We start from the raw sequence: 72,089 nt of genomic DNA on the forward strand, positions 1-72,089 counted from the left end.
CATTACAGTCTGTTTGCTAAACCCTTCCTATTAGAAAGTATTGCATTCCATTTGTTACTATTCCTGCTTGCTATTTACTAACCTGCTAAAGAGACTGCAATTAATACCTATCTAACACTGCTGTATCTGAAGCTTGCTTTAACTAAAGAATACCAGTTGAATTCGCAACTGTCTGTTAAAATAACAGTACAGTGTAAACCTAAGTAAAATCTTATCTAAGAAATACACTAATTCAAAGGTGGCACTTCTAATAGAGCTCACTTAAAAGATTGGTGTGACAAATCAAATATATTAGACTAAGATTTTCTCCACTCTAGCTACACCATAAACCTAAGAAATATTAGGTTTATTACATAATACTAAGCCTTAAAAGTAATAGGAAGTTATTAGTATGGATCCTGCTGAACTACCACAAATTGTATATAATTTAAATCAGAAAGTTGATCAGATGGGGCAAGCAATTTTGGATTTGCAGGTGGAGAACCAGGTGTTAAGAGAATTGATTAAGGACACTAAGAATCAAAGATTTCAAGCACCAGAACCCCAGGTATGTCTTCCCGAAGTGTTTTCAGGTGAAAGAAGGAATTACAGGCAATTCAAAAATGCCTGTTATTTATTGTATAACTTAAAGCCACTTACTTACCCTACTGACAGGGTTAAGGTACTCACTACTGTCTCATTCTTAAAAGCTGAACCAAGAAAATGGGCAGATCAATTGTTTGAATCTAATTCTCCACTACTAAATTCTTTGACAGATTTCTTTGAAGCTTTAGATGAGTTATATCAGGAGACTGATGTGCAACTGACCGCTGAACAAAGAATGAGAAGTCTAAAGCAAGGTAAGAAACCGGTTGAAGATTATACAGCAGAATTTAAGTTATATGCATCTGACTCCTCATGGAGTATGATATCTCTCAGGAACCAATATAGATTGGGACTGTCTGAAAGCATTAAGGATGAGCTCGCTCGAATTGAATTGCCATCTAATTTAGAAGCTCTGATAAAATTAGCCACACAAATAGACAGAAGATTGCGAGAAAGGAAGGCAGAACGCGTACAAATTGATTCAACATCACGGGCGCAAGCCTCTGGCTATTCTGCAGCGTCTACATCCTCTACGAACCACACAACACCTATGGAGATAGGAGTCCTTAGAGGACCACTCACCCCTGAGGAGCGTTTGAGAAGAAGATCTAAACAGTTGTGTATGTACTGCGCCAATCCAAATCACACAGTTTCTGACTGCCCCACCTTACGCAGGAATAAACAAAAAAGTAAGTGTATTTTCTTACATAATGCACGTTACTCAAATAAATCATCTGCTTACTGCAATCTTTCTCTCTTACTACAGTGGGACCTTAGAAGACTGAAAACAGAAGCCATCATAGATTCTGGAGCCTTCGGCAACTTTATTGATTCAACACTTGTAACCAACAATAAAATACCTTCTGTTATGAAAGAAATACCAGTCTCTCTTAAAGTTATTGATGGTTCTTCACTTACTGTGGGTCCCATCACACATCATACCGTACCACTACTCGTCACCACTGACATGGGTCATACTGAATATATCACATTCGATATTATTCCATCTCCACATTTCCCTGTAATTTTAGGTATACATTGGTTACAATTACATAACCCTAAGATAGATTGGACCACCTTCGCTATCTCACTTCAATCTTCTTATTGTACTAATACTTGTTACCCACAACATGAAACAGTACTATCACTCATAGAAGAAGTCCCTATTCCTGAACAATATGAAGATTTTAAGGAGGTCTTTAGTAAAACTGAAGCAGAAGCCTTACCACCCCACAGGGTATATGACTGCCCTGTAGAACTTATTCCTGGATCAACTCTTCCAGTGGGACACCTTTACCCTTTGAGCCAGGCAGAACTTGATCATTTGAAGCAATATCTACAGGAAAACCTGAAAAACATAATTTATGCTTACCTGATAAATTCCTTTCTCCTGTAGTGTAGTCAGTCCACGGGTCATCCATTACTTATGGGATATTAACTCCTCCCTAACAGGAAGTGCAAGAGGATCACCCAAGCAGAGCCGCTATATAGCTCCTCCCCTCTACGTCATACCCAGTCATTCGACCGAAAACCAAACGAGAAAGGAGAAACTATAGGGTGCAGTGGTGACTGGAGTATAATTTAAAATTTAGACCTGCCATAAAAAACAGGGCGGGCCGTGGACTGACTACACTACAGGAGAAAGGAATTTATCAGGTAAGCATAAATTATGTTTTCTCCTGTTAAGTGTAGTCAGTCCACGGGTCATCCATTACTTATGGGATACCAATACCAAAGCTAAAAGTACACGGATGACGGGAGGGACAGGCAGGCTCTTTACACAGAAGGAACCACTGCCTGAAGAACCTTTCTCCCAAAAACAGCCTCCGAAGAAGCAAAAGTGTCAAATTTGTAAAATTTGGAAAAAGTGTGAAGTGAAGACCAAGTTGCAGCCTTGCAAATCTGTTCAACAGAGGCCTCATTCTTAAAGGCCCAAGTGGAAGCCACAGCTCTAGTAGAATGAGCTGTAATTCTTTCAGGAGGCTGCTGTCCAGCAGTCTCATAGGCTAAACGTATTATGCTACGAAGCCAAAAAGAAAGAGGTGGCTGAAGCCTTTTGACCTCTCCTCTGTCCAGAATACACGACAAATAGGGAAGAAGTTTGTCGAAAATCTTTAGTTGCCTGTAAATAAAATTTCAGAGCACGGACAACGTCCAGATTGTGCAGAAGTCGTTCCTTCTTTGAAGAAGGGTTAGGACACAATGATGGAACAACAATCTCTTGATTGATATTCCTGTTGGTAACTACCTTAGGTAAGAACCCAGGTTTAGTACGCAGAACTACCTTGTCTGAATGGAAAATCAGATAAGGGGAATCACAATGTAAGGCCGATAACTCAGAGACTCTTCGAGCCGAGGAAATAGCCATTAAAAATAGAACTTTCCAAGATAACAGTTTGATATCAATGGAATGAAGGGGTTCAAACGGAACACCCTGTAAAACGTTAAGAACTAAGTTTAAGCTCCATGGTGGAGCAACAGTTTTAAACACAGGCTTAATCCTTGCCAAAGCCTGACAAAAAGCCTGAACGTCTGGAACTTCTGACAGACGTTTGTGTAAAAGGATGGACAAAGCTGAGATCTGTCCCTTTAACGAACTAGCGGATAAACCCTTTTCTAAACCTTCTTGTAGAAAAGACAATATCCTAGGAATCCTAACCTTACTCCATGAGTAACTCTTGGATTCGCACCAATGCAAGTATTTGCGCCATATTTTATGGTAAATTTTCCTGGTGACAGGCTTCCTAGCCTGTATTAAAGTATCAATCACTGATTCCGAGAATCCACGCTTTGATAGAATTAAGCGTTCAATCTCCAAGCAGTCAGCTTCAGAGAAATTAGATTTGGATGTTTGAAAGGACCCTGCACCAGAAGGTCCTGTCTCAGAGGTAGAGACCATGGTGGACAGGACGACATGTCCACTAGGTCTGCATACCAGGTCCTGCGTGGCCACGCAGGCGCTATTAGAATCACTGATGCTCTCAGCTGTTTGATCCTGGCAATCAATCGAGGAAGTAACGGGAAAGGTGGAAACACATAAGCCATGTTGAAGGCCCAAGGTGCTGTCAGAGCATCTATCAGCACCGCCCCCCGGGTCCCTGGACCTGGATCCGTAACAAGGAAGTTTGGCGTTCTGGCGAGACGCCATGAGATCCAGATCTGGTTTGCCCCAACGCCGAAGTATTTGGGCAAAAACCTCCGGATGAAGTTCCCACTCCCCCGGATGAAAAGTCTGACGACTTAGAAAATCCGCTTCCCAGTTCTCCACACCTGGGATGTGGATCGCTGATAGGTGGCAAGAGTGAGACTCTGCCCAGAGAATTATCTTTGAGACTTCCATCATCGCTAGGGAACTCCTTGTCCCTCCCTGATGGTTGATGTAAGCCACAGTCGTGATGTTGTCCGACTGAAACCTGATGAACCTCAGAGTTGCTAACTGAGGCCAGGCCAGAAGAGCATTGAAAACTGCTCTTAATTCCAGAATGTTTATGGGAAGGAGACTCTCCTCCTGAGACCAAGATCCCTGAGTCTTCAGGGAGTTCCAGACAGCGCCCCAACCTATCAGGCTGGCGTCTGTTGTTACAATCGTCCAATCTGGTCTGCTGAAGGGCATCCCCTTGGACAGATGTGGCCGAGAAAGCCACCATAGAAGAGAATTTCTCGTCTCCTGATCCAAAGTCAGCATAGGGGACAAATCTGAGTAATCCCCATTCCACTGGCTCAGCATGCACAATTGCAGTGGTCTGAGATGCAGGCGTGCAAAGGGTACTATGTCCATTGCCGCTACCATTAAGCCTATTACCTCCATACATTGAGCCACTGACGGGTGCTGAATGGAATGAAGGACACGGCAAGCATTTAGAAGTTTTGTTAACCTGTCTTCTGTCAGGTAAATTTTCATTTCTACAGAATCTATAAGAGTCCCTAAGAAGGGAACTCTTGTGAGTGGCAATAGAGAACTCTTTCCTTCGTTCACTTTCCACCCATGTGACCTTAGAAATGCCAGTACAAACTCTGTATGAGACTTGGCAGTTTGGAGACTTGACGCTTGTATCAGAATGTCGTCTAGGTACGGAGCTACCGATATTCCTTGCGGTCTTAGTACCGCCAGAAGAGCCAACCCGAAGGGAAGAGCTACAAACTGGTAATGCCTGTCTAGGAAGGCAAATCTTAGGTACCGGTAATGATCTTTGTGAATCGGTATGTGCAGGTAGGCATCCTTTAAATCCACTGTGGTCATGTATTGACCCTTTTGGATCATGGGTAAGATTGTCCGAATAGTTTCCATTTTGAACGATGGAACTCTTAGGAATTTGTTTAGGATCTTTAAATCCAAGATTGGTCTGAAGGTTCCTTCTTTCTTGGGAACCACAAACAGATTTGAGTAAAACCCTTGTCCGTGTTCCGACGGCGGAACCGGGTGGATCACTCCCATTAGTAAAAGGTCTTGTACACAGCGTAGAAACGCCTCTTTCTTTATCTGGTTTGTTGACAACCTTGAAAGATGAAATCTCCCTTTTGGAGGAGAAGCTTTGAAGTCCAGAAGATATCCCTGAGATATGATCTCTAACGCCCAGGGATCCTGGACATCTCTTGCCCAAGCCTGGGCGAAGAGAGAAAGTCTGCCCCCTACTAGATCCGTTTCCGGATTGGGGGCCCTCACTTCATGCTGTCTTAGGGGCAGCAGCAGGTTTTCTGGCCTGCTTGCCCTTGTTCCAGGTCTGGTTAGGTTTCCAGCCCTGTCTGAATCTAGCAACAGAACCTTCCTGTTTTGGAGCGGAGGAAGTTGATGCTGCTCCTGCCTTGTAGTTACGAAAGGCACGAAAATTAGACTGTCTAGCCCTTGGTTTGGCTCTGTCTTGAGGCAGGGCATGGCCCTTACCTCCAGTAATGTCAGCGATAATTTCTTTCAAACCGGGCCCGAATAATGTCTGCCCTTTGAAAGGTATGTTAAGCAATTTAGATTTAGAAGTCACATCGTATGACCAGGATTTTAGCCACAGCGCTCTGCGCGCCTGAATGGCGAATCCGGAATTCTTAGCCGTAAGTTTAGTTAGATGTACTACAGCATCAGAAATAAATGAATTAGCTAGCTTTAGGGCTTTAAGCTTGTTTGTAATCTCATCCACTGGAGCTGATTCAAGGGTCTCTTCCAGAGACTCAAACCAGAATGCCGCCGCAGCCGTGACAGGCGCAATGCATGCGAGTGGTTGTAATATAAAACCTTGTTGAGTAAACATTTTCTTAAGGTAACCCTCTAACTTTTTATCCATTGGATCTGAAAAGGCACAGCTATCCTCCACCGGGATAGTGGTACGCTTAGCCAGAGTAGAAACTGCTCCCTCCACCTTAGGGACCGTCTGCCATAAGTCCCGTGTGGTGGCGTCTATTGGAAACATTTTTCTAAATATAGGAGGGGGGGAAAAGGGTACACCGGGCCTATCCCACTCCTTGGTAATAATCTCTCTTAATACCGGAAAAACGTATAACAGTAAAATATAAACGTTTTAATCACAGTCAACACACAGTCTCACAGGTCTGCTGTGAGTGATTACCTCCCTCAAAACTAGTTTTGGAGACCCCTGAGCTCTGTAGAGACGTCCTGGATCATGCAGGGAGAATAAGGAGATTTGTGACTGAATTTCTACTGCGTAGAAAAGCGCCAAAATAGGCCCCTCCCACTCATAATACAACAGTGGGGAAGCTGAATAAACTGACTTTATTTAAAATAAACGATAGCCAAGTGGAAAATAATGCCCAAAAATTTTTTTCACCAAGTACCTCAGAGAAAAAAAAAACGATTAACCTGCCAGAAAACGTTTTAATATATGAAATGATATTAAAAAGCCTGTTGCTAGTCGCTCTCACTGCAGAAAGGCTATAAGTTATATGTATACAGTATTTTCTTAGTGAAGTGCCATTCCCCAGAAATACCTCAGTGCCAACATACATACATAACAGCCTGATACCAGTTGCTACTACTGCATTTAAGGCTGTACTTACATTTTAACGGTATTAGCAGTATTTTCACAGTCAATTCCATTCCTTAGAAAATAATATACTGCAACATACCTCTTTGCAGGTAAACCCTGCCCGCTGTCCCCTGTTCTGAAGTTACCCCGCTCCTCAGAAGGTCGAGAACAGCAAATGGATCTTAGTTACGTCCGCTAAGATCATACACAAACTCAGGCAGATTCTTCTTCTAATGCTGCCTGAGAAAAAACAACACACTCCGGTGCCGTTTAAAATAACAAACTTTTGATTGAAGAAATAAAACTAAGTTTTAATAACCACTGTCCTCTCACACATCCTATCGATTAGTTAGGTGCAAGAGAATGACTGGGTATGACGTAGAGGGGAGGAGCTATATAGCAGCTCTGCTTGGGTGATCCTCTTGCACTTCCTGTTAGGGAGGAGTTAATATCCCATAAGTAATGGATGACCCGTGGACTGACTACACTTAACAGGAGAAAAAGGGTTTATTCGCCCTTCATCGTCACCCACTGCTGCTGGTATGTTCTTTGTGACAAATAAAGACGCCAGTTTGAGACCGATAATCGACTACAGAGAGTTGAACAAACGCACAGTTAAAAATCGCTATCCACTTCCCCTCATCCCAGAATTAATCGAACGTCTCACTAATGCTACAATATTTACCAAACTTGATCTGCGTGGCGCATACAACTTAATCCGTATGATGAATGGCTTACTGCCTTCCGAACCAGATACGGATTATTCGAATATCTTGTAATGCCATTCGGCCTTTGTAATGCGCCCGCAGCATTCCAACACTTCATAAATGACATATTTCGTGACCTACTGGACATCTGCGTCGTGGTATATCTTGACGACATACTGATATATTCCAGTTCTCTCTCTCTCAACACATAAAGCATGTACGTTGGGTATTGGCTAGATTGAAGGTTCACAAATTGTATGCAAAATTGGAGAAATGTTCTTTTCATCAAACCTCAATATCTTTTCTGGGGTACACAATTTCCCCTTCAGGGATACAAATGCAAATGGAGAAGGTTGATGCAGTAAGAGATTGGCCAGTACCAACAAACAAAAAGGAACTACAGAGGTTTCTTGGCTTCACTAACTATTATCGAAAATTTATCAAAAACTTTTCTGCTATTGTAAAACCACTTACACAACTCACAGGCTCATCTGTACCTTTCCACTGGACACGGAGTCATCTGGAAGTTTTTCAACAACTGAAAGAATGTTTCATTTCCGCCCCTATACTACGATTTCCAAACATCAACCTACAATTTGTGTTAGAAGTAGACTCTTCTGATTATGCAATTGGAGCAGTGTTATCTCAACGTACATCTCAAGATGAACCATTGCAACCAGTTTCTTTCTTTTCCAAAATCATGACCCCTGCAGAGAAGAACTACACAATCGGAGACAAGGAATTGCTGGCTATTAGAAGATCCCTTGATTTTTGGAGGCATTTACTAGAAGGTGCTCAGCATCCTATCATAATTTTTACAGATCACAAAAATCTACAATACCTCCAAAATAACAAGACCTTGTCCGCACGACAAGTAAGATGGAGCCTTTACTTTTCCAGGTTTGATTTTCAGATCATCTATCGACCTGCTCATAAAAACGGTAAAGCAGATGCCCTCTCCAGACATATGCCAAACAAATCAGAACCATCGATACCTAATACTATCATCCCAGCAGAAAAATTCATTGGGATTACCTCAGACTTCCTTACAGAAGTAAAGAATTCTTCTTCAAAACAAGCTCCACTTACAAACAAAAATAAAACTTTAGCAGATGGAGTCTACTATTTCAACAAACGTATTTTTCTTCCAACAGAACTACGACAAAAAGTACTTGTTGAGCATCATGATTCACCCTTGGCAGGACATCCAGGAGTTAAAAGAACATTAGAACTACTTTCCAGGAATTTCTGGTGGCCACAGATGAAAAACACAGTCACAGAATACATTAAAAGTTGTGTTACATGTCAGATATCAAAGACTGACAGAGCTTCACCTTACGGATTACTAATCTCTTTACCAGTATCGAACCAACCTTGGCAACAAATTGGTGTCGATTTTATAGTAGATTTACCTCCCTCAAAAAACCAAACCACTATAATGGTTGTTATAGATACATTCACTAAAATGGCTCATTTTCTGCCATACCATAAACTACCCACATCTTCCGAAACTGCCACACTCTTCCTGGACAACATATTGAAATTACATGGGTTACCTACAGTGATCATCTCCGATAGAGGTACTCAGTTCACCTCCCGTTTTTGGAAGGATCTCTGTAAAACTCTGAATATTCAACACCATTACACTACCTCCTTTCACCCACAAGCAAACGGACAGACTGAGAGGGTAAATCAGTGGTTAGATGAGTACCTCCGATGCTTCTGCTCCTATCAACAAAGTGATTGTGTGAAATTCTTACCTTACGCAGAATACGCTTATAATAATCTAACTAGTTCATCAACTAAACTAACCCCATTTTACGCTAATTATGGGTTCCATCCTAGATTCACTTCCATCTCTTCTAACCCATCCAACTCCCCACTAGTAGACGACTTAAAAAATACCATCTTGGATAATTTCAACTTTATTAAGGATAACATTCAGAAAGCTCAAGCCTCTCAAAAAAGCTACTACGATTTGAGACATAGAAAACCACCTGACTATAAGGTTGGGGACCAAGTGTGGTTATCAACGAAGAATTTGAAATTCCATTTTCCCAGTAAGAAGCTTGTTCAAAAATTTTGTGGTCCTTTTCCAATTACGAAAGTGGTAAACAACAATGCAGTTACCCTACAGTTGCCCTCCTCCATGTCAATCCACCCTACCTTCCATGTCTCCTTGTTAAAACCTTATTTGCCAACCAGATCTTCTGTTCCTCTGATACCCACAGCTATGACACCCTCGGATACTGACGTTTTTGAGGTTCAACGGATAATGGATTCTCGATACTCTAGAGGGGTTCTCCAATACCTAGTGCGATGGAAGAATTTCACTGAAGAGGAAGATAGTTGGGAACCTTCTACCAACTTATCCGCACCACGTCTGGTGTCTTTATTTCACCGACGATACCCAGACCGTCCTAGACCCCAAGCTGAGGATCAGCTTGCTTGAGGAGGGGGTCATGTCAGGATTTTAGCATATGGTTGTATACCTTTAAGTTTCCTATCCAATAGTTTCATCACGCCCCCTATAAAACACCTGGTCACACCTAAAGCCTTGCTTAGTATTTTGTGAACTTCCTGTAGTCACACCTTCACCTAAGCTGGAGCTAAACTTAGTTTTTCTCTCAAACCACAGACTGTCATACCTTGGAATTTCATAGTCTATTTGTGTGTGCAAAAGGATTTATTATTCTGCCATTCTTTTTTATAGACTGTCAACTCTCCTGCAAAAGAATCAGCAAGCGTATCTGTTACGCATAACATCAGAGGAGACAAATAACACCCTGTCCTATATCTACTAAACAGAATTCTGTGGAATCTACTTATCAAGGTAATCTTCTGCTGTTCCGCTACATTAAACAACTTAATTCTATCTAGAGTCACTCTGCAGCTCTCACCTTCGGCATCTGCTGTGTGCAGACTGACGTCACACGCTGAACTCTCTAACTCCTGCGGTCTCACTGCTGAGTCACCTCCCCCTCTGCAACAGAGTCTCAAGGAGCTGCTGTGTTCATCGGACTGTGAACTCCTTCAGAGTTAAGTAAGTTGCTTCTTTCAAACTATTCTGGAATCTATTTAAAGCTACAACTGAAATATAGACTGCATGTTTCATTTAAACTGAAGCAATTGATTTGAATCCACTTCAGCACGCTACTACCATTACAGTCTGTTTGCTAAACCCTTCCTATTAGAAAGTATTGCATTCCATTTGTTACTATTCCTGCTTGCTATTTACTAACCTGCTAAAGAGACTGCAATTAATACCTAACACTGCTGTATCTGAAGCTTGCTTTAACTAAAGAATACCAGTTGAATTCGCAACCGTCTGTTAAAATAACAGTACAGTGTAAACCTAAGTAAAATCTTATCTAAGAAATACACTAATTCAAAGGTGGCACTTCTAATAGAGCTCACTTAAAAGATTGGTGTGACAAATCAAATATATTAGACTAAGATTTTCTCCACTCTAGCTACACCATAAACCTAAGAAATATTAGGTTTATTACAAAGGGTTTCCAGGTTGCTTTGGGCTGGGAAGCGTTATCTTGCTTTGCGGCAGCAGAGGTTGCAGCAGGTCCGCTCCTGAAGTTGCGAAAGGAGCGAAAATTAGCCTTGTTTTAGCCTTAAACGGCCTATCTTGTGGAAGGGCATGTCCCTTGCCCCCAGTGATATCTGAAATAATTTCTTTCAGCTCTGGGCCGAAAAGGGTCTTCCCCTTGAAGGGAATATTTAACAGTTTTGTCTTGGACGACACATCCGCCGACCATGACTTGAGCCAAAGCGCTCTTCGCGCCATGATGGCAAAACCTGAGTTTTTCGCCGCTAGTTTAGCTAACTGGAGAGCGGCATCAGTGATAAAAGAATTAGCCAGCTTTAGAGCATGAATTCTATCCATGACCTCATCGTATTAAGTCTCTCTCTGGAGCAACTCCTCCAGGGCTTCGAACCAAAAAGCCGCTGCAGTAGTTACAGGAATAATGCAGGCAATTGGTTGAAGCAGAAAACCTTGCTGAACAAAAATTTTCTTCAGCAATCCTTCCAATTTTTTAGCCATAGGATCTTTTAAAGCACAACTGTCCTCTATTGGTATAGTTGTACGCTTGGCAAGTGTTGAAACAGCCCCCTCTACCTTAGGGACCGTCTGCCACTCGTCCCGCCTGGGGTCGTTTATGGGGAACATTTTCTTAAAGATAGGGGGGGGGGGAGAAAGGGTACACCTGGTCTCTCCCACTCCCTAGTCACAATATTCGCTACCCTCTTTGGGATCGGAAATGCCTCAGTGTATACGGGGACCTTTAAAAACCTGTCCATCTTACACAATTTTTCTGGGACCACCATGGGGTCACAATCATCCAGCGTAGCTAAAACCTCCTTAAGCAGGACGCGGAGGTGTTCCAGCTTAAATTTAAACGCTAAGGAATCTGAATCTGCCCGCTGAGAAACTTTTCCTGAATCAGAAATTTCTCCCTCAGACAGACCTTCCCTCACTGCTACTTCTGAGTTTTGTGAGGGTACTACAGATAAATCATCCAAAGCTTCTGATTGCTCATCCTCTGTATTTAACACTGAGCTATCACGCTTTTTTGGAAAAACTGGCAGTTTGGATAAAAATGCTGCAAGGGAATTATCCATTACTGCTGCTAATTGTTGTAAAGTAATAGGGGCCAATGCGCTAGAGGTACTAGGCATCGCTTGTGCGGGCGTAACTGGTGTCGACACATGGGGAGAGGAAGAAGGACTATCCTCATTACCCTCTGTTAAAGAATCATCTTGGGCTACATTTTTAAGTGTCACTGCATGGTCTTTAAAATGCTTCGATGTTTTAGCACACTTTACACAAATGCAATGGGGGTACCGCCATGGCTTTTAAACATAAAGAACAAGGTCTCTCTGAAGTCTCAGACATGTTTGACAGACTTATACAGCACTACAATACAGAGAAAAACACTTTTTGAAAAAACGTTACTGTGCCTTTAAATAATAAAAGCACACACTTTTTTACCAAATCACCAAAAAACATCCGATCTTTATGAAAATTTCACCACATGATCCTAATGCTTTGAAATGATTGCACACAAATTTTCAAATCAATTAACCCCTTATTGACCAAACCGGAGCAATTTGTAGCAAACAACCGGTTTAACACACTACAGCACGGTGCCACAGTCTTTGCTGCGGCCCTACCTTCCCTTAGGGTTATTTGTAGCAGAAATATAAGCCTCCCTGATGTCCTCCTGCACTCTCAGAACTCTACACGTGAAGCTGCATGAAGCTGTCTTGAAAATCAACTGCGCAATTGAGGCGCGAAAATGAGGCCCCCTCCCTCTTCAGTCCAGAGTTATGGGGCCTTCCTGAGTCAGACTAGGCGTCTAATAATATGCCAGGCGTAGTAAAAACCCCAAAAGTGTTTTCAACGTTTCAAACACTTGAATAAATATAAGATTCCATCAATAAAATAATCGATTTAGCCCATCACAGTGTCTACCAGTATTAAAGCCCTTAACTGAAGCCATCCTTCTATACTGCGTCTCAGAAAATGGCTTACCTTCCCTCATGGGGATTTCTGTCAGTCTTCTAGCATTACCAGGTCTTGTTAGAAATAAATGACTGAGCATACCTTAAGCAGTTAAGCCTGCAAACTGTTCCCCCCAACTGAAGTTCTCCGGTACTCAACAGTCCTGTGTGGGAACAGCAATGGATTTTAGTTACAACATGCTAAAATCTTTTTCCTCTCAGCAGAAATCTTCATCACTTTCTGCCTCAGAGTAAATAGTACAAACCGGCACTATTTTAAAATAACAAACTCTTGATTGAAGAAATAAAACTACAAATCTAACACCACAAACTCTTTACCCTCCCGTGGAGATGCTACTTGTTAGAGCGGCAAAGAGAATGTCTGGGGGGGGGGCGGAGCCTGAGGAGAGCTATATGGACAGCTTTGCTGTGTGCTCTCTTTGCCACTTCCTGTAGGGATTGAGAATATCCCACAAGTAAGGATGAATCCGTGGACTGAATACACCAAGTAAGAGAAACACCTGTTTTTACCATTCTTTACTGTTTTAAGCCGTATTCAAGAATGAGACTGACTGAGCACAGATTGGTTTGGGCTACCTATACCTTACGGAGTTCTCTGCTCGTACATTCGTTTATTGGAACTGACATCCCGGGAACAAGTTTGCTGCAACTTCGAACAGTCCAGTCTGCCTGAATTGCACATATGTGCTTTGGAATCTGAATATGTTTCTTCACTTATGTGCATATCCTTACTGTGAAGATTTGGGGCGCCCTCTTTTGTTTGTGTTTAACAACCACAACATACCCTGTACATCGCTGGTCGTTAAAGGATTTTCTGCTAATAGAGCACATTATTAGGCCCTACCTACCTCCAGCAGGCTTCCTAAAATAGTGAGGTCTTACCACTGGCAGCAAGAAAATGCTATTGAGAAAAATAATTCCCATAGAAAGTTAATACAAAATGTTAAATATATTTAAAACTACACCCCACCTCTATTAGAACCAATACATACATAAAGAGAAGCGCTCTACCAGGAACTAACAGCAGCTTGTTCTATGGCAAGTTACCACCTGTGAACAGTCTCTTTTAGCCCAATTGTGCTTTTCACAGAGAAGAGCTTTCCTGGAGTATATTAGTCTGATCCCGCCTAACAAGGTCAGTTCAGCCCAGATATACCAGGCAATCTTTCTCTGATCAAGAAAACATAATTTATGCTTACCTGATAAATTACTTTCTCCAACGGTGTGTCCGGTCCACGGCGTCATCCATAACTTGTGGGAATATTCTCTTCCCCAACAGGAAATGGCAAAGAGCACAGCAAAAGCTGTCCATATAGTCCCTCCCAGGCTCCGCCCCCCCCAGTCATTCGACCGACGGATAGGAGAAAAAAAGGAGAAACTATAGGGTGCCGTGGTGACTGTAGTGTATAAAGAAAGAAATTTTTCAAACCTGATTAAAAAAACCAGGGCGGGCCGTGGACCGGACACACCGTTGGAGAAAGTAATTTATCAGGTAAGCATAAATTCTGTTTTCTCCAACATTGGTGTGTCCGGTCCACGGCGTCATCCATAACTTGTGGGAACCAATACCAAAGCTTTAGGACACGGATGAAGGGAGGGAGCAAATCAGGTTACCTAAACAGAAGGCACCACGGCTTGCAAAACCTTTCTCCCAAAAATAGCCTCCGAAGAAGCAAAAGTATCAAATTTATAGAATTTGGCAAAAGTGTGCAGAGAAGACCAAGTCGCTGCCTTACATATCTGATCAACAGAAGCCTCGTTCTTGAAGGCCCATGTGGAAGCCACAGCCCTAGTAGAGTGAGCTGTGATTCGTTCAGGAGGCTGCCGTCCGGCAGTCTCGTAAGCCAATCGGATGATGCTTTTCAGCCAGAAGGAAAGAGAGGTAGCAGTAGCTTTTTGACCTCTCCTCTTAACAGAGTAAACGACAAACAGAGAAGAAGTTTGTCTGAAATCCCTTGTTGCTTCTAAATAGAACTTTAAAGCACGGACTACATCTAAATTGTGTAACAAACGTTCCTTCTTTGAAACTGGATTCGGACACAAAGAAGGAACAACTATTTCCTGGTTAATATTCTTGTTGGAGACAACTTTTAGAAGAAAACCAGGCTTGGTACGCAAAACAACCTTATCTGAATGGAACACCAGATAGGGTGGGTCACACTGCAAAGCAGATAAATCAGAAACTCTTCTAGCAGAAGAAATAGCAACCAAAAACAGAACTTTCCAAGATAATAACTTTATATCTATGGAATGTAAGGGTTCAAACGGAACCCCTTGAAGAACTGAAAGAACTAAATTTAGACTCCAGGGAGGAGTCAAAGGTCTGTAAACAGGCTTGATCCTGACCAAAGCCTGTACAAAAGCTTGTACATCTGGCACGTTTGGGTAACAAGACAGATAGAGCAGAAATCTGTCCTTTTAGAAAACTCGCTGATAATCCCTTATCCAAACCTTCTTGGAAAAAGGAGAGGATCCTGGGAATTTTAATCTTACTCCATGAGAATCCCTTGGATTCACACCCACAGATATATCTTTTCCATATTTTATGGTAAATCTTTCTAGTCACGGGTTTCCTGGCTTGGACCAAAGTATCTATCACTGAATCCGAAAACCCGCGCTTGGATAAAATCAAGCGTTCAATTTCCAAGCAGACAGCTGGAGAGAAATTAGATTTGGATGTTCGAATGGACCTTGCACTAGAAGATCCTGTCTCAAAGGTAGCTTCCATGGTGGAGCCGATGACATATTCACCAGGTCTGCATACCAAGTCCTGCGTGGCCACGCAGGAGCTATCAAAATCACTGAGGCCTTCTCCTGCTTGATCCTGGCTACCAGCCTGGGAAGGAGAGGGAACGGTAGAAACGCATAAGCTAGGTTGAAGGACCAAGGCGCCACTAATGCATCCACTAGAGTCGCCTTGGGATCCCTGGATCTGGACCCGTAGCAAGGAACCTTGAAGTTCTGACGAGACGCCATCAGATCCATGTCTGGAATGCCCCATAATTGAGTCAACTGGGCAAACACCTCCGGGTGAAGTTCCCACTCCCCCGGATGGAAAGTCTGACGACTCAGATAATCCGCCTCCCAGTTGTCTACTCCTGGGATGTGGATCGCAGATAGATGGCAGGAGTGATCCTCCGCCCATTTGATGATTTTGGACACCTCTCTCATCGCCAGGGAACTCCTTGTTCCCCCCTGATGGTTGATGTAAGCAACAGTCGTCATGTTGTCTGACTGGAATCTTATGAATCTGGCCTTCGCTAGTTGAGGCCAAGCCTGGAGAGCATTGAATATCGCTCTCAGTTCCAGAATGTTTATCGGGAGAAGAGACTCTTCCCGAGACCATAGACCCTGAGCTTTCAGGGAATCCCAGACCGCGCCCCAGCCTAATAGACTGGCGTCGGTCGTTACGATGACCCACTCTGGTCTGCGGAAGCTCATTCCCTGGGACAGGTGATCCTGGGTCAGCCACCAACGGAGTGAGTCTCTGGTCATCTGGTCTACTTGAATCCTTGGAGACAAGTCTGTATAGTCCCCATTCCACTGCTTGAGCATGCACAGTTGTAATGGTCTTAGATGAATTCGAGCAAAAGGGACTATGTCCATTGCTGCAACCATCAATCCTACTACTTCCATGCACTGAGCTATGGAAGGCTGCAGAAGATAGTGAAGAACTTGACAAGCGTTTAGAAGCTTTGACTTTCTGACGTCTGTCAGGAAAATCTTCATTTCTAAAGAATCTATTATTGTTCCCAAGAAGGGAACTCTGGTCGACGGAGACAGGGAACTCTTTTCTACGTTCACCTTCCACCCGTGAGATCTGAGAAAGGCTAGAACAATGTCTGTATGAGCCTTTGCTTTGGAAATGGACGACGCTTGGATTAGGATGTCGTCCAGGTAAGGTGCCACTGCAATACCCCTTGGTCTTAGAACCGCTAGAAGGGACCCGAGCACCTTTGTGAAAATCCTTGGAGCAGTGGCTAGCCCGAATGGAAGAGCCACAAACTGGTAATGCTTGTCCAGAAAGGCGAACCTTAGGAACTGAAAATGATCTTTGTGGATAGGAATATGAAGATACGCATCCTTTAAATCCACGGTAGTCATAAATTGACCCTCCTGGATTGTAGGTAAAATCGTTCGAATAGTTTCCATTTTGAACGATGGAACTCTGAGAAATTTGTTTAGAATCTTTAAATCCAGAATTGGTCTGAAAGTTCCCTCTTTTTTGGGAACTACAAACAGATTTGAGTAAAACCCCTGACCTTGCTCTAATAGTTTCCATTTTGAACGATGGAACTCTGAGAAATTTGTTTAGAATCTTTAAATCCAGAATTGGTCTGAAAGTTCCCTCTTTTTTGGGAACTACAAACAGATTTGAGTAAAACCCCTGACCTTGTTCCACAGTTGGAACTGGGTGTATCACTCCCATCTTTAACAGGTCTTCTACACAATGTAAGAATGCCTGTCTCTTTATTTGGTTTGAAGATAAGAGAGACATGTGGAACCTTCCCCTAGGGGGTAGTTCCTTGAATTCTAGAAGATAACCCTGAGAGACTATTTCTAGTGCCCAGGGATCCGGAACATCTCTTGCCCAAGCCTGAGCAAAGAGAGAGAGTCTGCCCCCTACTAGATCCGGTCCCGGATCGGGGGCTACCCCTTCATGCTGTCTTGGTAGCAGCAGCAGGCTTCTTGGCCTGCTTACCCTTGTTCCAGCCTTGCATCGGTTTCCAAGCTGGTTTAGTCTGGGAAGCGTTACCCTCTTGTCTAGAGGCTGCAGAGTTAGAAGCCGGTCCGTTCCTGAAATTGCGAAAGGAACGAAAATTAGACTTATTCTTAGCCTTGAAAGGCCTATCTTGTGGGAGGGCATGGCCCTTACCCCCAGTGATGTCTGAAATTTCTTTTAATTCTGGCCCAAAAAGGGTCGTACCTTTGAAAGGGATATTAAGCAATTTTGTCTTGGAAGATACATCCGCCGACCAAGACTTTAGCCAGAGCGCTCTGCGCGCCACAATTGCAAACCCTGAATTTTTCGCCGCTAATCTCGCTAACTGCAAAGCGGCATCTAAAATAAAGGAATTAGCTAACTTAAGTGCGTGAATTCTGTCCATAACTTCCTCATACGGAGTTTCCCTACTGAGCGATTTTTCTAGTTCTTCGAACCAGAACCATGCTGCTGTAGTCACAGGAATAATACACGAAATAGGTTGAAGGAGGTAACCTTGCTGTACAAAAATCTTTTTAAGCAAACCCTCCAATTTTTTATCCATAGGATCTTTGAAAGCACAATTGTCCTCAATAGGAATGGTCGTGCGTTTGGCTAGTGTAGAAACCGCCCCCTCGACCTTAGGGACTGTTTGCCATAAGTCCTTTCTGGGGTCGACCATGGGGAATAATTTCTTAAATATAGGAGGAGGGACAAAAGGTATGCCTGGCTTCTCCCACTCCTTATTCACTGTGTCCGCCACCCGCTTGGGTATTGGAAAAGCGTCAGGGTGCACCGGGACCTCTAGGAACTTGTCCATCTTGCACAATTTTTCTGGGATGACCAGATTGTCACAATCATCAAAAGTAGATAGCACCTCTTTAAGCAATGGGCGGAGATGCTCTAATTTAAACTTAAATGTCACAACATCAGGTTCTGTCTGCTGAGAAATTCTTCCTGTATCAGAAATTTCCCCATCTGACAAAACCTCCCTCATTGCCACTTCAGATTGGTGTGAGGGTATGACAGAAAAATTATCATCAGCGCCCTCCTGCTCTACAGTGTTTAAAACAGAGCAATCGCGCTTTCTCTGAAATGCTGGCATTTTGGATAAAATATTTGCTATGGAGTTATCCATTACTGCCGTCAATTGTTGCATAGTAACAAGCATTGGCGTGCTAGAAGTACTAGGGGTCTCCTGCGTGGGCAAAACTGGTGTAGACACAGAAGGAGATGATGTAGAACTATGTCTACTTCCTTAATCTGAGGAATCATCTTGGGCAACTTTATTATCTGTGACAGTACTGTCCTTACTTTGTTTGGACGCTATGGCACAATTATCACACATATTAGAAGGGGGAGACACATTGGCTTCCATACATACAGAACATGATCTATCTGAAGGCACAGACATGTTAAACAGGCTTAAATTGGTTAATAAAGCACAAAACCGTTTTAAAACAAAACCGTTACTGTCTCTTTAAATGTTCAACAGTGCACACTTTATTACTGAATATGTGAAAAACTATGAAGGAATTATCCAATCTTTACCAAATTTTCACCACAGTGTCTTAAAGCATTCAAAGCATTGCACCCCAAATTTCAGGCTGTTAACCCTTAAAATGTGGAAACCTGAGCCGTTTACAATTTTAACCCCTTTACAGTCCCAGCCCCAGCCTTTGCTGCGACTTCACCAATCCCAGGGGGATATACGATACCAAATGAAGCCTTCTAGGAACCTTTTCAGTGAATTCCAGACCCACACACATGCAGCTGCATGTACTGATCTCAAAAGTAACTGTGCAGTAATGGCGCGAAAATGAGGCTCTGCCTACTACAGAGAAAGGCCCTTCCTGACTGGGAAGGTGTCTAAACAAGTGCCTAGCGTAAAAAACGTTCCCCAAAGTTATAAAAGTGTGAAATTCAACTTCAAACTGTATATAATACCTAAATAAAGCAATCGATTTAGCCCATAAAAGTGTCTACCAGTTTATAGTCCATGATAAGCCCTTTATTCTGTTTGAGACTAAGAAAATGGCTTACCGATCCCCAAGAGGGGAAAAATGACAGCCTTCCAGCATTACACAGTCTTGTTAGAAAAATGGCTAGTCATACCTTAAGCAGAAAAGTCTGCAAACTGTTCCCCCCAACTGAAGTTCTCTCAGCTCAACAGTCCTGTGTGGGAACAGCAATCAATTTTAGTTACTGCTGCTAAAATCATCCTCCTCTTATAAACAGAACTCTTCATCTCTTTCTGTTTCAGAGTAAATAGTACATACCAGCACTATTTTAAAATAAACTCTTGATAGAAGAATAAAAAACTACAACTAAACACCACATACTCTTCACCATCTCCGTGGAGATGCTACTTGTTCAGAGCGGCAAAGAGAATGACTGGGGGGCGGAGCCTGGGAGGGACTATATGGACAGCTTTTGCTGTGCTCTTTGCCATTTCCTGTTGGGGAAGAGAATATTCCCACAAGTTATGGATGACGCCATGGACCGGACACACCAATGTTGGAGAAATATAGTAATCCCAGGCAATCATATAACAAGCCTGGCAAAAATGCCATCCAAGTAATCTCTGCAGTTTTTCTTGAAATGCCTTTTATTCTTTTTTTCCCCTGCAAAACGGAAAGATCTGAAAACCAGGAAGCATTGTAAGGATAAGATTGTGAAGGTCCCTTATACAGCAAGTTCCTGTAGGTGGGAGAATGACATAAAGAGAAAGGGTTATCACTCTAAGGAAAAGGAGGATTGAGCAGTGTCTTGCAATGATAGTGGTATCACATACAAGCTCAGTGTGTGCACTGTGCTCACAGGAGTAAACTAGCCACTAAAAAGTTTTTTTTAATAACACATTGCAAAAACAAGCTGCACTGTTGTATCCAAACTGTGTCACAAGTTGGAAGATGCTGTCTATTTTTTGTTAAATATTCCCTTAAAGGGACATGAAACCCAAAAATGTTTTTTTTCATGATTTAGGTAGAACATACAATTTTAAACAACTTTCAAATTTACTTCTATTATCTAATTTGTTTAATTCTCTTGGTATCATTTGTTGAAGGAGCAGCCATGCACTACTGGTTTCTAACTGAACACATGGGTGAGACAATGACTATCGGTATATATATGCAGCCACCAATCAGCAGCTAGGACCTAGGTTCCTTGCTGCTCCTGAGCTTACCTAGATAAAGCTTTCAGCAAAGGATGACAAGAGAATGAAGCAAATTAAATAATAGATGTAAATTGGAAAGTTGTTTAAATTTGAATTCTCTATCTGAATCATGAAATAAATTTGTTTGGGTTTCATGTCCCTTTAAGAGAAAATTCAGTGACAGCATTAACTTTATAACAAAAGGCATATAAAAAGTGTCATTACTAAATGGATTGTACATGTGTGCTGCATTCACATTTCTGTATCTTACCAAGCCTAAAAGTTCTAGTCTACCTAAATATCAAAACTGCAACAAAGTATATGAAGATGCTTTACTGTAATCGAATGACGATTGATACTTTAAAGGGTCTTGAAAGTGGAAAAAGAAAAATGTTTGAATGAGTTTAAGGCAAGCAATAGTGCAATAATAAAATGTTCCAACTATGCAATTACCCTAAAAGAGTCAACACATAGTTAAAGTCAGCTCCAGGGCAGCAATGCACTACTGGGAACAAATCTAGTGAGCCAATGACAAGAGACCAATGTGTATAGCTGCCAATCACCAGCTATCTCCCAGTAGTGCATTTCTGCTCCTGAGCTTAGGAATCTAGGTATGTTTTCCAAAAAGTGATTCCAAGAGAATAGATTTGGTAATAAAAAATACTAAGACGTCTCTTAAAGGGACAGTCTAGTCAGAATGAAACATGATTCGAATAGGGCATACAATTTGCCTTGTTCTCTTGGTGTTCTTAGTTGATAGATAAACCAAGGTAGGCTCATATGCTTATTTCTAAGCACTTGAAGGCTGCCTCTTATCTGAATGCATTTGACAGTTTTTCACAGCTAGAGGGCGTTAGTTCATGCATGCCATTTAGATAACATTGTGCTCATGCCTGTGGAGTTACTTATGAGGGGGCACTGATTGGCTAAAATGCAAGTCTGTCAAAATAACTGAAAAAAGGGACAGTCTGCAGAAACTTACATACAAGGTAATCACAGAGTTGTAAAAAGTATATTAATATAACTGTGTTGGTTATGCAAAACTGGGTAATGGGTAATAAAGGGATTATATATCTTTTTAAACAATACAAATTCTGGAGAAGACTGTCCCTTTAAAGCTGCATATTCATGGCCCTTTAATATAGAAGAAAATAAACAACCCTTAGCCCCCAAAATATAGGGCTGCTCATGCATTTTTAGTGTGAAATTAAATCTAATATTTTTATGCTTATATAGAGTACTAACGAGACAAAGTTATACATGGTAAAAGCACAAAATAAATTTCAAAAAGATTAATTCACTGACAAAGAAGTTTTCAAATATGCAATTTTATTTGATATTTGAAATCAGGAATGTAAAATTAATTCCTAAATTGTTCAAAAACATAAAAAATTGCAAATTAAAGAGTACCTCTAAAGAATCAAACTGTTATTGGTTTAAATTAATTTGTGTCCAAAGCATTACTTGTAAACAAAGAATGGAATGCTAATGTATTAAAAAAATCTCTATATACATACAATTTGTTTAACTTCTTAGAGCAAACAATTTAAAAAATATATCCAAAGTAGTGATCTCCAATCGTTCAAGTTTCTGTTTTAATAGCCTCTTACTCATAAATGCAATCTTTAAGTTTTTCAAAATGCACATTTAAATTAAATAGGCATAAGTCATTAAATACATTATGTTAAATATGGAAAATGCTACTTTATAAAGGTGTTAGGAGTTTTAATTGTATTAAATAGTATATATCTAATGTTCATGATTGGGCATATTACACCAGCAGGTTCCATTTGTTCCTCCACTATGGTCTCTAAAGTTTCATTACAATTTTCTTGTGATTCCTAATTATTTAAACTAAATGTTTCTTAGATATTTAAATCACATGCCAAAAAATGGCTTATTAGGGTCATTCTTCATAGAGGTGTCCTCTCAAGCTAAAGCTGTGCAACTCAGTCTATGAAGTGCAAAATAACTTTACCATGAATGAAACTGCACTTAAAGTCAATACTGATCCATGATGGGAAAATGCCTCCTTTCTTTTTGGGCAGATGGTGTATGAATGATCACATCAGAAAGCCCTAGTGAAACTTATGACTTAATTGTGTCAGTGGTACTGTTCTCCTGCTTGCCTTCCACGATAAACTTAAAATAGCTGTACATGTGCCATTCCCTATCTTATACAGAAAAACCTGTATGGGAGGGTACATCTACAGCTAGAGAGAATCTAATTGATGCAAAAATCTAGCAGTTAACAGCAACCTGAACTGGTTTTTGGCTTTCTGTGAAGATTAACCGTATCTGCATGGATAAGCTGATCTGATCGATCTTCAATTGCCAAAACTCTTCTTACTGCTTCTTCAAAAGCTGACGAAACATTGGTGGCATCTTTAGCACTAGTTTCATAGTATGGGTGATTTCCATTGTCTCTGCACCAAGATTCTGCCTCTTCGACTGATACCTGTCGATCAGCCATGTCTATTTTGTTTCCCAGAACCACAAATGGGAAGCTGTCTGGGTCTTTCACATCTGCATAATAAATAAATTCTTTCTTCCAGTTGCTTAGGTTTTGAAAACTCTGGGAATCATCAACACTGAAAGTGAGTAGACAGCAGTCTGAGCCCCTATAGAAAGGGGTTCTTAGGCTTCTGAACCGTTCTTGTCCTGCTGTGTCCCATATCTGCATTGTGACAGAATGGCCATCTACATCAATGTCTTTATTCAAGAACTCTACCCCTATTGTGTGGAATAACTGAGTGTCAAACTTGTTGGTGACATATCTGTTCATAAGCGAGCTTTTACCAACACCTCCATCACCCAGAAGAATCACTTTGAGAAGTGAAGATTTAGCCGACATTGTGACAGTGAGGTTCTTTGTTCAGACAAATAGCCTGCAATAAGGAGACATTATATAAAACTCAATTAAACAAAAGCTGTAATAAGTTTAGGAAATGGTATAAACATACATAAAAAAACCATAAGATTGGAGTCCATTTCAATTTTATGTATATGTCACTATCTTTGTATTTTTTTTTCTGATTTGGATATCACATCACTAGCCAGACCTTATTCCAAAATAGTTATGTCTCCAAGTTATGCCTAAGATACATCTTCAGTATTAGCAAAACTTAAAGGGTCATTAAACACAAACTGTAAACTACATGGTAATGAACCTTAATATAGAAGAATCATTTGCAATGAAAACTGCAGTATATTGTTTTATGTTTATTCTTTTCACCGATTTCCCTGTCTTGAGAACAAAAGAACCCCTGCTAACCAATCACAAACCAATATTCAAATATAGCACAAACTCTGGTTGTACATGTGTAGACTAGAGTAGCCTGCACTTTTGTATTCCCTTAAAGGGACACTCAAGTAAAAAATAAACTTTCATGATTTAGAAAGAGCACACCATTTTAAGAATTTTCCAAATTTACTTCTATTATCAAATTTGACACAATTTTTCTATATGCACATTTTTTGAGGCACCAGCTCCTACTGAGCACGTGCACAAGCTCACAAGGAATACATATACTAGTCTGTCATTGGCTGGTGTCTGTCACATGGTGCAGGGGGGCTGGTAAATGGGAGGAAAAATACATTTACAGAATATGCAGGTAACAGTCCAGCACTCAGGCCACTGCATGCCACGTAGGGTAACCACCTAGGCCCTCAGGTAATTCACAAAATATCCAAAGTGGCAGCAAAAAGTGGAAAAAAAAACATAATTTATGCTTACCTGATAAATTTATTTCTCTTGTAGTGTATCCAGTCCACGGATCATCCATTACTTATGGAATATATTCTCCTTCCCAACAGGAAGCTGCAAGAGTCCACCCACAGCAAAGCTGCTATATAGCTCCTCCCCTAACTGCCATATTCAGTCATTCGACCGAAAACATGCAGAGAAAGGAAAAACCATAGGGTGCAGTGGTGACTGTAGTTCAAATGAAAAAAATTACCTGCCTTAAAGTGACAGGGCGGGCCGTGGACTGGATACACTACAAGAGAAATAAATTTATCAGGTAAGCATAAATTATGTTTTCTCTTGTTAAGTGTATCCAGTCCACGGATCATCCATTACTTATGGAATACCAATACCAAAGCTAAAGTACACGGATGATGGGAGGGACAAGGCAGGTACTTAAACGGAAGTTACCACTGCCTGTAAAAAAAAAACCTTTCTCCCAAAAATAGCCCCCGAAGAAGCAAGGTATCAAATTTGTTAAATTTGAAAAGTATGAAGCGCAGACCAAGACTCCGTCTTGTAAATCTGTTCAACAGAAGCCACATTTAAAAAAGGCTCAAGTGAAAACCACAGCTCTAGTAGAATGAGCTGTAATCCCTTCAGGAGGCTGCTGTCCAGCAGTCTCATAAGCTAAATGAATTATGCTTTTTAACCAAAAAGACAGAGAGGCTGCTGAAGTCTTTTGACCTCTCCTCTGTCCAGAATAGACAACAAACAAGGTGAACGTTTGATGAAAACTGTAGTAGCTTGTAAGTAAAACTTTAAAGCACAAACCACGTCCAATATTGTGTAATAGACGTTCCTTCTTTGAGGAAGGATTAGGATACAAGCATGGAACAACTATCTCTTGAGTGATGTACTTGTTAGATACCACCTTAGGAAAAAACCCAGGTTGGTACGCAGGACTACCTTATCCGTACGAAGGACCAGATAAGGAGAATCACATTGTAACACAGATAACTTGGAGACTCTACGAGTCGAGGAATTAGCTACCCAAAAGGAACTTTCCAAGATAAAGATTGATATCTATGGAACAAAAAAGGTTCAAACGGAACTTCTTGAAGAACCTTAAGAATCAGGTTTAAGCTCCATGGCGGAGCAACAGTTTTAAACACAGGCTTGGATCTAACCAAAGCCTGACCAAATGCCTGAACGTCTAGAATACCTGCCAGACGCTGGTGCAAAAAAATAGACAGAGTAAAAATCTGTCCCCTTTTAAGGAATTAGCTGACAACCCTTTTCTCAAAAACATCTTGGAGAAAAGATAATATCCTGGGAATCCAGACTTTACTCCATGAGTAACCCTTGGATTCATAACAATCAGATATTTACACCATATCTATGTTCAATTTTCCTAGAGACAGGCTTTCATGTCTGTATTAAGGTATCAATGACTGACTCGGAGAAGCCATGCTTTGATAACATCAAGCGTTCAGTCTCCAGGCAGTCCATCTCAGATTGATTCTATTTAGATGGTTGAAAGGACCCTGAGGTAGAGGGACCTGTCTCTGAAGCAGAGACCGTGATGGAAAGGATGACATGTCCACCAGATCTGCATACCAGGTCCTGCGTGGCTACGCAGGCGCTGTCAAAAACACCAAAGCCCTCTCCTGCTTGGTCTTGACCTCCGGAGGAAATCCCACTCCCCCGGAAGAAAAGTCTGACGACTTAGAAAATCCACCTCCCAGTTCTCAACACCTGGGATATGGATAGCTGATAGACAAGAGTGAGTCTCTGTCCAGTGAATTATTGTAAGACTTCTAACATCGCTAGGGAACTTCTGTTCCCCCTTGATGGCTGATGTAAGCCACAGTCGTGTATATTGTCCGACTGAGTCTGATGTACCTCAGAGTTGCTAACTGAGGCCAAGTCTGAAGAGCATGGAATATCACTCCCAGTTCCAGAATATTTATTAGAAGGAGGGTCTCCTCCTAAGTCCACTATCCCTGAGCCTTCAGGGAGTTCCAGACTGCATCCCAACCTAAAAGGCTGGCATCTATTGTAACAATTGTCTCATCTGACCTGCGGAAGGTCATACCCTTGGACAGATGGACCCGACATAGTCACCAGAGAAGAGAATCTCTGGTCTCTTGGTCCAGGTTTAACAGGGGGACAAATCTGTGTAATCCCCGTTCCTCTGACTGAGCATGCATAGTTGCAGCGGTCTGAAATGTAGACGTGCAAACGGTACTATGTCCCTTGCCGCTACCATTAAGCCGATTTCATTCATGTACTGAGCCACCGAAGGGCGCGGATGGGATGAAAAAAACACGGCAGAAATTTAGAAACTTTGACAACCTGGACTCCGTCAGGTAAATCTTCATTTCTACAGAATCTATCAGAGTCCCTAGGAGGGAAACCCTTGAGATTGGGGATAGAGAACTCTTTCCTTGTTCACTTTCCACCCATGTGATCTCAGAAATGCCAGTACTACGTCCGTATGAGACTGGGCAATTTGGATGTTTGACGCCTGTATCAGGATGTCGTCTAAATAAGGGGCCACTTCTATGCCCCGCGGTCTAAGGACCGCCAAAGCGACCCCAGAACCTCCATAAAGATTCTTGGGGCTGTAGATATCCCAAAGGAAAGAGCTACAAACTGGTAATGCCTGTCTAGAAAGGCAAACCTGAAAAACGATGGTGATCTTTATGCATCACAATGTGAGGATAAGCATCCTTCAAATCCATTGTAGTCCTCTATTGACTCTCCTGGATCATAGTTAAGATGGTACGAATAGTTTCCATCTTAAATGACGGAATTCTGAGGAATTTGTTTAAGATCTTTAGATCCAAAATAGGTCTGAAGGTTCCCTCTCCTTGGGAACCACAAACAGATTTGAGTAAAAACTCTGTCCCTGTTCCTCTTCTTGGAACTGGATGGATCTCGTACACAATGTAAGAATGCCTCCTTCTTTATCTGGTTTGCAGATAATTGTGAAAGGCGAAATCTCCCCTTTTTTGGGGGGGGAATCTTTGAAATTTTGAAGATATCTCTGGGATATAAATTCCAATGCCTAGGGATCCTGGGCATCTCTTGCCCACGCCTGGGCAAAGAATGAAAGTCTGCCCCCTATAGGATCCGTTACCGGATAGGGGTCCGTTCCTTCATGCTGCCTTAGAGGCAGCAGCAGGCTCCTTGGCCTGCTTATCTTTGTTCCAGGTCCGATTGTCTCCAGACCGCCTTGGACTGAGCAAAAATTCCCTCTTGTTTTGCCTTAGAGGAAGAGGATGCCACACCTGCCCTGAAGTTTTTAAAAGGTACGAAAATTAGACTTTTTTTTTTTTTTTTTTGCCCTTGATTTAGACCTATCCTGAGGAAGGGCATGACCTTTTCCTCCAGTGATATAAGCAATAATCTCCTTCAAACCAGGCCCGAATAGGGTGTGCCCCTTGAAGGGAAGTTAAGTAGCTTATTTATTAAAGTCACGACAGCTGACCATGATATAAGCCATAGCGCTCTGCGCCAGTATAGTAAAAAACAGAATTCTTAGCCGTTAGTCTAGTCAAATGAACAAGGCATCAGAAAACAAAGGAATTGGCTAGCATAAGCTTGTCAAATATATTCATCCAATGGAGTCGCTTAACTGTAAAGCCTCATCAAGAGACTCAACCCAGAACGCCGCAGCAGCAGTGACAGAAGCAATGTATGCAAGGGGCTGCAGGATAAAACCCTGTTGAATAAACATTTTTTATCCATTGGATCTAAAAAGCACAACTGTCCTCGTCAGAGGTAGTGGTACGCTTAGCTAGAGTAGAAACTCTTCTCTCCACCTTAGGAACCGTCTGCCAGAAGTCCCGTGTGGTGGAAACTATTAGAAAACATTCTTCTAAAAAATAGGAGGGGAAGAGAACGGCACACCTGGTCTATCCCATTCCTTATTAAAAAATTTTTTAGTAAACCTCTTTAGGTATTGGAAAAACATCAGTACACACCGGCACTGCATATTATTTATCCAGTCTACACAATTTCTCTGGCCCTGCGATTGTACACATTCATTCAGAGCAGCCAAAGCCTCCCTGAGCAACAAGTGGAGGTTCTCAAGCATAAATTTTAAATGTAGAAATATCAGAATCAGGTTAAATCATCTTCCCTGAGTCAAAAAAAAAAAATCACCCACAGACTAAGCATATTGTGAGGTAGTATCATACATGGTTCTTAAAGCGTCTGTATGCTCTGTATCTACCCCCAGAGCTAACTGCTTTCCTTTAATTTCAGGTAGTCTGACTAATACTGCTGCCAGAATATTATTCACCACCTTTGCCATGTCTTGTAAAATAAACGCTATGAGCGCCCTTGATGTACTTGGCGCCATTTGAGCGTGAGTCCCTGAAGCGGGAGTCGAAGGGTCTGACACGTGGGGAGAGTTAGTCGGCATAACTTTCCCCTCGACAGAATCCCCTGGTAAAGAAACGCTATGGGTGCCCTTGATGTACTTGGCGCCATTTGAGCGTGAGTCCCTAAAGCGGGAGTCAAAAGGTCTGACACGTGGGGAGAGTTAGTCGGCATAACTACCCCCACGACAGAATCCTCTGGTGATAATGTTTTTAAAGACAAAAAAATGATCTTTATTGTTTAACATGAAATCAGTACATCTGGAACACATTCTAAGATGGGGTTCCACCATGGCTTTAAAACATAATGAACACAGAGCTTCCTCTATGTCAGACATGTTAGAACAGACTAATAATGAGACTAGTAAGCTTGGAAAACACTTTAAATCAAGTTAACAAGCAAATATATAAAACGTTACTGTGCCTTTAAGAGAAACAAATTTTGCCAAAATTTGAAATAACAGTGAAAAAAGGCAGTTAAACTAACAAAATTTTTACAGTGTATGTAACAAGTTAGCAGAGCATTGCACCCACTTGCAAATGGATGATTAACCCCTTAATACAAAAAACAGATTAACAAAACGAAAAATATGTTTTAAACAGTCATAACAGCTCCTACTTTAGAAGCCCTTCAGAGATGTCCTATAGCATGCAGGGGACTGCTGAGGGAAGCTGAATGTCACTGTTTGTAATTTTAACTGCACCAACTGTAACTTTTATACTATAACAGTGGAAAGCCTCAGGAAACTGTTTCTATGCAAAATTTAAGCCAGCCATGTGGAAAAAACTTAGGCCCAAATAAGTTTTATCACCAAACATATGTTAAAAAACGATTAAACATGCCAGCAAACGTTTTAAAACACATTTTTACAAGAGTATGTATCTCTATTAATAAGCCTGATACCAGTCGCTATCGCTGCATTTAAGGCTTTACTTACATTACTTAGGTATCAGCAGTATTTTCTTAGTCAATTCCATTCCTAGAAAAATATTTTACTGCACATACCTTATCTGCAGGAAAACCTGCACGCCATTCCCCCTCTGAAGTACCTCACTCCTCAGAATGTGTGAGAACAGCAAATGGATCTTAGTTACGTCTGCTAAGATCATAGAAAAACGCAGGCAGATTCTTCTTCCAAATACTGCCTGAGATAAACAGCACACTCCGGTGCCATTTAAAAATAACAAACTTTTGATTGAAGAATAAACTAAGTAGAAAGCACCACAGACTCTCACAACCTCCTATCTATGTTGAGGCTTGCAAGAGAATGACTGAATATGGCAGTTAGGGGAGGAGCTATATAGCAGCTTTGCTGTGGGTGGACTCTTGCAGCTTCCTGTTGGGAAGGAGAATATATTCCATAAGTAATGGATGATCCGTGGACTGGATACACTTAACAAGAGAAAGAGGTTTATTCAGCACAAACAACACGCAACGTTTCGGGAACTCTTTCCCTTAGTCATGCAATAAAATATGTGATACAAAACATCCTTATATACCCCTCTGCCACCAGGGGGCATTAGAGGGATATTTACAGAAGTAACTGTTTATATTCCAATCCAATACAGGTAATAATACAATAAGTTCAAGGATGGATCAACAACAAATCCTAATATGACGCTAAATAATGCAAGTGTATCTCATCAATATAACCATTAAATAACAAACATAGTTTTCTCCAATAACAATGTTCATATTAAACTAACAAATTAGGAAAAAAAACTTTATAGCAGAATGGGAAAAATATATGTTAAAAACACAATACAGCAGCATGTATATTACAAAAATTGCAATATCACTTATATAATTAGCAGCATTAATCAACAGCATTTATTTATAAGAAAATCCAGAGAAATATTAAATATTACAAAGAGCTACCAAGGATTACAGGAACACCGAAAGGTCCCAATCTTTATCAAGGCCATCTGGCTCAAGAGTACCAAGCTCATGTATCCAAAAGCACTCTCTTTGCTTAGATTTCAGGTAATCAAATTTGTACCAAGGCCCAGAAGAGGTGGTAATAGAGAGCTCTTTCTAAAGCAAAGAGAGTGCTTTTAGATACATGAGCTTGGTACGCTTGAGCCAGACGGCCTTAATAAAGATTGGGACCTTTTGGGGGTTCAGATAATTCTTAGTAGCTCTTTGTAATATTTAATATTTCTCTGGATTTTCTTATAAATAAATTCTGTTGATTAATTCTGCTAATTATATAAGTGATATTACTATTTTTGTAATATACATGTTGCTGAATTGTGTTTTTAACATATATTTTTCATATTCTGCTATAAAAAGTTTTTTCCTAATTTGTTAGAGTTTAATATGATCATTGTTATTGGATAAAAATATGTTTGTTATTTTATGGTTATATTGATGCAATACACTTGCATTATTTAGTGTCAGATTAGAATTAGTTGTTGATCCATCCTTGAATTTTATTATACCTGTATTAGATTGGAATATAAACAGTTAATTCTGTAAAAATCCCTCTATTGCGCCCTGGTGGCAGAGGGGTATATAAGGATGTTTTGTATCACATTTTATTGCATGACTAAGGGAAGGAGTTCCAAAACGTTGTGTGTTTGTGCTGAATAAACCTCTTTTTTCCACTTTTTGCTGCCACTTTGTTTGGATTTTTTGAGAAAAAATAAATTTGGCAGAAAAAAAAATAAATGTACTGCTTTTGTGAAATTCAGAGCAAGTGTTATTGCATTGTCTTTTTACTATGCACTTGTTATTTATGCAATTCTGTATTTAGTGGTCCTTTAAGGAGGTTTAGCACTTATTCTGCTTAGTTACTAATGCAAAGAATGATATTCCTATCATAAGTATTGAAGAAAAAACTAATAATCCACCTTTTAAAAGCATGTGACGCCATAGAAGCTTAGGGAGGGAAGGAAATGTTAACAAAAGCTCACATAAATTACCTAAAAGTATTAACTAAAGCTTCTCTGGGAGAAAGTCTAACAAGCACAATTTTTGATGTATTTTACAGCAAAAGGCTGCAAAATAAATAAATGAATGTATATTGCAATAAGGTTTCACTTGCAATAATGAAACATTTTACGTGTTATTGAAATGTCAAGTTTAATGGTCTTTAAACAGTTATTGATTGATTAGGCTGACTGTCTTGGTATTATATCTTTCACTCCACTTTACATTTCTCATCCGCAAACCTGCAGTCTATCTTCAACTCTGCTGCCTGCCTTATTTTTTATTTCTTGTGCACCATTTGCTGCCCCACACTGCAAATGTCATTATAGATTTCCATTCTCTTCTAGAACTATATGTACAAATTTATTGTGCCACCTTCAGGGCATTCAACAATGCTGATTCCTGTACGTTTTCTCCCCTACAAACAGGACATTTGTACTGTACAATCAGAGCTGGCTTCCTTACACCCAAAAATGACAAAATTAGTTAAATATATGGTAGTAACATAACAAGTACAATTGTGTAATGATTGCTAAAGTGTCTTTAAACTAGTTTGTTGTCTAGTTCTATTTAATGTATGCATACATTTACTGAGGAAGCAGGCTAGACCTACATTTTCATTGTTTTTGTGCTTAAATTTTAGTGATTTTTTATATCTTATATTTATGCCCCAATAGATATAATTTTTGTGCTCTGTTATATATTATTTTGGCGTTCCATTATATATATTTTTTTCACTCTATCATAAATTATTGCGCTCTATACGACTAAAGATCTAATTTAACCCTTTTTTTGGAGAACATGTTCTCCAAGGAGAGTGAGAACAGTGTAGGCAAATTTTACAGTTGAACTTGCCCAATTCTAGGCGTATTTTTAAATGATAAATAGGGGAATTATTTCTCATGAGAACTTTTAGGAGAAAATATAGGAGAATTGGAAACCCAAAAATGTTTTTTTTTCATGATTTAGGTAGAACATACAATTTTAAACAACTTTCAAATTTACTTCTATTATCTAATTTGTTTAATTCTCTTGGTATCATTTGTTGAAGGAGCAGCCATGCACTACTGGTTTCTAACTGAACACATGGGTGAGACAATGACTATCGGTATATATATGCAGCCACCAATCAGCAGCTAGGACCTAGGTTCCTTGCTGCTCCTGAGCTTACCTAGATAAAGCTTTCAGCAAAGGATGACAAGAGAATGAAGCAAATTAAATAATAGATGTAAATTGGAAAGTTGTTTAAATTTGAATTCTCTATCTGAATCATGAAATAAATTTGTTTGGGTTTCATGTCCCTTTAAGAGAAAATTCAGTGACAGCATTAACTTTATAACAAAAGGCATATAAAAAGTGTCATTACTAAATGGATTGTACATGTGTGCTGCATTCACATTTCTGTATCTTACCAAGCCTAAAAGTTCTAGTCTACCTAAATATCAAAACTGCAACAAAGTATATGAAGATGCTTTACTGTAATCGAATGACGATTGATACTTTAAAGGGTCTTGAAAGTGGAAAAAGAAAAATGTTTGAATGAGTTTAAGGCAAGCAATAGTGCAATAATAAAATGTTCCAACTATGCAATTACCCTAAAAGAGTCAACACATAGTTAAAGTCAGCTCCAGGGCAGCAATGCACTACTGGGAACAAATCTAGTGAGCCAATGACAAGAGACCAATGTGTATAGCTGACAATCACCAGCTATCTCCCAGTAGTGCATTTCTGCTCCTGAGCTTAGGAATCTAGGTATGTTTTCCAAAAAGTGATTCCAAGAGAATAGATTTGGTAATAAAAAATACTAAGACGTCTCTTAAAGGGACAGTCTAGTCAGAATGAAACATGATTCGAATAGGGCATACAATTTGCCTTGTTCTCTTGGTGTTCTTAGTTGATAGATAAACCAAGGTAGGCTCATATGCTTATTTCTAAGCACTTGAAGGCTGCCTCTTATCTGAATGCATTTGACAGTTTTTCACAGCTAGAGGGCGTTAGTTCATGCATGCCATTTAGATAACATTGTGCTCATGCCTGTGGAGTTACTTATGAGGGGGCACTGATTGGCTAAAATGCAAGTCTGTCAAAATAACTGAAAAAGGGACAGTCTGCAGAAACTTACATACAAGGTAATCACAGAGTTGTAAAAAGTATATTAATATAACTGTGTTGGTTATGCAAAACTGGGTAATGGGTAATAAAGGGATTATATATCTTTTTAAACAATACAAATTCTGGAGAAGACTGTCCCTTTAAAGCTGCATATTCATGGCCCTTTAATATAGAAGAAAATAAACAACCCTTAGCCCCCAAAATATAGGGCTGCTCATGCATTTTTAGTGTGAAATTAAATCTAATATTTTTATGCTTATATAGAGTACTAACGAGACAAAGTTATACATGGTAAAAGCACAAAATAAATTTCAAAAAGATTAATTCACTGACAAAGAAGTTTTCAAATATGCAATTTTATTTGATATTTGAAATCAGGAATGTAAAATTAATTCCTAAATTGTTCAAAAACATAAAAAATTGCAAATTAAAGAGTACCTCTAAAGAATCAAACTGTTATTGGTTTAAATTAATTTGTGTCCAAAGCATTACTTGTAAACAAAGAATGGAATGCTAATGTATTAAAAAAATCTCTATATACATACAATTTGTTTAACTTCTTAGAGCAAACAATTTAAAAAATATATCCAAAGTAGTGATCTCCAATCGTTCAAGTTTCTGTTTTAATAGCCTCTTACTCATAAATGCAATCTTTAAGTTTTTCAAAATGCACATTTAAATTAAATAGGCATAAGTCATTAAATACATTATGTTAAATATGGAAAATGCTACTTTATAAAGGTGTTAGGAGTTTTAATTGTATTAAATAGTATATATCTAATGTTCATGATTGGGCATATTACACCAGCAGGTTCCATTTGTTCCTCCACTATGGTCTCTAAAAGTTTCATTACAATTTTCTTGTGATTCCTAATTATTTAAACTAAATGTTTCTTAGATATTTAAATCACATGCCAAAAAATGGCTTATTAGGGTCATTCTTCATAGAGGTGTCCTCTCAAGCTAAAGCTGTGCAACTCAGTCTATGAAGTGCAAAATAACTTTACCATGAATGAAACTGCACTTAAAGTCAATACTGATCCATGATGGGAAAATGCCTCCTTTCTTTTTGGGCAGATGGTGTATGAATGATCACATCAGAAAGCCCTAGTGAAACTTATGACTTAATTGTGTCAGTGGTACTGTTCTCCTGCTTGCCTTCCACGATAAACTTAAAATAGCTGTACATGTGCCATTCCCTATCTTATACAGAAAAACCTGTATGGGAGGGTACATCTACAGCTAGAGAGAATCTAATTGATGCAAAAATCTAGCAGTTAACAGCAACCTGAACTGGTTTTTGGCTTTCTGTGAAGATTAACCGTATCTGCATGGATAAGCTGATCTGATCGATCTTCAATTGCCAAAACTCTTCTTACTGCTTCTTCAAAAGCTGACGAAACATTGGTGGCATCTTTAGCACTAGTTTCATAGTATGGGTGATTTCCATTGTCTCTGCACCAAGATTCTGCCTCTTCGACTGATACCTGTCGATCAGCCATGTCTATTTTGTTTCCCAGAACCACAAATGGGAAGCTGTCTGGGTCTTTCACATCTGCATAATAAATAAATTCTTTCTTCCAGTTGCTTAGGTTTTGAAAACTCTGGGAATCATCAACACTGAAAGTGAGTAGACAGCAGTCTGAGCCCCTATAGAAAGGGGTTCTTAGGCTTCTGAACCGTTCTTGTCCTGCTGTGTCCCATATCTGCATTGTGACAGAATGGCCATCTACATCAATGTCTTTATTCAAGAACTCTACCCCTATTGTGTGGAATAACTGAGTGTCAAACTTGTTGGTGACATATCTGTTCATAAGCGAGCTTTTACCAACACCTCCATCACCCAGAAGAATCACTTTGAGAAGTGAAGATTTAGCCGACATTGTGACAGTGAGGTTCTTTGTTCAGACAAATAGCCTGCAATAAGGAGACATTATATAAAACTCAATTAAACAAAAGCTGTAATAAGTTTAGGAAATGGTATAAACATACATAAAAAAACCATAAGATTGGAGTCCATTTCAATTTTATGTATATGTCACTATCTTTGTATTTTTTTTTCTGATTTGGATATCACATCACTAGCCAGACCTTATTCCAAAATAGTTATGTCTCCAAGTTATGCCTAAGATACATCTTCAGTATTAGCAAAACTTAAAGGGTCATTAAACACAAACTGTAAACTACATGGTAATGAACCTTAATATAGAAGAATCATTTGCAATGAAAACTGCAGTATATTGTTTTATGTTTATTCTTTTCACCGATTTCCCTGTCTTGAGAACAAAAGAACCCCTGCTAACCAATCACAAACCAATATTCAAATATAGCACAAACTCTGGTTGTACATGTGTAGACTAGAGTAGCCTGCACTTTTGTATTCCCTTAAAGGGACACTCAAGTAAAAAATAAACTTTCATGATTTAGAAAGAGCACACCATTTTAAGAATTTTCCAAATTTACTTCTATTATCAAATTTGACACAATTTTTCTATATGCACATTTTTTGAGGCACCAGCTCCTACTGAGCACGTGCACAAGCTCACAAGGAATACATATACTAGTCTGTCATTGGCTGGTGTCTGTCACATGGTGCAGGGGGGCTGGTAAATGGGAGGAAAAATACATTTACAGAATATGCAGGTAACACAGTCCAGCACTCAGGCCACTGCATGCCACGTAGGGTAACCACCTAGGCCCTCAGGTAATTCACAAAATATCCAAAGTGGCAGCAAAAAGTGGAAAAAAAACATAATTTATGCTTACCTGATAAATTTATTTCTCTTGTAGTGTATCCAGTCCACGGATCATCCATTACTTATGGAATATATTCTCCTTCCCAACAGGAAGCTGCAAGAGTCCACCCACAGCAAAGCTGCTATATAGCTCCTCCCCTAACTGCCATATTCAGTCATTCGACCGAAAACATGCAGAGAAAGGAAAAACCATAGGGTGCAGTGGTGACTGTAGTTCAAATGAAAAAAATTACCTGCCTTAAAGTGACAGGGCGGGCCGTGGACTGGATACACTACAAGAGAAATAAATTTATCAGGTAAGCATAAATTATGTTTTCTCTTGTTAAGTGTATCCAGTCCACGGATCATCCATTACTTATGGAATACCAATACCAAAGCTAAAGTACACGGATGATGGGAGGGACAAGGCAGGTACTTAAACGGAAGTTACCACTGCCTGTAAAAAAAAACCTTTCTCCCAAAAATAGCCCCCGAAGAAGCAAGGTATCAAATTTGTTAAATTTGAAAAGTATGAAGCGCAGACCAAGACTCCGTCTTGTAAATCTGTTCAACAGAAGCCACATTTAAAAAAGGCTCAAGTGAAAACCACAGCTCTAGTAGAATGAGCTGTAATCCCTTCAGGAGGCTGCTGTCCAGCAGTCTCATAAGCTAAATGAATTATGCTTTTTAACCAAAAAGACAGAGAGGCTGCTGAAGTCTTTTGACCTCTCCTCTGTCCAGAATAGACAACAAACAAGGTGAACGTTTGATGAAAACTGTAGTAGCTTGTAAGTAAAACTTTAAAGCACAAACCACGTCCAATATTGTGTAATAGACGTTCCTTCTTTGAGGAAGGATTAGGATACAAGCATGGAACAACTATCTCTTGAGTGATGTACTTGTTAGATACCACCTTAGGAAAAAACCCAGGTTGGTACGCAGGACTACCTTATCCGTACGAAGGACCAGATAAGGAGAATCACATTGTAACACAGATAACTTGGAGACTCTACGAGTCGAGGAATTAGCTACCCAAAAGGAACTTTCCAAGATAAAGATTGATATCTATGGAACAAAAAAGGTTCAAACGGAACTTCTTGAAGAACCTTAAGAATCAGGTTTAAGCTCCATGGCGGAGCAACAGTTTTAAACACAGGCTTGGATCTAACCAAAGCCTGACCAAATGCCTGAACGTCTAGAATACCTGCCAGACGCTGGTGCAAAAAAATAGACAGTAAAAATCTGTCCCCTTTTAAGGAATTAGCTGACAACCCTTTTCTCAAAAACATCTTGGAGAAAAGATAATATCCTGGGAATCCAGACTTTACTCCATGAGTAACCCTTGGATTCATAACAATCAGATATTTACACCATATCTATGTTCAATTTTCCTAGAGACAGGCTTTCATGTCTGTATTAAGGTATCAATGACTGACTCGGAGAAGCCATGCTTTGATAACATCAAGCGTTCAGTCTCCAGGCAGTCCATCTCAGATTGATTCTATTTAGATGGTTGAAAGGACCCTGAGGTAGAGGGACCTGTCTCTGAAGCAGAGACCGTGATGGAAAGGATGACATGTCCACCAGATCTGCATACCAGGTCCTGCGTGGCTACGCAGGCGCTGTCAAAAACACCAAAGCCCTCTCCTGCTTGGTCTTGACCTCCGGAGGAAATCCCACTCCCCCGGAAGAAAAGTCTGACGACTTAGAAAATCCACCTCCCAGTTCTCAACACCTGGGATATGGATAGCTGATAGACAAGAGTGAGTCTCTGTCCAGTGAATTATTGTAAGACTTCTAACATCGCTAGGGAACTTCTGTTCCCCCTTGATGGCTGATGTAAGCCACAGTCGTGTATATTGTCCGACTGAGTATGATGTACCTCAGAGTTGCTAACTGAGGCCAAGTCTGAAGAGCATGGAATATCACTCCCAGTTCCAGAATATTTATTAGAAGGAGGGTCTCCTCCTAAGTCCACTATCCCTGAGCCTTCAGGGAGTTCCAGACTGCATCCCAACCTAAAAGGCTGGCATCTATTGTAACAATTGTCTCATCTGACCTGCGGAAGGTCATACCCTTGGACAGATGGACCCGACATAGTCACCAGAGAAGAGAATCTCTGGTCTCTTGGTCCAGGTTTAACAGGGGGACAAATCTGTGTAATCCCCGTTCCTCTGACTGAGCATGCATAGTTGCAGCGGTCTGAAATGTAGACGTGCAAACGGTACTATGTCCCTTGCCGCTACCATTAAGCCGATTTCATTCATGTACTGAGCCACCGAAGGGCGCGGATGGGATGAAAAAAACACGGCAGAAATTTAGAAACTTTGACAACCTGGACTCCGTCAGGTAAATCTTCATTTCTACAGAATCTATCAGAGTCCCTAGGAGGGAAACCCTTGAGATTGGGGATAGAGAACTCTTTCCTTGTTCACTTTCCACCCATGTGATCTCAGAAATGCCAGTACTACGTCCGTATGAGACTGGGCAATTTGGATGTTTGACGCCTGTATCAGGATGTCGTCTAAATAAGGGGCCACTTCTATGCCCCGCGGTCTAAGGACCGCCAAAGCGACCCCAGAACCTCCATAAAGATTCTTGGGGCTGTAGATATCCCAAAGGAAAGAGCTACAAACTGGTAATGCCTGTCTAGAAAGGCAAACCTGAAAAACGATGGTGATCTTTATGCATCACAATGTGAGGATAAGCATCCTTCAAATCCATTGTAGTCCTCTATTGACTCTCCTGGATCATAGTTAAGATGGTACGAATAGTTTCCATCTTAAATGACGGAATTCTGAGGAATTTGTTTAAGATCTTTAGATCCAAAATAGGTCTGAAGGTTCCCTCTCCTTGGGAACCACAAACAGATTTGAGTAAAAACTCTGTCCCTGTTCCTCTTCTTGGAACTGGATGGATCTCGTACACAATGTAAGAATGCCTCCTTCTTTATCTGGTTTGCAGATAATTGTGAAAGGCGAAATCTCCCCTTTTTTGGGGGGGGAATCTTTGAAATTTTGAAGATATCTCTGGGATATAAATTCCAATGCCTAGGGATCCTGGGCATCTCTTGCCCACGCCTGGGCAAAGAATGAAAGTCTGCCCCCTATAGGATCCGTTACCGGATAGGGGTCCGTTCCTTCATGCTGCCTTAGAGGCAGCAGCAGGCTCCTTGGCCTGCTTATCTTTGTTCCAGGTCCGATTGTCTCCAGACCGCCTTGGACTGAGCAAAAATTCCCTCTTGTTTTGCCTTAGAGGAAGAGGATGCCACACCTGCCCTGAAGTTTTTAAAAGGTACGAAAATTAGACTTTTTTTTTTTTTTTTTTGCCCTTGATTTAGACCTATCCTGAGGAAGGGCATGACCTTTTCCTCCAGTGATATAAGCAATAATCTCCTTCAAACCAGGCCCGAATAGGGTGTGCCCCTTGAAGGGAAGTTAAGTAGCTTATTTATTAAAGTCACGACAGCTGACCATGATATAAGCCATAGCGCTCTGCGCCAGTATAGTAAAAAACAGAATTCTTAGCCGTTAGTCTAGTCAAATGAACAAGGCATCAGAAAACAAAGGAATTGGCTAGCATAAGCTTGTCAAATATATTCATCCAATGGAGTCGCTTAACTGTAAAGCCTCATCAAGAGACTCAACCCAGAACGCCGCAGCAGCAGTGACAGAAGCAATGTATGCAAGGGGCTGCAGGATAAAACCCTGTTGAATAAACATTTTTTATCCATTGGATCTAAAAAGCACAACTGTCCTCGTCAGAGGTAGTGGTACGCTTAGCTAGAGTAGAAACTCTTCTCTCCACCTTAGGAACCGTCTGCCAGAAGTCCCGTGTGGTGGAAACTATTAGAAAACATTCTTCTAAAAAATAGGAGGGGAAGAGAACGGCACACCTGGTCTATCCCATTCCTTATTAAAAAAATTTTTAGTAAACCTCTTTAGGTATTGGAAAAACATCAGTACACACCGGCACTGCATATTATTTATCCAGTCTACACAATTTCTCTGGCCCTGCGATTGTACACATTCATTCAGAGCAGCCAAAGCCTCCCTGAGCAACAAGTGGAGGTTCTCAAGCATAAATTTTAAATGTAGAAATATCAGAATCAGGTTAAATCATCTTCCCTGAGTCAAAAAAAAAAAATCACCCACAGACTAAGCATATTGTGAGGTAGTATCATACATGGTTCTTAAAGCGTCTGTATGCTCTGTATCTACCCCCAGAGCTAACTGCTTTCCTTTAATTTCAGGTAGTCTGACTAATACTGCTGCCAGAATATTATTCACCACCTTTGCCATGTCTTGTAAAATAAACGCTATGAGCGCCCTTGATGTACTTGGCGCCATTTGAGCGTGAGTCCCTGAAGCGGGAGTCGAAGGGTCTGACACGTGGGGAGAGTTAGTCGGCATAACTTTCCCCTCGACAGAATCCCCTGGTAAAGAAACGCTATGGGTGCCCTTGATGTACTTGGCGCCATTTGAGCGTGAGTCCCTAAAGCGGGAGTCAAAAGGTCTGACACGTGGGGAGAGTTAGTCGGCATAACTACCCCCACGACAGAATCCTCTGGTGATAATGTTTTTAAAGACAAAAAATGATCTTTATTGTTTAACATGAAATCAGTACATCTGGAACACATTCTAAGATGGGGTTCCACCATGGCTTTAAAACATAATGAACACAGAGCTTCCTCTATGTCAGACATGTTAGAACAGACTAATAATGAGACTAGTAAGCTTGGAAAACACTTTAAATCAAGTTAACAAGCAAATATATAAAACGTTACTGTGCCTTTAAGAGAAACAAATTTTGCCAAAATTTGAAATAACAGTGAAAAAAGGCAGTTAAACTAACAAAATTTTTACAGTGTATGTAACAAGTTAGCAGAGCATTGCACCCACTTGCAAATGGATGATTAACCCCTTAATACAAAAAACAGATTAACAAAACGAAAAATATGTTTTAAACAGTCATAACAGCTCCTACTTTAGAAGCCCTTCAGAGATGTCCTATAGCATGCAGGGGACTGCTGAGGGAAGCTGAATGTCACTGTTTGTAATTTTAACTGCACCAACTGTAACTTTTATACTATAACAGTGGAAAGCCTCAGGAAACTGTTTCTATGCAAAATTTAAGCCAGCCATGTGGAAAAAACTTAGGCCCAAATAAGTTTTATCACCAAACATATGTTAAAAAACGATTAAACATGCCAGCAAACGTTTTAAAACACATTTTTACAAGAGTATGTATCTCTATTAATAAGCCTGATACCAGTCGCTATCGCTGCATTTAAGGCTTTACTTACATTACTTAGGTATCAGCAGTATTTTCTTAGTCAATTCCATTCCTAGAAAAATATTTTACTGCACATACCTTATCTGCAGGAAAACCTGCACGCCATTCCCCCTCTGAAGTACCTCACTCCTCAGAATGTGTGAGAACAGCAAATGGATCTTAGTTACGTCTGCTAAGATCATAGAAAAACGCAGGCAGATTCTTCTTCCAAATACTGCCTGAGATAAACAGCACACTCCGGTGCCATTTAAAAATAACAAACTTTTGATTGAAGAATAAACTAAGTAGAAAGCACCACAGACTCTCACAACCTCCTATCTATGTTGAGGCTTGCAAGAGAATGACTGAATATGGCAGTTAGGGGAGGAGCTATATAGCAGCTTTGCTGTGGGTGGACTCTTGCAGCTTCCTGTTGGGAAGGAGAATATATTCCATAAGTAATGGATGATCCGTGGACTGGATACACTTAACAAGAGAAAGAGGTTTATTCAGCACAAACAACACGCAACGTTTCGGGAACTCTTTCCCTTAGTCATGCAATAAAATATGTGATACAAAACATCCTTATATACCCCTCTGCCACCAGGGGGCATTAGAGGGATATTTACAGAAGTAACTGTTTATATTCCAATCCAATACAGGTAATAATACAATAAGTTCAAGGATGGATCAACAACAAATCCTAATATGACGCTAAATAATGCAAGTGTATCTCATCAATATAACCATTAAATAACAAACATAGTTTTCTCCAATAACAATGTTCATATTAAACTAACAAATTAGGAAAAAAAACTTTATAGCAGAATGGGAAAAATATATGTTAAAAACACAATACAGCAGCATGTATATTACAAAAATTGCAATATCACTTATATAATTAGCAGCATTAATCAACAGCATTTATTTATAAGAAAATCCAGAGAAATATTAAATATTACAAAGAGCTACCAAGGATTACAGGAACACCGAAAGGTCCCAATCTTTATCAAGGCCATCTGGCTCAAGAGTACCAAGCTCATGTATCCAAAAGCACTCTATTTGCTTAGATTTCAGGTAATCAAATTTGTACCAAGGCCCAGAAGAGGTGGTAATAGAGAGCTCTTTCTAAAGCAAAGAGAGTGCTTTTAGATACATGAGCTTGGTACGCTTGAGCCAGACGGCCTTAATAAAGATTGGGACCTTTTGGGGGTTCAGATAATTCTTAGTAGCTCTTTGTAATATTTAATATTTCTCTGGATTTTCTTATAAATAAATTCTGTTGATTAATTCTGCTAATTATATAAGTGATATTACTATTTTTGTAATATACATGTTGCTGAATTGTGTTTTTAACATATATTTTTCATATTCTGCTATAAAAAGTTTTTTCCTAATTTGTTAGAGTTTAATATGATCATTGTTATTGGATAAAAATATGTTTGTTATTTTATGGTTATATTGATGCAATACACTTGCATTATTTAGTGTCAGATTAGAATTAGTTGTTGATCCATCCTTGAATTTTATTATACCTGTATTAGATTGGAATATAAACAGTTAATTCTGTAAAAATCCCTCTATTGCGCCCTGGTGGCAGAGGGGTATATAAGGATGTTTTGTATCACATTTTATTGCATGACTAAGGGAAGGAGTTCCAAAACGTTGTGTGTTTGTGCTGAATAAACCTCTTTTTTCCACTTTTTGCTGCCACTTTGTTTGGATTTTTTGAGAAAAAATAAATTTGGCAGAAAAAAAAATAAATGTACTGCTTTTGTGAAATTCAGAGCAAGTGTTATTGCATTGTCTTTTTACTATGCACTTGTTATTTATGCAATTCTGTATTTAGTGGTCCTTTAAGGAGGTTTAGCACTTATTCTGCTTAGTTACTAATGCAAAGAATGATATTCCTATCATAAGTATTGAAGAAAAAACTAATAATCCACCTTTTAAAAGCATGTGACGCCATAGAAGCTTAGGGAGGGAAGGAAATGTTAACAAAAGCTCACATAAATTACCTAAAAGTATTAACTAAAGCTTCTCTGGGAGAAAGTCTAACAAGCACAATTTTTGATGTATTTTACAGCAAAAGGCTGCAAAATAAATAAATGAATGTATATTGCAATAAGGTTTCACTTGCAATAATGAAACATTTTACGTGTTATTGAAATGTCAAGTTTAATGGTCTTTAAACAGTTATTGATTGATTAGGCTGACTGTCTTGGTATTATATCTTTCACTCCACTTTACATTTCTCATCCGCAAACCTGCAGTCTATCTTCAACTCTGCTGCCTGCCTTATTTTTTATTTCTTGTGCACCATTTGCTGCCCCACACTGCAAATGTCATTATAGATTTCCATTCTCTTCTAGAACTATATGTACAAATTTATTGTGCCACCTTCAGGGCATTCAACAATGCTGATTCCTGTACGTTTTCTCCCCTACAAACAGGACATTTGTACTGTACAATCAGAGCTGGCTTCCTTACACCCAAAAATGACAAAATTAGTTAAATATATGGTAGTAACATAACAAGTACAATTGTGTAATGATTGCTAAAGTGTCTTTAAACTAGTTTGTTGTCTAGTTCTATTTAATGTATGCATACATTTACTGAGGAAGCAGGCTAGACCTACATTTTCATTGTTTTTGTGCTTAAATTTTAGTGATTTTTTATATCTTATATTTATGCCCCAATAGATATAATTTTTGTGCTCTGTTATATATTATTTTGGCGTTCCATTATATATATTTTTTTCACTCTATCATAAATTATTGCGCTCTATACGACTAAAGATCTAATTTAACCCTTTTTTTGGAGAACATGTTCTCCAAGGAGAGTGAGAACAGTGTAGGCAAATTTTACAGTTGAACTTGCCCAATTCTAGGCGTATTTTTAAATGATAAATAGGGGAATTATTTCTCATGAGAACTTTTAGGAGAAAATATAGGAGAATTGGAATGATAAATGGAGCAGTATATATATATATATATATATATATATATATATATATATATATATATATATATATATATATATATACTCAAATTGTATGCAATGAAATAGCAACACTAATTACTGCTGACAAATAACAAGCAAAGCACTGAGCAGATTGACGCAGCATGTTACAGTGCAGCTCACATCGGAGTTTAATGCTCTATTTTCAGTTCATTAATATTAATTAGTATGAGACTGTAATCTAAAATATTTAATTGTGTAGTTAAAAAAAAAAAACACAATAAAAAAAAAACTTTGCAATATACTTTCATTATTTCTTTTGTTCCATTTTCCTATAATTTACTCTGATAATGGTTGTTTTTCAAAATTCCAGAGTTTTAATAAAAGTAAAGGGTGCCGCCATGTTTGAACTTAAGTTGTCCCTTATCCGTTTCTCTTGCTGACAGACAATTAGAGACAGATATAAAACAGGAAAAAATAGACTGTCCAAACAAGACTGTGGATTATTTTAATATAATGTAGTTAATTTTTTCCTAGGGAAAATTTTTTTTTTGTGTGCTAAACTTATTATTATTATCATCATCAGTTATCTGCAGAGCGCCAACGGATTCCACAGTGCTAGTTATGGCATGATTGTATAATTAAACGACAAAGTATAGTTTCATAAATCACACATCTTTGTTTACCTTGCAGTTTTAACTTCCATAGTCAAAATCTAGAAAAAGAAAAAAAAAAATCAAAAGAAAAATTAGTTGTTTGCATAGTCAATGACACACATATATACATATATATATATATAATTTTCTTTAAACACAACCGTACAATATACACAGTATACACCATCCTTCTTGCTGAGTCACTACAATACTATAATACTATTTATCAATGCATTGCAGCAGTAGAGGTGAGGTGACAGTCTTGATATAATATCAACTGTATGCAATTCATTAAACATTAGCTGGAACACATGTGACAGAAGTGTTGTTTTGCACTTATCACAGCAGAAGGAACTGAAATTAACATACCAACATTTTGCCAAAAAATTAATTATTATTTTTTACTTACACTACAACAAAAAAATTCTGACTACTATTTCTAACCAGTGGACTTATGTTTAATTACACTAGAACACAACATTGGAATCCGTGAACACCTGATCTATTCCACTAACAGTATTCACAATATATCTTCCATATCGTTCCACATTTAAAGTGATAACGTTAGTAATTTTGCTCAAACGATAATTAATCTGTGTCTGGTGTTTCATATATTTGAATATTTATTTCTTTAGTGACATTTGAAGCACTCACCCAATCATGAATGTGCTTATTGCAACAGTGGTGTGACCTAGTAGGGCAACAGGCCATGCACACATATATGTATTTGCATTAGTTGCAATTATTGAGAGCGTACATTACCTTTTATACATAGAGATCGGGTGGGACTGCTCTCAACATCACTACAGTATAGAAAGCAATAGAAGAGGTGGAGGATAAATCAAAACTCAGTATTATTAAAAAATATTTATTTTTTTTATAAAATAACACAAACATTTAAAAACGGTATTATTTACCATCACTTTAACATCTATTCATCTTCACAATATATGAATATTTAGAATTTGATACATTTATGGTTTTCACCAGAATATAAAAAAAGTAATTGAAATGATAACATTTTGTGGTGGGGGGTTTTCAACTTACTGTGTACTTTATGCAAGAAATATATAGATATGAAATATCTATCTAAAAAACAAACAAATTATGCTTACCAGATAATTTCATTTCCTTCTGTTTAAAGAGAGTCCACAGCATCATTCCTTACTGTTGGGAAATACTGAACCTGGCTACCAGGAGGAGGCAAAGACACCCCAGCCAAAGGCTTAAATACCTCTCCCACTTTCCCCATCCCCAGTCATTTTGCAGAGGGAACAAGGAACAGTAGGAGAAATATCAGGGTATAAATGGTGCCAGAAGAAAAATAAGATTTAGAGGGCCGCCCATCGGAGAACACGGGCGGGGGCCGTGGACTCTCCTTATACAAAAGGAAATGAAATTATCTGGTAAGCATAATACATGTTTTCCTTCGTAATATAATGAGAGTCCATGGCATCATTCCTTACTGTTGGGAAACTTATACTTAAGGTCTAGAGGACACTGAATGATAACGGGAGGGACAAAAAGAGAGGTAGACCCTAATCTGAGGGCACCACAGCCTGCAAAACCTCTCTCCCGAAAGCTGCTTCAGCTAAAGCAAAAACATCAAATTTGTAAAATTTTGAAAAAGTGTGTAAGGAGGATCAGGTAGCTGCCTTACAAATCTGATCCATAGAGGCCTCGTTCTTAAAGGCCCAAGAGGAAGCCACTGCTCTAGTAAAATGAGCCGTAACCCTCTGAGGAAGTTTATGTCCCGCTGTCTCATAAGCAAGGTGGATAATACTCATTAACCAAAAAGATCCCGGAATAGACAACAAACAAGGATGAAGTTTGTCTAAAATCCTTAGTAGCCTGAATGTAGAACTTCAAGGCGTGAAACATGTACAAATTATGAAGCAAGCGTTCTTTCGCAGGAGGAGGATTTGGACACAAGGAATGAACCAAAATCTCTTGATTGATGTTGCGGTCTGACACGACCTTAGGAAGAAAACCTAACTTAGTACGTAGGACAGCCTTATCAGAATGGAACACCAGATAAGGAGCAAGGATAGGCAAGGTGTCCGTACACGGACACTGGTGTCCATGATTAGCCCTTGCAGTGTCCGCCACAACCTTAGTATATCTTTTCTTTCTGATTAAATAATAGGAATTAAAAAAAAATATGTAGTGTGAATAAAGTTAGTGGCTTGTCAAGAGACTGCTAGCAATATTGGGTGATTATTTATGGAATAAATAAAGCCTGAGTGAAATACTGGATGTGTATCTGCATCTGTATAGCAACACCCAGCTCTATAAAAAGACACAGTAGTTATGCTTTCCTGGTACGAGTAGTCGCTGACTGGATTTTCCACAGCGACTACGTAACAAACAATTCACTAGAGGAAACTATATGCTATCCCTATCTCCCTTTAGCATTAATTCACTGTCCACCAAAAGAACTACCCAAGGAAATCAAACTACTCAAAACATTTTCTAATCCGCTGAAGGCTTGGTGGAAGGTGGGAGAACTCTTTTCTCTGAATTGTAAAGTACTTAATACTACTGGGCAACCCAAAATTTCCTGCGAGCCTGAGCTCCACACTATTTAAAACCTGGCACGACCAGGGCCTAAATAGCGTGTCACATTTTATTGATAGAGAGAGAAAATGTGTCAAATCTTTTGAGGAATTAAAATCAGACTATAAAATTAACAAGGAGTTTTACGCATATTTGCAAACCAGACATTTCCTTATAGAGCTTATGAAAGAAACAGGCTGGTCCTGGTCCTTGGGCAAATTGGAAAATTGGTTAACATTGTTCAAAAATGGACACAGATCCATTTCTCTGTGTTACCAATTGATCATTGCCAGTAAAGGCGAATTGGAGCTAGAGAAAATCACCTCACTATGGAACCAGATGATACCTCACTCTAATATCGACATTAAATCGGTCCAATTATCATTCCAGAAAGTGGCCCAGGTCACTTTATCAGCAACCTGGCGGGAGACCCATGTTAGACTTATACACAACTCATATTTTACCCCCAAAAAGGGTAGTAAAATTCAAAACCCTGGCTTCAAAAAGTGTCCAAAATGCTCGCTTCCAGCAGCTGACTTAATGCATATGATCCTAAAATAAGGCATCTCTGGTGGAAGCTAAAATTCTGGCTCAGTAAAACCTTAAAAATTCCCCTCGAAGGCCTAACAGAATTACAAATTATATTTGGTTTGGTACAACATACAAATGAAAAAGTAATTCTCCTGTCTATACTCGCAACTAGATACCTTATTCTCAAATATTGGAAGCTGAGAGCAACACCATCCATTCCAGAGATCAAAAATTGTTTAAAAAAGCAATGCTTATTAGAACAAAGAGACACTAATTTAGACAATGAATCAGACAGACAATTTTTTGGTAAATGGTCAGTGTTTATTAAGTCATTGTCCGACACGGAGATAAATGATTTAATTTTTCCGTTCAGAAACTCTGAATTGGTACTTTTGGGTGCCTGGTAAAATAAGTGAAAATGGATACACAATGCTGCCCTGGGCATAATTACCAGGGATCCTGCTGATCATGATTTTTAGGTGAGCAGGGGGAGTGAGTGGGAGGGGGGGGGGCGGGGTTCTTTTGTTTTTGTTTTTCCTTTCTCCCTTTTTTTTGTTGTTGTTTTGTTTCCCTTTTTTTCCTTCTCCCAGCTGGGGCTGGGGGTCTCCTTATAGAGCAAAAATTCAGCTGAATATAATTTCATATTGGATGACTGACTGACTTGTTTTTCATAAACCTATTGTTCATGATCTTTCTAGAAATAACTAACCTAGGATATGAAAACCTAGTAGTGTAAAAGAGATAATCAGGTCCACATCTGTTACTCAATTGAACTTGGCATGGTTAGGGTTGATCTATGTCAATATTATTATTGTATTATCAATTGTTTATTCAATTATGAATTGTTCAGGTTAAATTATGAAGTTAATCAAGTCTTGACTTAATTTTTTGTTGATGTCAATATTGGACCTTATATGATGTAAACAATTATTTTGCTGAAAATAAAAATTAAAAAGTTAAAAAGACACAGTAGTGACATTGGCACATGCATATAGCCATAGGGGGCTGGTTATAGGATCAGTGATATCTGCATGAGTATAATAACACCCAGCGTTATCTAATGACACAGTAGTGACACTGGCACATGGGTATAGCCAGAGGAGGGCTGGTTTTAGGGTCAGTGGTATCTGCATCAGTATAACACCCAGCACTATATAATGACACAGTAGTGACACTGGCACATGGGTATAGCCAGAGGAGGGCTGGTTATAGGATCAGTGGTATCTGCATCAGTATAATAACACCCAGCACTATATAATGACACAGTAGTGACAATGGCACATGCGTATAGCCAGACAAGGGCTGGTTATAGGGTCAGTTATATCTGCATCAGTATAATAATACCCAGCACTATATAATGACACAGTAGTGACACTGGCACATGCGTATAGCCAGACAAGGGCTGGTTATAGGGTCAATGGTATCTGCATAATAACACCCAGCTCTATACAAAGACACAGTAGTGACACTGGCACATGTGTATAGCCAGAGGAGGGCTGGTTATAAGATCAGTGGTATCTGCATCAGTATAATAATGCCCAGCTCTATACAAAGACACAGTAGTGACACTGGCACATGCGTACAGCCAGACAAGGGCTGGTTATAGGGTCAGTGGTATCTGCATCAGTATAATAACACACAGCACTATATAATGACACAGTAGTGACACTGGCACGTGGGTATAGCTAGAGGAGGGCTGGTTATAGGATCAGTGGTATCTGCATCAGTATAATAACACCAAGCACTATAAAATAATGTTTTTAATTTCAAATGTACCTTGGTGTCCTTCAGTAAGGTCTGTACTTTGGAAAATGTCCGCCACAGCCTTTGTCTGCGTCTATCCCTGATAAGGAGGCTCACATTGAAAGGCAGCAATCTCAGATACTCTGCGCGCAGAAGCAATAGCCAGTAGAAAAAAAAAACCTTCCAGGACAATAATTTTATGTCAATCTCATGCATAGGCTCAAATGGAACAGGTTGCAACACCTTAAGAACAAGATTTAGACTCCAAGGAGGAGCCTTAGATCTGAACACAGGTCTGATCTTAATCAGAGCCTTAACAAGGGACTGTACATCGGGAAGCTCTGAAAGCCTCTTGTGCAGTAAAACAGATAGGGCCAAAATCTGTCCCCTCAGGAACTGGCAGAAAGGCCCTTCTCCAGTGCATCCTGGAGAAACAATAGGATCCTGGCAACCTTAACTTTCTGCCAGGAAAATCCACGCTCTTCACACCAGAATAAGTAGGTTCTCCACACCTTATGATAGATGAGACTAGTAATCGGCTTACAAGCTTGAATGAGAGTATCAATCACTCTCTCTGAAAAATCTCTCTTGGCTAGAACTAAGCGTTCAATCTCCACACAGTCAGCCTCAGAGAATCTAGATTTTGATTAACAATTGAACCTTGTTCCAGCAGATTCCTGCGACAAGGTAACTTCCACGGAGGAGAAGATGACATCCTCACTAGATCCGTAAACCACATCCTTCGCGGCCACAATGAAGCAATCAGTATTACTGATGTGAGCCACTACACGAGGAAGAAGTGGTAACGGCGGGAAAAGGTAAATTAGACAACCTCCAAGGCACTGCTAATGCATCTATTAGCTCCGCCTGAGGATCCCTGGACCTCAACCCATATCTGGGTAGCTTGGCATTGAGACGAGATGACATGAGAGCTTCGGCGTCCCCCACTTGTTGCATATATCCGCAAACACTTCGGGATGGAGAGACTATTCCCCCGGATGACAGGATTGTCTGCTGAGAAAATCTGCTTCCCAGTTGTCCACACCCGGAATGTGGATCGCTGACAGCGAACAGCTGTGGGCCTCTGCCCACTCCAGGATTTGCGATACCTCCCTCATTGCTAGGGAGCTTCTCGTTACCTCCTGATGGTTGATGTATTTGTCTGATTGGAATCTGATAAACCGGGACGAACCCAGAAGGGGCCAAACCTTCAGAGCATTGAAGTTTGCTTGAAGTTCCAGAATGTTGTCGGGAGGGAGCGTTCCTCCTGAGACCACAGGCCTTGTGCCTTCTTGGCACCACAAACAGCTCCCCATCCTGATAGGCTTGCGTCCATAGTCACAATCTCCCAGGATGGTCTTAAGAAGGATGTCCCTCGGGACATATGATCTAGACAGAGCCACCAAGAGAACGATTCTGTCGGCCGGTTGTCCAGAGAGATCTGTTGAGACAGATCCGAATGATCACCGTTCAACTGCCTCAGCATGCACAGTTGCAGTGGTCTGAGGCGGAACCTGGCAAAGGGAATGATGTCCATGCTGGACACCATGAGACCAATTACCTCCAAACACTGAGCCACAGAGGGCCTTAAGGAGGTCTGGAGGGCAAGACATGCCGAAGCAAGCTTGCAACTCCTTTTTTCTATTAGAAATATCCTCATGGATGTGGAGTCTATTATAGTACCCAGGAATTCTACCCTGGTGCATGGAATAAGATAACTCTTTTCTAGGTTTATCTTCCATCCATGAGATTGGAGAGAAAGAAGAGATTACGAACGGTCCATGACCAGATGAAAAGATGGTGCTTGTACCAGAATATCGTCCAAGTAGGGAGCTACTGCTATACCGGGTTCTAGCAACAGCTAGAAGAGTCCCTAGAATCTTGTACAAATTCTTGGAGCAGTAGCTAGACCAAACGGAAGTGCAATGAACTGGAAGTGCTGGTCCAGGAACGCAAACCTTAGGAACTGGAAGTGATCCTTGAGAATTGGAACATGAAGGTAAGCATCCTTCAAATCTATAGTGGTCATGAACGGTCCTTCCTGAACTAAGGGAAGGATGGACCTCATTGTCTCCATCTTGAACGAGGGAACGTTTAGAAATTTGCTAAAACACTTTAGGTCCAGGATCGGGCGAAAAGTTCCCTCTTCCTTTGGGACCACGATGAATAGTATGCCAAACCTCTTTCTGCGAACCGGTACAATGACCCCTAAGATCCTGCATGCACCCCAGAAAGGCTTCCCTCTTTTCTGGTCTGGAAGACAGGCTTGAGAGGAGAAATATGCCCTTGGGTGGATGAGACTTTAAAATCTATCTTGTATCCCTGAGCTATGACCTTCAGGACCCATGGATCTTGCACGTCTCTGAACCAAGCGTCTGAAAAGAGCGACAGTCTGCCCCCCTACACGATCCAGCTCCGGATCGGGGGCTGCCCCTTCATGCCGATTTAGTCTCGGCGGGATTCTTGCTCTGCTTGGATTTACTTCAGGACTGAGCCGGCTTCCAAGTACTCTTGGTTTCTTTTAATTTTTCAAAAAACTGCACCTTTATACTCCCAATGGCTGGGGCCCTCACCACCTCCTAGACCCAGACAATACAGGGAAAAAGCATCTTCTCTAACAGCCAGCTCGGTCAGGAAAAAGGGAAATGAAAGCGAGACCACTCTCGGTCACATGGTGCGCAAGGCAGAACCGCCCCTGCTATGAGAAAGAACGCGCCATGCGCAGCACTCAAAGTGAAAGCCATATAACAAACAGTCTATGAGCCCAATAAATCTCACACATAAAGCTGCACAAAATCAAAGCATCACATTTAATTAATCCCCACTGTTCAATAATCCCCCTCAGGAGATATTAAACCATGATTCTATTAAAGGGACATTGAACACAAATGTTTTATTTCGTGATTCAGATAGAGCATGAAATTTTAAGCAACTTTCTAATTTATCTCTATTATCAAATTTTCTTTATTATCTTGGCATCTTTATTTGAAATGCAAGAATGTAAGGTTAGATGCCGGCCCATTTTTGGTGAACAACCTGGGTTGTCCTCACTGATTGGAGGATAAATTCATCCACCAATAAAAAAGTGCTGTTCAGTGTTATGAACCAAGAAAAAAAGCTTAGATGCCTTTTTTCAAATAAAGATAGCAAGAGAACGAAGAAAAATTGATAATGGGAGTAAATTAGAAAGTTGCTTAAAATTGTGAGCTCTGTATTATCGAACAGGTAGACACCGACCTGCAAAATGATGAAGATGTGAAAAGGTTTTTCTTAAAATGGTCTATATTTATAAAAACCCTCCCTGCAAGAGAGATAGAATATTTAATATACCCATTTAGAAACACGGAATTAATCTTACTAGGGATCTGGTAACTGATTATATATATATATATATATTTTTTATATCTTTCTCCCTCTTCTTTTGTTTAGAACCAGGTGTTATAAAGATGATGGCTACTTAGGATAAGGGAATTATTAGCATAATTAATAGGCAGGCTCGTTGGAGCAAAATGTTAAGTTGCTGTTTTTCATTTTTTCTGCTGGGGAAATGAGTCATGACTGATAAAAATGAATATGTAAATAACCCCCAGATATGTAATATTTTTTTTCTTTTCCCTTTTTTTCTTTTCTGTACCCTGAATTGAAATACCAATAAAAATTGAAAGTAAAAAAAAAAAAAAAAAAAAAAAAATTGGGTTCAGTGTCCCTTTAAGATAAAAGGAGCAACACTGTGACCCTGTCTTCTAGCGTTTTCAACATATGTAAAATATTAAACGATCTTACCAGAATCCATGCTGTGGAACAGAAACACAGCCTCTCAAGTGTGACAGTCTTGTAGTATAGCTCCTAACATGGACTTAAAGGGACAGTATACACTCATTTTCATATAACTGCATGTAATAGACACTACTATAAAGAATAAGATGCACAGATACTGATATAAAAATCCAGTATAAAACTGTTTAAAAACTTACTTAGAAGCTGTCAGTTTGGCTCTGTTGAAAAGGTAGCTGGAAAGCCCACTGCAAGTGGCAAATAAGACACTCCCCCCCCCTCCCCCTTCTTTTGCATATGAAAAGACCCTTTACACAAACAGGGGCAAGCTGGAGAAGGTAGCCGACTGTATTCACATAAAGCTTTGGGGCTTGGTTAGGAGTCTGAAAATCAGAGCAATGTTATTTAAAAATAAGCAAAACTATACATTTATTTAAAAAAAAACAACTTTATGGGCTATATAAATAGATCTACAAAACATTTATGCAAAGAAAAAATGAGTGTATAATGTCCCTTTAAGTGAGAAAACAAGCAGGCAGTGAAACTCATCAACACCGATTGCTTAGGAGCTGTTAGCAGGCAGTCTAGATCGTTTTGCAGAAGGACTCTCCCAGCATCTCCAGACTAACTTTTGTCAATGCTCTCGCTGAGAGGCTGACTAGACTACTTAAAACTCCAGTCCCATATCGAAGGGCATATACCCTTCCTAAGGAACTACTCCGAAACTTCTGACACCTCTCTGCCATCCTCCTGTGACGAAAGGCAAAGAATGACTGGGGGATGGGTGGAAGTGGGAGAGGTATTTAAGCCTTTGGCTGGGGTGTCTTTGCCTCCTCCTGGTGGCCAGGTTCAGTATTTCCCAACAGTAAGGAATGATGCTGTGGACTTTCCTTATATTAAGGAAATATTAGATACATTTTAAAATCTGACTTTTATGGAACCAGTATCCTTGTATATAGAAAAGCATTATTTAGACAATTGCTATTTATATTACAAACAACTACCAATGACAGGGGAATGAGGCTCATAGTAAAAAAAAAAAAAAAAAGTTTCCCCCCTCTTTTTAAAATGGGGTCTTCAAAAAGTGTGTTTTATGGAGGGACACAAAAGTCGTTTCTCCATATTAACATTGTATTTGTCCTTACTGCTTCTGATAAAACATTACTGTATCTTATGCCTTACTGTAAAAAAAAATAAATTTGCAAATAAATTATGTTTGTCTGCTTACAACTTCAAAATATTGTCAGGTTAATTTCTGTTATGAAAAGTCTTAAAGTGAAGGTAAACTGGATCGGTATGGAACATATTCATGTACATAGTATAAAAAATAAACCCCACTTTCATTCATGATTTTTTTTAAAATTTCAAAATCAAAGTTTTATTAAAGATAATACTTCCGATTTTCACATACCCCTTCTCCTCCTGACGCCGATATACCACTTTTTTCTTTGGGTCACGTTTCCTCTTCTGCCTAATTGATTTTCTGGCCGTTAGGCGGCCAACTCCCCACACAAAACGCCCCTTTGAGCCACTGCGCATGAGCCTAATTTTTCTTCCGATCCCATGCATATTCTTATCCTTGCCTAGCATAGCGCATGCACACCACTCCCGATTTCAATGGCAAGCTTGGAAGCCTATGTAGCGAGCGGGTGGGACCGCTCGCTATGTCATAGAATTGATATACTAACTAGGACATTGAAAGGGGCGGAGGAAGGAGCGGTAAGGAGATAAAATCAACAAACAAGATAAAATATTTAGGAATAACTTGATTATATAAACTGTATTGAAGCTAACTATCTATTCCACACAGCCCAACGTTACCATCACTTTAATGTTCATGGAAAGAGAAAGGCAGAGAAAAAAGAAAGGAGAACTGAGTGCAGGAAAAGTATTGCCATAACTCATATCAAAATAATGGACTGCAATCCACAATGATGCTAAAACAAATTCTCCCACAAATTGACAATGTTTCAAGTTATCTGTCCCTTTGTCAAGATAACACCAAGGTAAAAGGCATAAAAATATATACTAGCACCGATCAAATGCAATGAAATAGCAATACTGTACTAATTTCTACTAACAAATAAGCATAGCACTGTGTAGATTGGCACAGCATGTTACAGTGCAGCTCACACCAGTGATTTCATCAACTCAGCATATAAATATTCATGGCTGAACACCTACAGTCCAGGCCTTAGCCAAAACAATGGTCATACAAAGGTCTCAGCTAAAACATTATAACTAAATACTTCTAAATGATATTCAGTTATCAGGTGGCAACTACAAAAATTCCAATACCATGATGATGTCTAACATCTGATTTGGAAAAGTTGAAAAGCTGCTTTCAAAAAAAATCCAAAACATCTTTTATATAACTACAGGTATATAAGTTACCTCCAAATACATCAAGAAGTGTAGGCAAATAAAGGTCCATAAGTGAAATTTCGAAGTTAAGGAGATATATATATATATATATATATATATATATATATATATATATATATATATATATATATATATATATATATATATATATATATATATATATATATATAAATAATCCACAGAGAGAACCAAAATAAGCGCTTCAAAGCCAAGGTTGATGAATAAAAAACTGTGTGTTTTATTAGGACATTTAAAAACAAAGAATGTCCACAAAGGACAAAAAGTAATCCAGGTTAGTGTAGCAGGCTCTGTGTGCCTGCTACACTAACCTGGATTACTTTTTGTCCTTTGTGGACATTCTTTGTTTTTAAATGTCCTAATAAAACACACAGTTTTTTATTCATCAACCTTGGCTTTGAAGCGCTTATTTTGGTTCTCTCTGTGGATCATGGATTTTGCTCTTTGGCGTGTGAAAAACAGACACGCTGAACCAACAGCTGCCATAGCCAGTAAGTAAGGGATTTAAATATCCCGCCCTCCCCTTTACAAACAGAGCCGTCTTTACTTCCAGAGAACAGAGGATTATCTGTGCGCTCCGTTGTGCAGGTTATTGTTGGACTTTTATATATATATATGTGTATATATATATATATATATATATATATATATATATATATATATATATATATATATATATATATATATATATATATTATAATATAATATATATATATTTTATTTTTTTTTAACTTTTTGTTGATCTTATATTTAGCTGTTTGTTCTATTCAACATGCTAATTACTATATATCAGAAACAAGGAGAACTTTTTCAGTATTGATCCTACAATGATGATAAAATAAATGTACACTGATAGAAGGCAATAACACACACATTTGGGGGAATATGCCTTTGTGTTTGAGTCTGTAAAATAACAGGTACTTCACAGAATCACAGTGCCAGGTATTGGCACTTGTACATGCCAAAATAATGGCACACCCAGAGACAATGTTAATGTGAGGAGCAGTGCCAAACATGCATGCACATTAAGGTAAAGGGATACAAAATATATTAGGAATATTAAGAGGCGAGCCACACATATATATACATATACATATATATATATATATATATATATATATATATATATATATATATATATATATCTATATCTCTCACTACAAGTAGACATACATAGCCATTTGATAAAAAGGCCAGCTAAGATTCAGCAATACTATAACAGATAGATGGGTGATAATACATTTTACATAACCCAAGCAATAAAAAACAGGAATAAAAATGTTGCAGCACTTAATAAAACAAACCAATATTGATCAATGTATTGCAAAAAGCAAAGACAAACAACATTTTAGGCAAAAATATGTTGTGTTCCTCTCTAATATGCTTTCAATAAACTGATAACTATATTTTTACAGTGCTACTGCTTTTTCTTTTCATTTATTGATAGAAGGCAATATATGTATCTATATCCCAAAACGTAGTTTTTTTTCACTTTCTGCAATGACATTTTTAGTCAAAAATGTTCTGCAGGTCATTCTGAAATTAAATATAATAATAAATTAGGCAGCTATTCTAAAGCACCAGCTAAATTGCAATATACTGATTAACTGGAGAATAAAGCTAATTAAAGTTTTATATATTATATTGGAGTAGTTAAAAGGAGGCAGTCATCAATCAATGCGCTGTTCCTTTGCAGTGCTACCCCGTTATTTGACTGTTCTCTTCAATTTTCATGTGAAAGTGCCCGGTTTTTAAAAAAACTATTAAAAACAAGGGCACTTTCATTCATGAAAATTGACATTTCAGACGTTTTTTTTAAATATACTTACCTTTTCTTCTTGAAGCCGCTCCAGTGCTTCACCAGCCCGTTGCAAACCTCTTCATACGTCAGTAATGACGATTCCAACATCTTCTAATCACGGCTTCCCCCCAGGGTAATCATTGCCTGAGGCAATGCCATGATTGGAGGAAGCCGGTTTCGTCATTGCTGGGTAAGTAAACCAGGAAGAAGCAGGAGGGGCATCGTTTTTTAACGACGATCCGGCGTTTCAGAAGAACAAGGTAAGTATTTTTAAAATACGGTGCTATGTCAATTTTCATGAATGAAAGTGCCCCTGTTTTTAATAGTTTTTTTAAAAACCGGGCACTTTCACATGAAAATTGACCTTCACTTTAAGGAAAATGTACACAATGCAGCCAGAGCAAAGTGCTGTTTAAAGAATAGCCTGTTGTGGAGCAGTGCTGCAAAACTAATGTGCCCCATTCTTTCTGCAGACATGCTGCATTTTCTGCAATGACATCTCAGATCACAGCATGTTCTGCCTTGGGGATCTATATATAGATTTATACAAGTATGAACAAAAGATTTTCAGCTAGTTTGTAATGCTTTATGATCAAGATAAATTCTTATAGTTGACTTTGTATCTATTACTGAGTGTACCGAAAGGAAAGGCATTTATTGTGCATAAATTACTTGTTTTAATTTGTTAGTGATTTTAGCACAAGAACCCCTAAAATGCTGTGTGTTTAACTTCCAGAAATGGATTAAACACAAAGTTAAAGAACCACTCTGAAACTGCAACTTGTCCTTAGCGGTTACAACCACTGAGCCAATCAGTAGCAACTGTTGCTGCCAATTGGCTCAACGGCTGTATCTGTGTGAGACTGGCAATGCTCTGCGACTCCAGAGCCGTACTTTGTGTGTTTAACCCCTTTTCTGCGGTTAAAACACATAGCATTGCAGGGTCACTTGTGCATATTCTAACAAATTAGGGCTTCTAATTTTTGCAGTATAGGGTTACTATAAAACACAAGTATTGTCTGTTTCATATTTGTAATGTACCTGTCTTCAAAAAATTTTGAAGTTTATAAATAATAACAACACTTAGCCCTCAAGAAATATACCGGTTTTGTGTCATAAATCACTTTTTACCATAAACAGTGCAACTTACACCTATTACCATACTGCACCCCAACTGGCACCTAAACTTTATGCTCAGAACAAAAAAAGCAGTGCTGTGGGGATGGCAGAATACTTAAACTCCAGCACACTGCTACCCTACTGAACAGTATAATGAGCTATTCATTCAGTTCCCAAATCATTTTAAACGTAAAACAACCGTGTAGAAGTAGGAACATAATTTAGAACGCTGACATCTTTATTCTTTACCACCTCCCAGAAAAGTTACACACCAAGAATGCATAAACATTTCGCTTAAAAACACCTCTACAAAAGTATTGAAGCAGAACACCCCACCCAGACAATTATGTTAACCCTTCAAATGCCAAAACTGTAATTAACCCTTGGAAGCCTGAGAGGGAAATACTGCAGAACTAATACCAAGTAAAACACCTTCCTCGGCATCACATTGCTTCGGAACAAAAAGTTTGATATACCTGAACTATTCTGCATTATATTACACAGTCTCACCAGCTAAGCACAGTTCCTACCCTCTAAGTTCAAGGTTCCCGTGCCTGCGTTTCACTGCCGTAGCTCCAGGAAAAACAACATGGCGGAATCAGCCCTAGTAACGTCACTACAGCTGAAAGGCGTGGTCACGAACTGGATTTCGTTAGAGAGGCGTGTGTAAAGCGAGGATGACAGCGCAACAGCCAATAGGATCATCTTCCGGGGTGATGGGCGGGGTATTTACTGTTGACATTTCGCAAGGTGGGCGAGGGAGCTAAGCCATGATTGGATACAAGTGTCCAAAGCAGATCATGTGATAGTACTGTGACAAAGTTCTCGTGATCGAAGTTATGCTTATGGTCTCATAAATGAATAAACTAGTTAGTGGTTTATGAAAGCAATCTTTTTTCCCCTCCCAATAAGGGCCAAATCGGAATGTCTCTATCCAGTCTCATTACGGATTAATTTTATTATTTGAAACTTCAATTCATTCCAGCGTTATGTCTACGTTCAAACCTAGAATCACGTACAATAGAAGGAACAAGGGTGGTTTTCATGTACAAGGATGTTTGGTATGCTGGGATTACACCACAGCATTTCTTGCTCTTTTTTAATGTATGTATATTTTTTTCAAGTATAAAAACAGAATTCGGTAAAATCTTAGTTTAGCGTTCTAAATGATTTTCTCAGCCATATTTCATTATTTTCCTACAAAAATTGGCGTGGGGGTTCAGATGAGGGCTACCAACAATGCTGCAATGTTTGTGTCTCCAGAAACAAAAAGGGGAGCCCTATTTTGGGGTGTAAAGTCCCTGTTTTCCCCATAGACTTTCCCCACCAGCCAGCTCTGCTCACCTACATGGATACATTGTATCAAACCCTCAGCCTACAGGTTTTTATACATTTGTAACTGTTTACTGTACACAGACACTTAAAGCAGCCCTGTCAGTAACAACTGTACAAACTGCTGAGGAAATAATGTTCACACAGCCTTAAAGGGCAGGATATCACCTGGTCACACAGTCTTAAAGGGACAGACAAAAAAAACACACAGCCTTGAAAGGGTCAACTAGCACAACACGCACACAGTCTTATAGGGACAGATTGCAGTAATGTTTATACAGCGCAACCTTAAAGGGCAGCTCGACACCTGCGCACAGAGCCTTAAAGGGACATATCACCATAATATACACCTGCGCACAGAGCCTTAAAGGGACATATCACCATAATATACACGCAGCGCAACCTTAAAGAGCAGCTTGACACCTGCGCAAAGAGCCTTAAAAGGACAGATCACCATAATGTGCATGCAGCGCAACCTTAAAGGGCAGCTCGAAACCTGCGCACAGAGCCTTAAAGGGACAGATTACCGCAATGTGCACCCAGCGCAACCTTAAAGGGCAGCTCGACACCTGCGCACAGAGTCTTAAAGGGACAGATCACCGCAATGTGCACGCAGCGTAACCTTAAAGGGCAGCTCGGCACCTGCTCACAGTCTTAAAGGGGCAGGCACACACAACCTTTTAGTGAGTTTACACGCACAGTTTTAAAGGGAGCGATAGTATGCATCCCCATGTGATGCACGCAGCCTTAAAGGGATGCGCTGTCTTAATGGGACAGTGGCACATGCACGCACACAAACACACAGAGCACTCTCAGCCTTTAAAAGGACAACTTGCACCACACGCATACAGCCTAAAAGGGACAGATCACCATAATATTCACGCAGCGCAACCTTAAAGGGCAGCTCGGCACCTGCGCACAAAGTCTTTAAGGTACAGGCACACACAACCTTTAGTCGTTAAACGCAGACAGTTTTAAAGAGAGCGATAGTATGCATCCACACGCAAAGCACAGCGCCTTAAAGGGACACTCTGTCTTAAAGGGACAGGGGCACGTGCACAGCCTTTAAAAGGACAACTTGCACCATAACCACACAGTGTTAACGGAACAGCTCACACCATGCACACCTAGCGCAACCTTAAAGGGCAGCTCACCGCCTGCTCACACAGTCTTAAAAGGGCAGGCACACACAACTTTTAGTGGGTAAAGTCACACCACACGCACACAGTCTTAAAGGGAGCGTTAACAGTATACATCCACAGTCCACACACAACGCACACAGCCTTAAAGGAACATCTCACACAATGCTCAGTCTTTAATGGGCAGGCACACAGGCTTTTAAGCACACCCAAATGCACACAGCCTTAAAGGGGCACCCAGTATTAAAGTGACAGACAAACGCAGACTTTAAAGGGGGAGCACACACCACACACCACACACACACAGTTTTAATGGTACAGGTGCACAAACACAGCACACACAGCCTTAACAGCACAGATCACATTACGCTTGCACAGTCTTAAAGGGACAGTACACTGTAAAATTGTTTTTCCATAAATGTATTTTAAATGACTTGTTATACCAACTGCAGAGTATAAAATATTTGAGAAATTGCATTTTTGGGTTTATTTGTGTATCTGAAGTAGCTGGTTTTGTGCTTTGAAACCACAGCCTATTACAATGGGTTGAGCTTCAGGTAATATCAGATCTCATTATGTTATCACTTTTATGTACACACTCTTGCTTCCTTATATTATATTTGTCTGGAACACCAAAGCTCAATACTTAGAGAGAACAATGGAAAATTATAATTTTATTACTTAACTATCATGCCCCCCACTGAGAATGTAATCTCTTCTGTGGGCTGTATTTACTTAGGCTTGTCAATAGCGTATACGCCAGTATCAAAACTTTCAGTATAGGTTGGGAAACCACAAGCTAAATCAGCTATTTCAAATGATGAAATATGAGTAAAGGAGCTACTTGCAACCAATTTAATACACTCTAGCAGGTAAAAAGGATAATTGGGAATAATTTAAAGGGGAGAAAGTTTTTGGGTGAACTGTCCCTTTAACGGCACGGACACCCTCACACAATGCACACAGTCCTTAAAGTGATAGTAAACTTTTCCCCTTTGTCTAAACAAATCTGGAATGTTATAGATATTTTAGGAGTTTAACTCTTCAGTTGTTATGAAGATGCGCTATAACTTACTTTTTAATGTAGCGCTGAAATTCAAATACCCTGCCCTGGCCACAAACTTGAAAAGTAATATTTTTATTGAACTAACAGTTTGAAATATTTTCCAATCATCTCTCTAAAACAAAGGTGCTGTATGACTAGAGGGCTGATTGGGGAACCGTTCAAACTGTTAGCTCAACAACAACAAAAACACACACTCGCAGACTAAAAGCACAGCTTTGTGTGAATGCCATAAAATCTCTATAACTCTTTTTCCGATTGCCTTGAGCCATCTCTAAGGGGCCGATTTACTAAAGTGCGGACGGACATGATACAATGTAGCGTATCATGTCCGCCGCACATCGATAAATGCTGACAGCATACGCTGCCTGCATTTATCATTGCACAAGCAATTTTGTTAACTGCTTGTGCAATGGCACCCCCTGCAGATTCACGGCCAATCGGCCACTAGCAGGGGGTGTCAATCAGCCTGATCGTATAGGATCGGGCGTATTGAAGACCGCAGCCACAGAGGCAGCAGATCAGTTATGGAGCAGCGGTCTTTAGACCGCTGCTTCATAACTGCCATTTCTGGTGAGCCTGAAGGCTTGCACGGAAACAGGGGGCATCAAGCTCCATTCGGAACTTGATAATTTGGCCCCAAAGTCTGTGTGTACCATAAACCATTCATTTAAAGCATTTAAGGCTGTGCGTGAATGCCATGAGCTGTCCTTTTAAAGCTGTGTGTGTGAACATTGTGGCACCTGTACCATTAAAACTGTGTGTGTGTGGTGTGAGCTCCTCCTTTAAAGTCTGCGTTTGTGTCTGTCACTTTAATACTGGGTGCCCCTTTAAGGCTGTGTGAGTTGCGTGTGGATGTATACTGTTATCGCTCTCTTTAAGACTGTGTGCGGCGTGTGGTGTGACTTTACCCACTAAAGGTTGTGTGTGCCTGCCCCTTTAAGACTGTGTGAGCAGGCGGTGAGCTGCCCTTTAAGGCTGCGCTAGGTGTGCATGGTATGAGCTGTTCCGTTAACACTGTGTGGTTATGGTGCAAGTTGTCCTTTTAAAGGCTGTGCATGTGCACCTGTCCCTTTAAGACAGAGTGTCCCTTTAAGGCGCTGTGCTTTGCGTGTGGATGCATACTATCACTCTCTTTAAAACTGTCTGCGTTTAACGACTAAAGGTTGTGTGTGCCTGTACCGTAAAGACTGTGTGCGCAGGTGCCGAGCTGCCCTTTAAGGTTGCGCTGCATGAATATTACCATGATCTGTCCCTTTTAGGCTGCATGCATGTTGTGCAAGTTGTCCTTTTAAAAGGCTGAGAGTGCTCTGTATGTTTGTGTGCGTGCATGTGCCACTGTCCCGTTAAGACAGAGCGTCCCTTTAAGGCTGCAAGCATCACATGGGGATGCATACTATCGCTCCCTTTAAAACTGTGCGTGTAAACTCACTAAAAGGTTGTGTGTGCCTGCCCCTTTAAGACTGTGAGCAGGTGCCGAGCTGCCCTTTAAGGTTGCGCTGCATGCACATTGCAGTGATCTTTCCCTTTAAGGCTCTGTGCGCAGGTGTCGAGCTGTCCTTTATGGTTGCGCTGCGTGCACATTACGGTGATCTGTCCCTTTAAGGCTCTGTGAGCAGGTGTCGAGCTGCCCTTTAAGGTTGCGCTGCGTGCACATTAGTGATCTGTCCCTTTAAGGCTCTGTGCGCAGGTGTCGAGCTGCCCTTTAAGGTTGCACTGTGTCCACATTATGGTCATCTGTCCCTTTAAGGCTCTGTGCAGAGGTGTCGAGCTGCCCTTTAAGGTTGCACTGCGTATACATTTCGGTGATCTGTCCCTTTAGTGCTCTGTTTCGCAGGTGTCAAGCTGCCCTTTAAGGTTGCGCTGCATGAACATTACTGTGATAAGACTGTGCGTGTGGTGCTAATTGACCCTTTAAAGGCTGTGCCCGTGCCCCTGTCCCTTTAAGACAGAGTGTCCCTTTAAGGCGCAGTGCTTTGCGTGTGGATGCATACTATCGCTCTCTTTAAAACGGTCTGCGTGTAACCACTAAAGGTTGTGTGTGCCTGTACCTTAAAGACTGTGTCCGCAGGTGCCGAGCTGCCCTTTAAGGTTGCGCTGCTTGAATATTATGGTGATCTGTCCCTTTTAGGTTGCATGTGTGTTGTGCAAGTTGTCCTTTTAAAGTCTGAGAGTGCTCTGTGTGTTTGTGTGTGTGCACGTGCCACTGTCCCGTTAAGACAGAGCGTCCCTTTAAGGCTGCGTGCATCACATGGGGATGCACACTATCGCTCCCTTTAAAACTGTGCGTGTAAACTCACTAAAAGGTTGTGTGTGCCTGCCCCTTTAAGACTGTGCGCAGGTGTTGAGCTGCTCTTTAAGGTTGCGCTGCGTGCACATTACGGTGATCTGTCCCTTTAAGGCTCTGTGAGCAGGTGTCGAGCTGCCCTTTAAGGTTGCGCTGCGTGCACATTAGTGATCTGTCCCTTTAAGGCTCTGTGCGCAGGTGTCGAGCTGCCCTTTAAGGTTGCACTGTGTCCACATTATGGTGATCTGTCCCTTTAAGGCTCTGTGCGCAGGTGTCTAGCTGCCCTTTAAGGTTGCGCTGTGTGTACATTATGGTGATCTGTCCTTTTAAGGCTCTGTGCGCAGATGTCCAGCTGCCCTTTAAGGTTGCGCTGCGTGCACATTACGGTGATCTGTCCCTTTAAGGCTCTGTGCGCAGGTGTCCAGCTGCCCTTTAAGGTTGCGCTGCGTGCACATTACAGTGATCTGTCCCTTTAAGGCTGTGTGCGCAGGTATCGAGGTGCCCTTTAAGGTTGCGCTGAATCCACATTACGGAGATCTGTCCCTTTAAGGCTCTGTGCGCAGGTGTCTAGCTGCCCTTTAAGGTTGCGCGTGTACATTATGGTGATCTGTCCCTTTAAGGCTCTGTGCGCAGGTGTCGAGCTGCCCTTTAAGGTTGCGCTGCGTGCACATTAGTGATCTGTCCCTTTAAGGCTGTGTGCGCAGGTATCGAGGTGCCCTTTAAGGTTGCGCTGAATCCACATTACGGAGATCTGTCCCTTTAAGGCTCTGTGCGCAGGTGTCTAGCTGCCCTTTAAGGTTGCGCGTGTACATTATGGTGATCTGTCCCTTTAAGGCTCTGTGCGCAGGTGTCGAGCTGCCCTTTAAGGTTGCGCTGCGTGCACATTAGTGATCTGTCCCTTTAAGGCTCTGTGCGCAGGTGTCGAGCTGCCCTTTAAGGTTGCGCTGCGTGCACATTAGTGATCTGTCCCTTTAAGGCTGTGTGCGCAGGTATCGAGGTGCCCTTTAAGGTTGCGCTGAATCCACATTACGGAGATCTGTCCCTTTAAGGCTCTGTGCGCAGGTGTCTAGCTGCCCTTTAAGGTTGCGCGTGTACATTATGGTGATCTGTCCCTTTAAGGCTCTGTGCGCAGGTGTTGAGCTGCGGGCACATTACGGTGATCTGTCCTTTTAAAGCTGTGTGCGCAGGTGTTGAGCTGCCCTTTAAGGCTGCGCTGCGTGCACATTACGGTTATCTGTCCCTTTAAGGCTGTGTGCGCAGATGTCGAGCTACCCTTTAAGGTTGCACTGCGACCACATTACAGTGATCTGTCCCTTTAAGGCTCTGTGCGCAGGTGTCAAGCTGCCCTTTAAGGTTGCGCTGCATGAACATTACTGCGATCTGTCCCTTTAAGACTGTGTGTGTGTGTGGTGCTAGTTGACCCTTTCAAGGCTGTGTTGTTTTTTTTTTGTCCCTTTAAGACTGTGTGACCAGGTGCTATCCTGCCCTTTAAGGTTGTGTGAACATTATTTCCTCAGCAGTTTGTACAGTTGTTACTGACAGGGCTGCTTTAAGTGTCTGTGTACAGTAAACAGTTACAAATGTATAAAAACCTGTAGGCTGAGGGTTTGATACAATGTATCCATGTAGGTGAGCAGAGCTGGCTGGCTGTGGAAAGTCTATGGGGAAAACAGGGACTTTACACCCCAAAATAGGGCTCCCCTTTTTGTTCCTGGAGACACAAACATTGCAGCATTGTTGGTAGCCCTCATCTGAACCCCCACGCCAATTTTTGTAGGAAAATAATGAAATATGGCTGAGAAAATCATTTAGAACGCTAAACTAAGATTTTACCCAGAATTCTATTAGTATTATGTATTCATAGATAAACTGTCAAGTCACATAATGAGACAGTTGGACACACTATTCAAGGTCTGTTCAGATCTTATGGCTTAGTAAAATCACCCTATGTTTATGTCAAAAGAATATCAGTAATATATCTCTAGGATCAAATGTAATAAAACCTGTTCTATTTACATTTAAGCAACCATGATTAACATTTCTATTACTATTTTAAAGTATTAAGAGTAAAGTAGTAAGATTATCATTAAACATCATTATTTTTTACTGAGGTTGAAATCAAGGCATACAAACAATATACTGTACTGTAATAATATATAAGTATATTACAATAATAAATACTTACATAGAACCCAAAATGAAACATTAGTGAACAATTCTAATATACAGCAATAAGATAGCATGCCAGTCAAAGTGCAAACCTTTCTAGGTACTCAGGAAGCCACTTTTGGACCTCATACATATAGAGAATGATGCCAATAATGGAAGATATTTGATAAACCTCTTTTTTTAAAAATAATTAACTTTAAAAATACCCTCTAAAATGAATATTTAAAGGTATAGAACTAGTAATTAAATAACATCATAAAACATATACTAGGTGACCACAGCTAGCCTCATATAGGCTGTTATTGAATAAGCAATATGGCAAAGCTATATAGACAATGTGTACCCAACTATTGAAGTGGCTGTGTCTGCAATGGACTTATCAAAATGAAAGTAATCAGTATGTCAAAATAGCACAGACATCGTTGATAGCAGGAAGAGAAAGTCTGACCGGTGTTCTAAAATAAGTCTCGACTCATAAGAATGCGGGACTTACGTCACTTCCGGTGACATTCTATCAGCTGTTGGAGGTGTGTGGCACTCACTGCGCGGATTCTATTAAACAAATTAATGTACAGTGTCATGTGGCCCTACAAAATGTAATGCTTGTTGGGTATAACATTAAAAGACAATGCCAGCCAATCAGGAAACTGCATTTTTCAAAAAGACAGTGACGTTTCACGCATGCCCATGGCATAGACTGTTCTAAAAATATTATGGTTGTTCTAGACAAGGCGTCAAGCGTTACATTTTGTGGGGCCACATGACACTGTACATTAATTTGTTTAATAGAATCTGCCCTATACTGTATTGTAACAATTAATTTGTGCTTCTCATATTTTATTTAATTGGTTATAGTTGTATGTTATTTTTTTAACCAATTTACGGCAGTGCGCGCATGCGCACTGAAGGCAAGTCGACTAGTAATTATGGACCCTATGATGCGGAGTAGGGCCGTGTGCGCATGCACAGTATTCTGCGCGCCTGAGCAATGGCATGTAATGGGCATAGAATTCCTCGACCTGTTTCGTGGCCTTCTACAGCTGATTTTGGCTGGTCAGGCCGCTTGCGCATGCACAGTGAGCGCCACACACCTCCATTAGCTGATAGAACGTCATCGGAAGTGACGTAAGTTCTGCATTCTTATAAGTCGAGACTTATTTTAGAACACCGGTTTCGGTCACATGATGCACTTCCCCACATTTGAAAAGCAATGAAACAATCATCATTGGTTGAAAACAAACACATCTGTGAAGTCATCACAGTAACATTAACCCTTTACTGCCCTTGTACTAAAAGTAAAGTAAATCAATCATTATCGGTTCACAAAATAAGCTACATGCTAATGTCAAAAGCTATATACAATTAAATAGCATATTCCATACTTGTGAAAATGTAACAAGCCAAAGTATACTATCACTTTAGACAAAGCTGAAAAATAGATCTGCTTAATGTAGGTAAAAATAGACACATATGTTCAAATGTATACATAAAGAATATACTGTAAGTGATACATACATACCAACTTCCAAACCAGTATACATTATGTAAATAAACTGAAATAAATACATAAGTAAATATTTGTCAGGAAAAAGAAAATGTATTAAACTATAGACACATTTGATGACCAGGGTTAACCAACCCTGCACCAGTCACTTGTTTGGCACAGAAAGGGTTAACAGACCCTTTCCACTTTAACCAATCTGTCAGTCCAACCACTCCAGGCAAGCCTGTGACTTAGTTCAGTGGGTGCAAGGGTTAACAACACTTTAGTCTGTCCTAGACTTAAAAAAATGCCCAAAACTCCCCTTTAATGCCACTCACACTAAACTATCTCTAAGCTGCCACTACTTAAGATTTAATATAAGGAAACCCAGACTAACAAATTAAATCCCAGAATACAATTTAGCAAAACAATAATCTAAAAACACAGTATTAATACTACCAGTCTCTTTCAGTAATGTGGACCAAATGTGGGAAAGAAATGAGAAATGTTCCCACTATAGAATGCACTTCACCACTCTCTGCCCTGACTACTAAGGCAGAACAGAAACAAGTGATAAAACATAACTTTTATTAATTTATACACATAAAATTGGGTAGAAAATTTAAATTAAAACATAGAAAGAAGAGTGTTAAAGTAATAGACCCCTGGAGGACTATAAAGAATAGGCCTTTGTGTTTCAGTGACCTCTCATGATCAATCCAGGGTTGATATATATATATGGAGCAGTGGTATGAATAGAGAAGTAAATACAATACAATAAATATCAATTTAGTATCTCTAATCAAATTCCCACCTAGGAAAATTCTATCGGCACATTATCCATGCAATTCCTTTATGTGTAGGTAAATAAGGTACTTAGGTAATAACCTTTAACATATTGTATAGCTAGGATAATAATAATATTATAACAATCTGGCATGCGCTTGAACATTGGCACTAATTATAATTGTGACTACTTCAGTCTAGTGGTTATTGTTCCCATTAGTCTGGGATATTTATTTATATTATATCTGACACATGTACGATATTATACCTGATACGTGTAATCCATGTTGCAGTGGTATTGAGCAAGTGAACGTTGTACATACGCTAGAACAGCAGCATTTTCGTTGAAATAATCTTTTATTGAAGTTTGACATCAGCAAAAGAATGAACATTTAACAGACATGAATAGACATATGCAATATTCATAACTGTGTAACAATGTTATAATAAGAAATAGTACAGAGTTATTATGTATCATGCTGTTGACCAAAAGTTTAGAAACCTCGCTTTTAAATATATATTCTGGGATCTGAAGGTAGTTAGTTATTGTATTGGCCACTTCTTGGCCATCTGATACAGGGTAGGTACTTAGGCTTGATAGCTACATGTGTGACCCTTACAGGTCTTTTATCTTGATAAGAACATATCTAGTATATGGTAGAAGCATGGTGTAATATAGATATATAAGCTACATCCTGGTAGGTAATGATAACTGATTATCAAAATTTGTTGCTATCTAGGTTGAAGCTTAGCTCGGTATGCTGACGATCAATGGGGGGGTGTTATGTGATTCTTTTTTCAGGATATGATGTTATCATATATCACTTTTCAGCAAGGAAATGACTGACACATTACACAGGTTTTCACAATCTTATAATAACAACGATGGTTTATTCCGCAACATAATCATGGAAACAAAATACCACAAACCACTATTCATACTTATAACACTCTATGCAATTGCAATGCTTATATAAACAATTCTAGATACAATTATCTATACAGTTTTTAGTTACATTCAGTTGCCTGCGCAACAACTGATAACAATCTTATATTGTATTACCACTAAAACAAGTCTAGCTAGTTTTATACCAAGAAATCAATACATCACCGTGATCTCTGTTTGCATCATCCTATCCTGCCGCTTCTGGGGCGCAATGGGAGGGGACATCTGGGCAATCTTTGGACCAGGAGAAAAACAGGCGATCAGCGGGAAACAACACTGAGGATGCGTCCATCCACAGGCCCCAAAAGTACACTCAATACACACACCAAAAATACACAGACGCTCAGACACTCAGACTCTCAGACTCTCAGACTCAGACATCAGACATGACATGATCAGATTGCCTAGATGTACCCCTCTTTATACTGTTCACTTGTGTAACAGTTTTGGCGCAACTCCACAGATCCTGAGACCGCTCCCTCTGAGGTTGGCCGTGGCCCAAGACATCTGGCCAGTCTGTCTTAGCCTCAACCAAGCTTATCAGGGCATGCCCAGGTACTATCTCTGACGTATTCCTAAACTGCAATGCCGTCATCTTTAGTTTCAAACAAACATGTTTTTCTGCCTAACATTAATTATGTGGTCTTATGCAGTTACTTTTGTCAAATACATCAATAATAGTTTTAACAATCTTTCCATAGATATAATTAATAGCTAAACATCAATAATGGCTTTATTACTTAGCCTATTGCAATTGATATTACTTAGCCTATTGCAATTAATAATAATTCATCATTTAACAATATTACTAGGCATTAGCCCCTATACCAATGTGTTATCAAGATGTTCCTGAATGTCAGTAAGTGACCCCTGCCAAAGTTGCACCCTTGTTCTGTCTGGGTTTTGACTTCTTATCATCAGCCTCCATCGGTTGTTTACCACTTGTAGCATGACTTAGCGAAATTCACTGTCATCTACTTGAAGTTAATTAATGTATTTTACTCTGTTAAAGGCACACTCTCTTAAAGGCAAAGTCACACAAGTTAGTGCAAGTGTCTTATGCTTTCACTCTCTTAAAGGCAAAGTCACACAAGTTTAAGCAAGTGTCGCATGAGCAATTACTGCAACCACTTTCCTTACAGGGGGGGTTCAGCGGGTAAACACTGCTACAAGGTTACAGGATATAGTATAGCTAACAATAGGAGGTGGACGTGAGAGGGCATAGAAAAAAATCTAAGATGAAAGAGTGACTGGTAGATGGGTATAACAATTAGATATATCTAATGCCTAAGTGTTTCATGAATAGGTCCTTAATGGTTGTTGTGATGGACCAAAAAGGTATATAACATCAAGAAGCTCTCTAGAATCAGTACTGGAGCATGCGTGTGCTAAATTAGGTAAAGGACATGTGTATTAAGGTGGATGTATGGGAAATATATAGGTTATAGTGTTATAGCCAAGGTTAGCTAATATCCAAAGGAACAAACTACGCTCTCTTAGAGGGTATTAACTCTGGGAGCAGTCCCATCTTTTTCTATGTCCTCTCACTT

At 39.9% G+C, this 72,089-nt stretch overlaps 2 protein-coding genes and 1 long non-coding RNA gene across 5 annotated transcripts; 1 reads left to right on the top strand and 2 right to left on the bottom strand.

Annotated features, from left to right (window-relative positions):
• The first annotated feature begins 1,125 nt into the window (after positions 1–1,125).
• On the top strand, positions 1,126–1,463 carry LOC128651906 (uncharacterized). Its single transcript, XR_008401216.1, has 2 exons — positions 1,126–1,274; positions 1,352–1,463. It is a non-coding gene; the product is annotated as an uncharacterized LOC128651906 (long non-coding RNA).
• Positions 1,464–21,973: 20,510 nt separating this feature from the next.
• LOC128651907 (ras-related protein Rab-9A) lies at positions 21,974–23,891 on the bottom strand. Its single transcript, XM_053704872.1, has one exon. It carries the CDS (start codon positions 23,513–23,515, stop codon positions 22,910–22,912), a length of 606 nt encoding a protein of 201 aa, XP_053560847.1. The 5' UTR covers positions 23,516–23,891; the 3' UTR covers positions 21,974–22,909.
• Positions 23,892–34,121: 10,230 nt separating this feature from the next.
• On the bottom strand, positions 34,122–59,966 carry LOC128653973 (ras-related protein Rab-9A). Of its 3 annotated transcripts, none has more exons than XM_053707582.1 (3): positions 59,865–59,966; positions 45,438–45,466; positions 34,122–35,698 (listed from the first exon to the last, which is right to left on the bottom strand). In XM_053707582.1, the coding sequence occupies exon 3, from the start codon at positions 35,662–35,664 to the stop codon at positions 35,059–35,061; it is 606 nt and encodes a 201-aa protein (XP_053563557.1). In that variant the 5' UTR covers positions 35,665–35,698; positions 45,438–45,466; positions 59,865–59,966; the 3' UTR covers positions 34,122–35,058. The 3 variants fall into 3 exon arrangements, with proteins under 3 accessions (XP_053563557.1, XP_053563558.1, XP_053563559.1); XM_053707583.1 differs by having other exon boundaries at positions 59,845–59,949; XM_053707584.1 differs by lacking the exon at positions 59,865–59,966 and adding an exon at positions 55,423–55,754.
• Between the last annotated feature and the right edge of the window lie 12,123 nt (positions 59,967–72,089).

The sequence above is a fragment of the Bombina bombina genome, chromosome 3, assembly GCF_027579735.1.
Source record: "Bombina bombina isolate aBomBom1 chromosome 3, aBomBom1.pri, whole genome shotgun sequence".
NCBI classification, from domain to species: domain Eukaryota; kingdom Metazoa; phylum Chordata; class Amphibia; order Anura; family Bombinatoridae; genus Bombina; species Bombina bombina.

Bases quoted from the DNA above. Each gene is read 5' to 3' on its own strand.
- LOC128651907 (XM_053704872.1), bottom strand. From the start codon at position 23,515: ATGTCGGCTAAATCTTCACTTCTCAAAGTGATTCTTCTGGGTGATGGA.
- LOC128653973 (XM_053707582.1), bottom strand. From the start codon at position 35,664: ATGTCGGCTAAATCTTCACTTCTCAAAGTGATTCTTCTGGGTGATGGA.